The 72,089-nt window shown below is 41.2% G+C and overlaps 1 non-coding gene across 1 annotated transcript; it reads right to left on the bottom strand.

The window, feature by feature from the left end:
• Positions 1–31,968: 31,968 nt before the first annotated feature.
• Positions 31,969–32,075, bottom strand: LOC115804025 (U6 spliceosomal RNA). The gene has a single exon (XR_004024834.1). It is a non-coding gene; the product is annotated as a U6 spliceosomal RNA (small nuclear RNA).
• Between the last annotated feature and the right edge of the window lie 40,014 nt (positions 32,076–72,089).

The following is a 72,089-nucleotide window of genomic DNA, read 5'->3' as shown; positions in this document are numbered from 1 at the left end:
TTTCTTCATTGATTTACCCACCATTCAATCTCTTTACATATTCAGCAATTATTAGTTACTCACTTTAATAAATAGGTCATACTGTGTGTATACGCAGGGCTATCTAAAGTCATACTCAAAGATGATGAAAATTTCTCTTCATTGGTTTGGCTAGAGTGATGCACTTTTGATCATGTATAATTCTATTACATACATTCTCTTTAGTAATTTAGTCACTCTCTTTATGGGCAGTTAGCCTAGTGGTGCTCTAACACTGATTCTATTAACATCATCAGGATCTTTCAAAAATCCCCAAGGCCAAGCCTACCTAAAGACCAGTTACATTAGAATCTCTGGGGGTAGCCTTTAACAACTGCTTGAGGAAGTGACTTCAGGACGAGGAAGAACAAGGTTTGAAAACTGGCTTTCTCAGTTACTGGCAGAGAGCCCCAGAGCTTGTTTCTGCATCTCTCTGAGCCTCAGTTTCCTGTCTGTAAAACAAGGGTAGTAATGCTTTTTAAGGTTTCTGTGAGCATCAGAGGCAAAATATGTAAACTACCCAGTGCCTGGCACACTGGCTGTCAACAAATGGAGTTATATTGATGATGCTTCCTCTGTCCCACTGGTCGTAAGCTCCTTTATCCTTTTTCAAAGCATCTTTGCCTTCATTATCTCATGTAATCTTCCCCACAAGGGAGATAGGCTAGAAGTTATCTCTGGGTCACAGAAGAGCAAGCTGAAGTGCCAGACAGTTAATGGAATGAATTCAGGAGACGATTATGCATTCTTTTCATAAAACATGCTTATAAAGGGAAAAATCCTAAGCAGCAATCTAATTGGGGAAAAGAAACCAAAAAAAAAAACCACCACCAACAACACAGGGCTAAATGCAGTCATCTGCTTTGGTAGATCTGAGAATGGATCCAGGGTGAGCAAAGTCAACAGGAAAATATGCGTTTAGCATAAAACTTGCATTGTTAAGTGAAGGGGGCTGCTGTGCTTGGGTGGCAGGATGGGGAGAGATAGGTCTTTTTCTTTTCTCTATTCTTTAAGTTTAATCTTCTTGTCTTATCCCTTTCCTTATTAGATAAAACTTGTAATGCCAGAGAGGAGATGGCATACATATGTATAAATATATATGATTTTTCTGTAAATCAAATGCCATGTTTTTTTTCTAAATGGTAATTGTAAACCATCCTTGATTTGGACATTCACCATGGAAGAGAAGCAGGGATCCCAGCCCCAAGCCTAGATTGATGACTCTGTTTCTCCCAATTCAGATCACCCAAAGAGTGATGGGTATCTTGAGTCATCAACATAGGGTTATCATAGTTCATTGTACATAAAATCACCTAGCGAGATTTTAAAATCCCCGTGTCCAGTTCTAACACCAGACCAAATGAATCAGCATTTCCAGGGATGGAATTCAATTATCGGTATTTTTTAAAGTCTGCCAAGTAATTCCTATGTGCAGCCGAATCTAAGAACCAGTGCTCTAGAATCGTGCTTCTGATGCAGTAGGCTTGAGAGGGGGACTGGGGATTCTGCATTTCTAACAAACTTGCTTCCCAGGGATGCTAATTCTGTTGGTCCTTGGACCACACTGACTGCGTACCAAGTCTGTAGAGAAATTCCTTTGCCTCTGATTTAGAAATATTCACACATGGGCTATACAATCACTTGAGGAGCCTGCTTCATTCATTATGAAAATGAGCACATGGGCTTGATCGGCTCTGAGCTGCCTTTGCCCTTCCAAACTCACCTGTGTTGTTTCCAGCCAGGGCAGGCATCTCCTATGTTACTCAAGAGGCCAGAAGACTTCTGCTTCCACCCACGGTCTCTTGAGCACATGGCTGTCAGGCTGGAGAAGACTGACTTCTGCTCCCCACAGAGCAGACTGAGACAGGGCTGCTCGCACCTCTGTGTGCATCAGAATCACATGGGATGCTGTTTTAAATGCTATTGGGCCGGACTTGCAGAGGCTGATTTCACAGGTCTTGGTTGGAGCCTAGAAAGTTGTGGTATTAACAGTAATAATAGTTCACATTTATTGAATATTTGCTTTATACCAGGTACTGTTCTGGTAAGTTCATAATCTAAGTCCATTGAATCTTCACAGTGATCCTATGAGATAGGGATGAGTATTTATTATCTCCAGTTTACAGATGAGAAAACTGATAAAGAAAGTCTATAATTGACCAAGCCATACAGTTAGGAAATTGCAGACATGGGACATTCAACACAGTTAGATATTGGGGTCCTTTCCTCAAAGAGTCCCTGATTAGAAAAAGAAAATAAAAGGAAGCAGTCATATTGAGAGTGGGCAGTGGAGTCAAGGTTCACAGCTCAGAAGGCTGCTTCACATCTGGATCCAGCTGGTACTGGTACAGATGGCTCTCAGGTCACAAATTAAGTTCCCATGTACAAGGTTGCTGAGCCATCGGGCGAGCTGTGTAGGACTTTCCGGGGACCTTTTAGAGTAGAGTTTCCTAAATTCCCCTCCCCCATACTTTGATTCCTTGAAGGCCCAGGAATCTGCATTTTCACAAGCATACTCCACTCCCCACGTGATTCTGATGCTCAGCTAAGTTTGAGAACAGTTAGGAGAACAAGATTTTGAGGCAGGTAGACTGGATGTGTATCCTAGCTCTGCCACTTAGTATCTCTGTGTCCTCACTCACTCATTCATTCACTTAACAATGAACAAAATATTCCCGTACTGGATGCTGGAAATTGAATAACCAAAAAAACAGGCAAAAATCCCTTCCTTCATGGAGCTTACACTCTGGTTTATCAGAAGGAGATAAATGCAAAGAAGGAAAATTTAGCAGTGAAGTGGGTCGGGAGGGTTACGACTTTAAATAGAATGGCCAGCAAAGGCCTCTTTGGGAAGATGACTTATGAGTAAAGATTTGAGGAGGGAGAGGGTTGTGTGGCATCTGTGGGCACAGTGTTTCTGGCAGAGGGAACAGCCAGCGCAAAGGCTCTGAAGCAGGAGTGCGCTTGGTGGGTTGAGAAGAGCAAGGTCAGGGTAGAGGAAACAGAGTAAGTGAGGGGGGTAGAAAGAAATGAAGTCAGGGAAGTGACAGAGGACACATCGTCTAGAACTCTGCAGGCCACTAAAGGACTCTAGCTTTTACTCTGCGTGAGATGGGAAGCCTTTGGAAGGCTTTGAGTGGAGTGATCTGAACTGCCCTAAAGGCTCCCCTGGCTGCTGGGTTGATAAGAGATAACACAGCAGGATGAGGGCAGAAATGCAGACACCAGTCAGGAGATGACTGCAATCATCCAGGTGAGAGATCGTGCTGGCCTGGGTCAGGGTGGTGTTAGTTAAGGTAGTGAGAAATGAACATATTCTGGATATACGTGGGATGTAGAGAAAATGGGATTTGCTGAAAGATCGGGTTTGGGTTATAACAGAGAGAGGTCAAAAATCTTCCATAAAGTGTATTCAGGGACTTCCCTGGTGGTCCAGTGGTAAAGAATCCACCTTACAATGCAGGGGATGTGGGTTCGATCCCTGGTCAGGGAACTAAGATCCCACAGGCTGCGGGGCAAGTAAGCCCGTGCACCACAACTATGGGGCTCGCTCACCTCAACTAGAGTCCGCGTGCCACAAACTACAGAGCCCACGCACTCTGGAGCCTGCACGCCACAACTAGAGAAGAGAAAACCTGCATGCCACAACTAGAGAGAAGGCTGTGCACCACAAAGAAAGATCCTGCATGCCTCAACGATGATCCTGTGTGCCGCAACTAAGACCTGATGCAGCCAAAAATAAATTAAATAAATAAGTAAATAATAAATAAATCATTTTTTAAAAAAAATGTATTCAGTGGTTGCCAAAGGAGGGGTGGGGGAGGGATGGATTGAGAGTTTTGGATGAGCAGGTGCAAACTATGATGTATAGAATGGATAAACAACAAGGTCCTACTGTATAAGCACAGGGAACTATATTTAATATCCTGTGATAAACCATAATGGAAAAGAATATGGAAAAGAGTATATAAATATATATGTAAAACTGAATCACTTTGCTGTACAGCAGAAATTAACACAACATTGTAAATCAACTATACTTCAATTAAAAAATAAAAAGTATTCATTGATGCATTTTAAGGAATCTTTCCTGGGCACTGTGATGCATGCCATCATATCCTGGCCCCTGTGGAAAGCCTTGGGGTGTGCTGGTAACTGGAGAGATGGTTCCAGCCCTTGTGCAGCTCACATTCTAGTGACACGAGGATAACTTGTGCCCAACTCTCCAGGTGGTTGTGACAAGATAAGGTGCATAACACAGAACCTGACACACAACAGGGCTCAGTACATGGTAGGTGTTATTATTATACAGGATGCTCAGCAAAACAGTAACACACTTAGGTATAGAAAATGTAGGTTTGTGCTAATGAAATACAGATGAGGGGAGTAAGCAAAATGAAGTGGGATAAAGAATTAACTTGGTTCATATTCCTATAATTTCCCAAATAATCCAACATTCTTGGTTTTCGATTTTCATTTCAAGATGGTAGATCGTCCAGTAGACTATTACCAAGAAGGTCAGGAAGCCAAAACCATGGGGCTTGTGCTCTGGGAAAGGCCTTGATGCCTTTTGGGATTAGAAGAGCACAGTGATGTGTTTGCTAGGACTAGATCTCAACCAGGGACATTTGGAAATGTCTGGAGACATTTTCAGTTGTCATGAACAGGGAGATAGGGGAGGAGGAGGCTACTTGCCTCTAGTGGGTAGAAGCCAGAGATACTGCTAATGTACAGCAGTATGCTGGACAGCCTCCCCTCCCCCCAACAAAACAATTAGCTGGTCCAAAATGTAGACAGTCCCCAAGACTGAGAAACCATGAGATGAAGAAAAGAAAGGTAAAATTATCATCCAAAACCCCAACAATGTGGTCATAAACAAAGTTGGTGGTTTGAGAAGAAAAGTGTCCACACTCTAATAAATGTGATGGACTCTTGAAGGACATCATGATGTTGCTAATAAAAGGGGATGCTCAGAAGAATAAGTGTGTGCTGCTTTACCTTTATTTCCCAAAATGGCCCTCCTTGGAGGCAATGATCAGTTCATCCTGGTCTCACCAAAAAGGTGTGGGAATGCGCTTTTCTTCTGTTTAAAGGTCCTGTTTGCCTAGACTGGGATGGGGAATTCTAGGAAAGGGGAAAGTCTGCTTGAAGATGTTTTATTTTGGGAAAATTAACGGGCCAGACAATGCAAAGGAAAAGAGACAAATTGTCCTTTTGGTTCCAAATAAATGCTTGTTTTCTGACACTGCCTGAATTTCAATGGTCCTCAGTTTGACTGTAAAATTAACACTTCTTTGAGGTTAACTGTGGGGATGCGGTGAATGCCATTCACACCCCTTTCAGAGCTATTGTCTGTCTGGAATGCCAGGCGCAGCTCTGGCACGTGGTCCACTTCACCAGCGCTTGCTCCTGCATCTCCTCAGCCTCATCCAAATATCCCAACCCAAAGAGGCAGGCATGACTCATACTGCCACTGGTTTCCCACACTCATCTCCCATCCACAAAGCACTTAAGGCAAGTCCATTGACCTTGAGCAGGTCACTTCATCTCTCTGCACCTCCATTTCTTCTTCTCTTAAATGCAGATGTTGGACAAGCTCCCTGAGGTCCTCGGCATTGATCTCGGATGGCCTCAGCCTGCAGCAGCTTGAAGCAGGGTTTCCGTTCCCAGCCAGAGACTGAGGTCAGGTCACAGCAGTGAGAGCACTGAATCCTAGCCACTAGACCAGTGGTCAGTGACAAGGCCCTGGCCCTACGGCTTTGCAGAAAAATAATTCCCACAAAGATGGAAAGTAGTGACACAAGTAAAGTACTTATTAGGAGAAAAAAGAGTACAGTACATGTGGATAGACACACGGGCGGGCCCAGAGAGAAAGTCACACCCTTGTGGCAGTTTAAATCACTTATATGGGGGCATTTCTTCTGTGTTTTCTTTGGCCAATCATTTTGATTTGCCTGGTTCAAAATCTGTATTTGGTATATCTCAGGATCTTCCCATGTGTGCGCGCGCATCTCTTAGCCAGGATGGATTCTACTAAAGAGGTCTATGGGTAGACGAAGCCACTTAGCATCACTCCCCTTTGACCTCCAAGGAGCCTTTCTGAGCATGTGTAGTCGGGGAGGTCTCCTGACTTCAAGAATGAGGAATATGTGGTCTCTTATCTTCTATCTGGGCAGGGCCAAGCCTCCTCTCTCAATTATCCTGTTATTCTTGTCTTGGAGTATGGGTCCACAGGGAAGGAACTCCAACTGTTTGCCCCAGGGACCCATCGATCTCCTGCCTCAGCGTGACCAAACAACCCATTTTCACAGGGAGCTACCTCATTACTGAGTGCACTGGTTTTGTGTGAAAGATGTTAACTCATAATTACAGAACCATCAGCCGTAAAACGGCTTCTTCAGTTATTACCTGGAGGACCATGAGACAATCTTCTAAACTCTTTAAGCCCATCTACTTAGACTTTTCAGTTTCCTTCCTTCTCTAAAATGCTGTGATTTTATGGATCCTAGAATCATTGGAAGGGATCTGGAACTCCAGTGCAGTGGCTCTGAAGTTATGTCATGAAAGGATAGTAAACAAATGCGCTTTTGTCCATTTTTGTGCAAATCATTTTTTCTTTTCTTTTGAGTTTTCACTCAAAAGAATGAAAACTCTTTTGATCATTTTTACATATCATTAGGATTCTTTCCATAAAAATGGAACCCATTTTAAGTCCATCATCAGTAGGTACATATGCCAGTTTTTCCATATCCTATAAACCAAATAGCATTTGATTTTATCATTTTAATAGTTTTGGTAAGAGTAACTTTAGAATATTTAAATTTGAGTATCTTCAGCTGTTAAGGAGCCTGTCTACAGACCCCTGTATTCACTTCATGGACACTGACACTTGAACATTTTGAAGTTGATAAGGAGCTCACAGCTTCTTGCCTTGATTTTTTTCCCCACAGTGAAGATTCAAAAAAGGGATATTGAAGCTACAAAGGGAATGTTATTCTAGAGGAGAATTTGGTCTCCTCCAAACTAAATTAAGAAAAAAAAAGAAACTAAAGGAAGTATTAGATACCTTTCTTAAATTTATTATCAAGGATGGCTATCAAATCTACTCTGTAGGTCTTTACTGGGAGCATAAATTCTCCACCTACAGTGAAGGAGTAAGTGAAGAAGTCTTTAAAAACAGAAGAAGGACCGAATTATTCACTGCAAGACACCAGCCATCTCTGCTTAGACTCCTTTAAAAAGTTTGGAGAACAAGGGTAAAGAAAATGCACAAGAAAAATTCAAAATTTTTCCCAGATAATGTTTTACTAAACTTATTTCCCTTTCTCATCTTGCTCCTAAATTCTCTTACCAACTTACACATCTCCCATGTCTACTCTCAAAACAAAACCATGACCCAAGCAAACGAAATCCTAGCTCATTTTTTCTTTTTTCTTTTTTCTTTTTTTTTGCGGTACGCGGGCCTCTCACTGTTGTGGCCTCTCCCGTTGCGGAGCACAGGCTCCAGACGCGCAGGTTCAGCGGCCATGGCTCACGGGCCCAGCTGCTCCGTGGCATGTGGGATCTTCCTGGACCGGGGCACGAACCCATGGCCCCTGCATCAGCAGGCGGACTCTCAACCACTGCACCACCAGGGAAGCCCCCTAGCTCATTTTTAAAATTGTTTTGGTTACAAAAATAATATATGTTCATTGCATAAAAATTAGAAAGACAGATGATGAAAAGAAGAAAATAGGACCCATCCATCATTCCATATCCCAGAGATAGCCACTGTTATGCCTCGGTTATATCCTTCCAGATATTTTTCTGTGAATACATTCTTTAAAAGAAGTCATACTCTTCAAAATATCTTTTACCCCATTTTCTTCATTTAACATGTTATGTGCACTTTCTGGGACAATTTTTTGTTCATAGAAACCCACCCTGATTTATTTATAAATCAGGTTACTTCTACTGTAGAATCCTAACAATGCTTCTTACTTTCTACTGTTATAAATTACCTGTAGTTCAAACCTTGTCATTTCTTTTTTTGTGCACTTCTTTAATTACTTTCTTATAGTAAATTCCTGGCACTGTTGGATGGAATGAAAATGCCCACCTTAGGCCCTTAACACACACTGCTGTGTCTTTAAAATTCACACTATGGTTATTGCATCTCTCCAGCTCCAGGTGATTGACAAAGGTGCCTGAGAGGGCTGTGTGGCCTTTCAAACACAGGAGGTCTTTGGAAATACAGTGATGATTTAGGGAGTGTGCGTGGCTCAGTTGACCAATGGCCCACAAACCATCACAAAAGAAGTTTCAAAGGTGATATTTATGGAGAGTGACTTTATCACTGTACTATTACAATTTCTGGTAAAGAAGTGGGTGAAAGGCAAAACAGCAAGGGCTTTCCTTTGAGGAGAAAAAACCAAACCTCACACAATAACAAATCCAGATTTCACTCATAAGGCTAAAAGCACACTAAGTGCAGGCTGAATTAAATTACAGATACATTGAAAATTGAAAATGTACACATCGTATAACTTGGAAATTCCATTCCTAAATGTAGATTATTAAATTCTAAATATTAGAGAATTCGTGCTTATAATAATATGAAACTGAAAAAATGAATTGGGAACAAGCTAAATGTCTATCAGTAAGAGAATGGATAAATTAATTGCAGTTTATTCATGCAATAGAATATGATATAGGAGATAAAAAAATATCTCTTTATAAATCAACATGGATTGATTTTAAAATATAATTGTAAGTAAAAAAAAAAAGAAAAGATAGATGCATGTAGAGCAATAACACAGAAAACAATACTATATATTAAGAAAATATATATAATTATGGCCTGAAACACACATTAAATTTATGATAGCCTTTGCCTCTGAAGAGTGAAGGAAAATGAGACTGGCAGGGGTGAGGGTGAGGGGCAGGGGAGAAAAAGAGTCTTTCAGTTGTATCTGTAATGTCATATTATTTTAATAGTAAAAAAGCATGCTGTTATATAAAATCTAAGATGATATCAATTATAAAACCCATTATTATTTTTTGAATCACTCAGGAAAAAAAGTTGCCACAATATGCCATTAATTTTAAAGTGCACCCAATTTTAGAGATGCTAAGATATGGGGGAAGAGTGTGTAAAATTATATATAAGGCAAAAATGCAAAAGATTCAAGTCTGCTAATTCACGAAATCATTGGGGTATATGGTTATAGGTTATGTAAATCTGTGAACTTTTAAAAACTTTTCCAAAGGAAAAAGAACACATTAAATATTATAGGGAATGGAATTCCTCCAAAATATATAGCATTTTAAATATATACTGCTCATGTAACAAGTATACTGCTCTAAAGCTTAGCTGCCTTCTTACACATATTCCCCAAATGAACTAGAATATGGTGAAGGTGAGAGAGAGATCCTTGAAGCTTTGTAACTCGAGAAGCATCTGGTTCATGACTTACATACTTAACATTGATTCGAGAAAGCCTTGTTCCCTGAATTGACATTCTCCCAGCTTAAAAGAACAATCTCAGAAAACAAATCTTTTGTCTGTTCTATAACCCATATGCTAGGAATTTGATGCTGCAGAATTGAGTGTCCTGCTTCACAGGTCATCTCATCAGTTGAGAAAGCTATGAATGTTCATCATAAGGTTATTTCTTGGGAGAAACAAAGTGAAAACAACTCTATTCACCCTACCTTTAGCCAGCAAACTGAAACCATCCTAGCTCCTCAGTTCAATATGAATTCATCGTAGTAGGTCACAGCATGGGAACTAACGTGCCTGTACTCCTTTATTTCTCCCTGTGGCTTCAAGAAAGTCTTTCTCTGGAAAGTATACAGAAGAGGAGAGGAAAAAAGATCTATAGTTAGCATTGCCAGATGAAATACAGATCCAGTTAAATTTGAATTTCACATAAACAATGAATAATTTTTAGTGTGAGTCTGTTCCATTGAATTGCAGATAAGTAACATGTCACTTTTTGCTATACACATGTGCAAATGTTACATTGAACGTACTAAAATTTTATCACTGTTTATCTGAAATTCAAATTTAACTGTATTATTTTCTAAATATGGCAAACCTATTAGGAGAAGTAATCTGACCTAAAGAAAAGAAGAAAAATAGAACTGGAAGCTAAGTCGGGGGACAAAAAATAGAGAATTAGTTGAAAGTGGCTGCTAGGGAAAAAACAGGACACCCAGGAGCTGCCCTGAAGGACATACGTTTAATTTGGAGACCATAAACATTTTCTATTGTCTATTTGCACAGAGGGTTTCATTCTAAATGATGTACATGTCAGGACGGCTGAGTGATGACTGTGGTCCAGCAGCCTGGGGTATCACCGTGTCCCCGTGGAGCCCCCTGTAACACAGACTTGTCTCAAACCTGAGCTCTGCTGCCACCTTCCCCTTCCCCAATAAGTAAAAGCGTCTTGGGGTCTTTTGGGAACTTTGGCTTTGATTATCATATGCAGTGTGAGCTAGGGCTTCCCTGTGCAACTGGAGAGGAGATGGCAAATGTCCCCCAACCTGCTAGGGGATGACTTGTAAGACAGAAGCCCTTGCCCTAGGTCAGAACCATTTTCTGTGACAAGCTCACAACCATACCAGTTTCTAGAACACAGACAGACCCCAAGTGCTGAAAAACACTTAAAAATGTATACCCCTTCCTGTTCTTCTCTAAGTTATAAAAATAGAAGGAAGGGGGTGGGGAGGCAGAGAGCGAGGTGTGGGGCAGGCACCCCCTGGTCTGAAGGAGGCAGGGACAAGTCTGTGAGAGTCTCACACCTTCCCTGGGTCTGTGCAGACAGTGGGGCTGCTGGCTCGTGCTGCCTGGAGAGTGTCCTAGCTTCTCGTTCCTCTTTGGTTTTACTTACAATGGTTGTCGAGGTGAGAATTTAGTTACTGGGTGTTTTTCACCTTAGGTTTTGATCTCATAGGGTTTAAAGTTACTTTCACTTTTGCAAACCGTCAACCTGGGCCTCCTGGTGAAGTAGGCCTTGGGAGAAGGCGTCTCCACTGTGCTCAGGGTTGAGTGGCAGCTCTGACCATTTGCCTCCTTTAACTTCCTGTCACAGTGATGCGGTGGGGGAGGCAGTGTTAGCCCCATTTTACAGACAAGGAGACTGAGGCAGGAAAAAAAGATGGGTCATCTGGCCATTTACACTTAAAAGATGTTAAAATCTCTGCAAGTGTAATGAGAGGGAGAAAACTGTATTTTCCAAAATTTCCTTCAGAGAAAGCCATTAAGGGGGATGAGAAGGTTGCTTTAATAAGCTGCTTAGGTCATGCAGCTCTATGTCAAAAAAATAAACAACCCAATCAAAAAATGGGTGGAAGATCTAAATAGGCATTTCCCCAAAAAAGACATACATATGACCAACAAGCACATGAAAAGATGCTCAACATCACTAATTATCAGAGAAATGAAAATCAAAACTACAATGAGGTATCACCTCACATTGGTCAGAATGGCCATCATTAAAACGTGTATAGATAACAAATGCTAAAGAGGGTGTGGAGAAAATGGAACCCTCTTGCACTGTTGGTGGGAAGGTAAATTGGTACAGCCACTATGGAAAACAGCATGGAGGTTCCTTAAAAAACTAAAAATAGAATTACCATATGACCCAGCAATCCCACTCCTGGGCATATAGCTGGAGAAAACAATAATTCAGAAAGATACATGCACCCTAATATTCATTGCAGCACTATTTGCAATAGCCAAGACATGGAAACAACCTAAAAGTCCATTGACAGAGGAATGGATAAAGAAGATGTGGTACCTATATACAATGGAATATTAATCAGCTATAAAAAGAATGAAATAATGCCATTTGCAGCAACTTGGATGGACCTAGAAATTATCATACTAAGTGAAGTAAGTCAGACAAAGACAAATATATGGTATCACTCATAAGTGGAATCTAATTTTTAAAAAAATGATACAAATGAACATATTTACAAAACAGACTTACAGATATCCAAAACAAACTTATAGTTACCAAAGAGGAAACATGGGGGGAGGAATAAATCAGGGCCTTGGGATGAACATATATACACTACTATATATAAAATAGATAAACAACAAGGACCTACTATATAGCACAGGGAACTCTACTCAATACTCTGTAATAACCTATATGAGAAAAGAATCTGAAAAAAATGAATATATGTACTTGTATAACTGAATCACTTAGCTGTACACTTGAAACAAACACAACATTGTAAATCAACTATACTTCAATAAAATGAAAATTTAAAAAAAAATAAGCTGCTTAAGGAAGAAAAGGGTTGGGGAAGGAGGGATACCCAGGAGCTTGCAGTAGGTGGGGCTCAAGCTGTCTGCTAAGAGAGATGGAAGGTTTGAAAGGCTTTCTGACTGGGGTTTGTAAGTTTCAGATCAGCACAGAATTGCTCTGGACCACAGAGCAAGGGTCTTGTTCTGCCCTCCTAGCACCCTTCCCCTTTGGCCTCTTCTCCAAAGAGCATCTTTTATCAATAAGGAGAGCAAGAAAGAAAATTATCTCCCTTCCCATTGACAGAATTCTCTTCTTTGAAGAATATCTCTTCTTTGACTAACACAACATTGTAAATCAGCTATACTCCAAAAAAAAGTCTTTTAAAAGTCCATCAGCTGATGAATACGTACATGAAAAGTGGTATCTCCATAAAATGGAATAGTGTTCAGGAAAAAAAGGAATAAAGCCCTGATATATACTACAACATGAATGAACCTTGAAAATTATGCTAAGTGGAAGAAGAAAGACACAAAAGACCACATCTTGTATGATTCCATTTATATGGAATATCCAGAGTGAGAAAAGTAGATTAGTAGTTGCCAGGGGCTAGAAGGACATGGGGAAAATGGAGAATGACTGCTAATAGGTATGGGGTTGATTTTGGGGGTGATGAAAATGTTCTAAAATTTATTGTGGTGATGATTGCACAACTCTGAGAATATACTAAAAACCATTGAACTATATACTTCAAATCGGTGACTTGTATATGAATTATACCTCTATAAAGCTGTTACATTAAAATAAATTTTAAAAGAATCTCTCCTCTTTTGATAGTGGTAAAATTTTGGACACTGGAAGGCAGGAGGACATGTAGTGACTGACAATACATCCAAGAAAGCTAAGTTCTTCAATACAAGCACTGTACTGAGTGAGCCAAGGATCACCAGACACCTGAGGAACAAACACCACAACATGAGAGTCAGTCTAAGCAAGGCGGCAACAGTGAACAAAACTATTAATATTCTCTGAGGGAAAAGATACTGCATAAATGAAGTAAGACAGGATTATACTCTTTAAAAAATGCTCACGCAGATAAGAGTGGGTTTTAGAAAATAAAAATCCGAAAGCAGAAATAAACATCTCAAAGAAGTGCTAGAAGATAATTTTGAGGAAATTTCTCAGAAAGTAGAGTGAAAAGACCAAAAGATGGAATATAAGAGAGAAAAGATTCACAAATTAGAAATTAGAGAGTGTCAAGAAAGCTAAACCTCCAAATAAAAGGAATTCTAGAAAGACAGAACAGGGAAAACAATCAATGAAATAGCTAAAGAAAAACTTCCAGAATTAAAAGTCTCATCAAGTTTTACCACAATAAATAAAAATAGATCTTTATCAAGGCTATAGAATCATAGAATACTGGAGTCAAAGCGAAAATCCCAAAGGCTTCCAGAAAAGAAAGCGAAATACAAAGGACCAAAATTCAGAATGGTTTCAGATTTCTCAATAACAGTGGAAACTAAAAGACAATGGAGAAATTCTGAGGGAAAATGATTTACAATTTCCAATTTTATGCCCATTACAATTAAGTTTCAGTGTAGATTAGACACATTTTTAGATGTACAATTTCTTAAAATTTTAAAATCTCCTACATACTTCCTTCTCAGGAAGTAATTATAGGAGGAGTTATCAAAACCAGGGATGAAGCCAAGAGAAAGATGGATGTGGGGACCTGACTCTGAGAGAGGCAAACAGAAAACCTGAGCGATGCAGGTAAGCCAGGCCAGAATCCACAACCACTGGCTCATATTTAGAGTCCTTTTTATTTTATTTTCACTTTTATCAAATGATCATGCACATGACTTAACAACAATTCAACAAGATTTATTATGAAAGTTATGGGCTCCCTGAATCATCTTTTTTTTCTCACTACTTCCTACTCCCCAGAAACCACCACCTTCATCTCATTTTTTTGCTGTATTTTTGGCATTTGCCTTCAAATCATTAAATAACATACTCATAGTCCTATGAGTTTTCCATTTTAGTCATTTCCTATTTTTTTCTCTTCTCTGGAAGCTAAGGCTGTATTCCCCTTTCACCCCCCCCCAACAATCACATGTCCCCCACTTTTTGGATGGGTCTGCTTACTCTGAAAGTTGTTTCTTGCCTTAATTTCCACAGCTTTGTCACTCGGGATAGTATTCTGTGTGGTGTGTGTGTGTGTGTGAGAGAGAGAGAGAGAAAGACCTCTCTTGAGATGATTGAATCAATGGGTTTGAAGTAAAGTAAAGATAAGGGAGCAGTAAAAATAAAACTTTCTATAATCAAGACAAGCACATAAATGTGTGAATAAGATTTTTAACAGAAACCTAACAGAGACCATGCAGGATATAGGGCAAAGTAGAGAAAGTGATAATAAGTAGATTTACCAAGGCAGCACATGTGAGAAATAAAAGTAAGTTCAAGATCAAAGAAAATACTTAGCCTTCCTACTTTAGATACAAATTGGCAATTAGCCTAGATCACCTTTCACAGTGACCAAAGAAGGGCTATAGGATCCAAAGAGGGAGAATCAGCCTCAGAAACTTTTTTAATATATTTTTTTATTGAAGTATAGTTGATTTACAATGTTCTGTTAATTTCTGCTGTACAGCAAAGTGACTCAGTTATACATTATATATACATTCTTTTTTATATTATTTTCCATTACGGTTTATCACAGGATATTGAATATAGTTCCCTGTGCTATACAGTAGGACCTTGTTGTTTATCCATTCTATATATAATAGCTTGCATCTGCTAACTCACTCCAAACTCCCAGTCCTTCCTTCCCCCACCCCCCTACTCCTCGGCAACCACAAATCTGTTCTGTGAGCCTCTTTCTGTTTTGTAGATAAGTTCATTTGTGTCATATTTTAGATTCCACATATAAGTGATATCATATGGTATTTGTCTTTCTCTTTCTGACTTACTTCACTTAGTATGATGATCTCTAGGTCTGTCCATGTTGCTGCAATTGGCATTATTTCATTCTTTTTTATGGCTGAGTAGTATTCCATTGTATATACAGAATATTGTACCACATCTTCTTCATCCATTCCTCCATTGATGGACACTTAGGTTGTTTCCATGTCCTGGCTATTATGAATGGTGCTGCTATGAACATAGAGGTGCATGTACCTTTTTGAATTAGAGTTTTGTCCCAGCCTCAGAAATCTTAACAGCCCTGATTCCAAATTCTATCTTTGATCTGCCCAGTGCCAGTCTCTCATGGGGACAGACCCTTTTCTTTCTGAGAAGCAGGCCAGGCCACCTGTGTGGCTCTTGCAGGAACTACTTGTCCAAGACAACTTACCCTCCAGGCATGTTGATGGAGCCAGAGGTGGACATGTGATCCAAAGCCAGGCAAATTCTAATCCCTCCCTGTGATGTTAAACAGTCTTATGGAGAAAAGGTGGTCTTTCTTCACAGTGTCATGTGCCACCTAAAAATCAGAACTGCTAAAATATATAAGAAAAAGAAGATGGATATTGGGGGGCAACCAGTTGCTTCTGCCACCATTGCCTACTAAGAAGACAGTGCAGCAGGATGTCCTTATTGGAACTTTCCCTGCCTCATGTTTGACTGAGGCCCTGTCAAGGGGTAAGACACAGACTCTTCCCAGCTATGGTGGTTGCTGCTATTTTTCTTTTTTTTATTTTATATTGGAATATTATTGATTAACAATGTTGTGTTAGTTTCAGGTGTACAGCAAAGTGATTCAGTTATACATATACATGTATCTATTTTTTTCAGATTCTTTTCCCATTTGCGTTATTACAGAATATTGAGCAGAGTTCCCTGTCCTATACAGTAGGCCCTTGTTGATTATCTATTTTATATATAGTAGTATGTATATGTTAACCCCAAACTCCCAATCTATCCATCTCCCCACCCTTCACCCCTGGTAACCATAAGTTTGTTTTCTATGTCTGTGAGTCTGTTTCTGTTTTGTAAATAAGTTCATTTGTATCACTTTTTTAGATTCTGCATATAAGCAGTATCCTATGATATTTGTCTTTCTCTGCCTGGACTACTTCACTTAGTATGATCATCTCTAGATCCATCCATGTTGTTATTTTGTATGCAAATTGTTCCTTCACATGTGAGGAAGACGGAGTAGTCAGAAACAGGCAAAAGCAGAATTTTGGATAGAAATAAGAGTGGGGAGGAGACAGCTGAGTTTAGCAAGCAGGGAGTTTGCACGTGTTTGTATAAACTGATGAGCTGTCAGCGAGCTAAGAGGTCAGGATGGACATTTTGTACTAGTATAAGCCCAGTAAAGGTATCACAGGAAATTTTAATTGTTTATGGGCTCTCCAGAGAACCTTGAGAGTTTAGCTGTGGTGTCTCTGGCTCATGCCTACCTGCCTTTCCCATACGCATCAGCCTTACTGAGGGCAGATCCACACCATTTTTCACTTTAGAATTTCTCAGCACCCATGGGATAGAGTTCAGATTATGCAGATTTACAAAGGAAATGGATTTGAAAACTCATCCTAAGACCTTTGAATGCCTTAGGTGATTCAAAGATGTGACAAGAGGATGAGAGGGCAGAAGGAGAGAGGATGTGGGTAGGTGGCTAACACAGAAGAAAGTTCTGCTGTGAGTCCTGTGGGCCCCTCCCCACAGGAGGCCTGTGTCAGGGGAGCAGACCTGTGCTTGCCTTTTCCCCCCAAGTCCAGTGAGGAAGCATCCCTGGAACATTGTGAACAGGACTAAGAGATTTGTTTGGACAAAGCTGTTGTCATCAGGGGCATCCTGCTCCACCACCCTCCCTGGGGGAGAGTTGGAGGAGGGCTGCTCCTGTCTAAACAAAGGATCCTGATGGAGTCTTCAGAAGGACCCCTTGGAAAACCTTAAGTTGGGAGATAAAGAGCACTGCTGCTTGGCTCACCCCTGAAAAAATCAAAGTAGCCTGTGGACTGGGGTCTGACTCCCATTTAAAAAACCTAGAGTGAGAAGGGCTGCCCAAATGCTTTGCTGGCAGCACTCAGGAGCAGAGGCTGGGATTCTATGGAACCAGGGAAAGAAGCTTCATGAAGCCAGCTCAGGCTTTTTGAAAGGCCTCTGTAAGAGGCAAGGAGAACCCAGAGCCTGTTAACACAGAGGCAGGTCACAGTGGAGTCTGTTGGAAATTTCATTCAGGAGCAGGAAGAGACAGACCCACCGGGGAAAGAAAATGTTTCAGGGGATGGAGAAGACAAAGGTGCTGTTTTATGGATGTACCTACTCTTTTTTTTTTTGCGGTATGCGGGCCTCTCACTGTTGTGGCCTCTCCCATTGCAGAGCACAGGCTCTGGACGTGCAGGCTCATCAGCCATGGCTCACGGACCTAGCTGCTCCGCGGCATGTGGGATCTTCCCGCACCGGGGCACGAACCCGTGTCCCCTGCATCAACAGGTGGACTCTCAACAACTGCGCCACCAGGGAAGCCCGATGTACCCACTCTTCATGCTCATTGACCTATTGCTTCCTTAAGATGCTAGTAATAACTTGGGGAGAAAGTTTGCCCCTGGGAGGTGATGACCCTGAGTGCGCAGGACAATGAGAGGGCCTGTCTCACCTTTAGGCACTGCACTGTGCATTAATTTAGTACTGGGAGCACCCTGCTAGGACCAGCCTTCCATAAGGCTCAAAGGAGTCTGAGAAGCCCAGCACTAGCCTTACAGATATCCATTAATATTTTCTACTTCTGTGGTACATCTGTCTCTGTGTCCTTTTTGTCATGGTAGCCCAGGTGCTACTACACCAGCCAGAGGCAACCTAATGGTTGCTGGGCCCCAGAGGAAACAGCTCTGCCCAGTAGCATATTTTACACCGATATGACCAGAAAGGGCTAATCAAATCTCCCCTTGGAAAAATCAACATAGAATTCTCAACCCTGGGGAATCTGTGTGTTGGATTCACCTGAGAGCTTTCAAAAATACTGATGCTCAGGTCCTAACCCAGACCAAGTAAACTCTGATCTGTTGAAATGGGGCCCAGGCATACTGAAATGGTCCTGAAGTAATTCCAGCACTCATCATGGGTGGAAAAGCCACTGGCAACAAAGCAATGGGAAGACAGCGCTCAACTAGTTTGATCGATGGTGAGCACCTCCGCTGGCTGCTGATGGAATCTGTCTGGGAGGAAGGCTGCTTTCCCAGTCTTTTCAAGAAACACTGGCCCCCAAGGAATATTGAAACAGTTCTTTAATTTATGGTTTCAAAACCATACAGGGTCAGGGCGGCTGCAGACCCCATATGGGGACATCTCACTTTCCTGGTGGTCAGGACAGTGTAGGAGACTTTAAAGGAGGTCCTTGAGCCTTCAGAGGTGCCCTAGGGACCTTCCAGTTTCCCTAACATTCACCTTCCTCTCTTCACTTGTCGCTGTCTTTAACGTTTAGCCCTTCCGTGTGTCTGCCCCACCAGCCCTGCCACTCCCATCCTTCCATCTCTGTGCCGTGTGGTTAGGTCCTAACCACGGGGTCCAGTGGAGTCTGTGGCTTTTCTCCTCCATCACTTCCTGTTGGTCTGCAGCCGGTAGGGGTGCTGTTTGACCCTAGAGCCTGAAGGTGCTAGAGGGTGGGGTGGGGAAACAGGGTAGGAGAAAGAGGTAAGGAGGATCTCTCCTTGTGGCCTAGGAAATGATTTCCCTGAAACTATACCTCACTAAGGGAACTGTCCTTCCGATGGCACTTGTAAGTGTCCTCTTGCTCTTGGTTACCTAGGACCCACGTGCTCTTCCTGACAGCAGCCCTACCTGGTTGGTTACCTGTGATACCTCATCTCAGTTGAAACTCCCTGGAGATGCTCGTTCAGAGACCACACCCTCTTGAGCCAGGCCAATCAGACGCTCCCACCTGAAATAGACACGGTGAGAGCAGACTGACCAGGCGCATCACAGTCAGCCCAGCCTGAGTCCTGCTCGGGCGGCTCTGCTCCCGGCTCCCAGCCTCCCGGCTGCCTCTCTGAACAACCAAGAGCCTCGCAATTTCCTTCTTTGTGGTTCTTTGTTTTGTTTGTGGATTGCTTGATTGTTTTTCATTTGTTTGTTGTTGGTTGTTGTGTTTTAGCTTTATTTTATTTTATTTTTGCCTAAATTAGCCAGAGTATACTTCTCCAATTTGTAAGCAAAGAAACCTCTCTTAATCAATTCTTCCTTTAACGTACATGAGAAACCCACGTTCTTTTTATGCCCTCTGTTTTTTATGAATCAACACACGGGTCTTATTAGGCTAAAAAATGTCTACCCCTGCACACCAACCACCACTTCCCATCCCAGGTAGATTTCAAAGTTCTCTTACATTAGTTGATAATGGATGGTATTCATGACCCGACTCTTCTCCCTAATGTCTAGGGACAGGTGAGGGGCAAGCAGAGACACTTAAGTCAGCCTTGCACTCATCCAAAGCCTGCTGTGTGCCAGAAATGAGATTCAGCCTGACATCTCTTTCCACCTTGCATGTCATCCTACATTTCCATGACTGTAAGGAATCTGTGCTCATTGACCTTGGTAACCTGAGCAGCCCCCACCGGCTGGTCTGCGTTACCTGGGCTCTAGTTCTATCATGTGATCTTGAGCAAGTCACTTCACCTTTCAGACCTCAGTTTCTTTACCTATAAATTGAAAGACGTAGAGAACATGATGCCCAGGTGTCACATTTACTGGTCACAGGAAATAGATATCATAAAGTCTGGTTTTGCGATCACTCAGAACTTGTGATTCCAGATGGGGTGAGGCCTGGAGGCTGGCTCATCCTCTTCAGCATCTCCTCAGTCTGTCTGCTTCTCTCTGTCTCTGCTGCCACTGTGACCCTCTCTATTGTCAGGACTATTGCAATAGCTTCCTCAAATGTCAACCCTGGCCTCATCCAAACGCCTCTGCACAGCAATCAGAGATCTTTCTGAAGGTGAATCCGAACACATCAATCCATTTCTTTTAGGATAAAGAACAAAACGGTCGATCTGATCTAACCCTTTCCCATTTCTTCAGTTTCATCTCCTACCACTCTTCCTCTTGCCAACTTTCAGTTCCTCCCAAGACTGAAGACTCTCCTTGCCCCAGGACCTTTGCACAAGCTCTTTTCTCCAAGTGCCCTTGCCCAGTAGATCTTGGCTTAAACATTTAATCCTCAAAGAATTCTTTCCTAACCTCTCAAAAAAGCCAGGTAGCCCTGTCAATTGATCCCTCTACTTCCCTGCAGGGTCCTTATTGCAGTCATTAATTATAAATTTAATTATATGTTTATTTGAAAGGTGTTATTTCCCCCCACTGTTTTCCTCATCACTACCACCCCAATACATAGCACAGTGCCCAGCACACAATGGATGGGCAGTAAATGCACCTCTTAAATGACCAAAGGAGTGTAATTGGGATGTGTCTAAGCATCTCACCTCCCGTTCCTGCTCTGTGAACTCTGGGTCAGATCCATATCACCACCCAAGTCAATGTCCACCTACCTCAATCAACTTTTTCCTTATCCTTACAAAACATGCTCTTGGGAAAAGCTAGAATAAATTAAAATGAAACTCACCATCAATAGTGCCTGGGGTGTTATATATCTACTGGCATTTTATTCAATAATGAATAATGCCTAGATTTAGCTTGAATCCAAGGAATATAACTGTGTTAACAGAATTTCAGAGGTTCAGAGACCAGCCTCTTTGTGACATCTGTTTCTTCCTGGTCCCTTGGGCCCTCACATTTTCCACATTAGAGGGTCTTCTGATCTGCTGGACCCATCATTAGAAGGTTACACATGGTATTCTCCCCATCCCATCCTATCTTACTTCACTGATATAGAATTCCTTCCAGAAACCCTGGAGCCACCTTTCTTCACAGCTTCAGTGTTTCCTTCCCAATAGTTCCTTCCAGCTCAATACAAATAACGGTATGCCTTTCTTCCTTTCTCTAGGTGGCTTTCATTAGAACCACAGACTCACACAACATTTGAGCCAAAGGCTTCTGCAACCTATCCCATGGAGCAACAGACAATCTCCTTGAACTCCATGAGTGATCAGAGGCATCAGAAGACAAACCAGCCCTGGATTTAGTGGAAGGTGAGACTACTTCATGAAGCTTAATGGAATCCATGGTCTTCTCCTAGCTCTGGGATGCAGATGCCATAGTGACTGAAGAACCCAGGCTTGGGAGCCAGGCAGACCTGGGGTTAGTTCCTCCTTCTGTCTTTGTGAACTTGAGCAAGTGACGCCTCTGTATGCCTCAAGCTCATCGTCCATATAATAAGAACCATAATGCCTGCCTCACGTACTAAGACACAAAGCAGAGTCCCTGGAGCAAGAGGGGAGGCTTAAAAAGGCTAGAGTTCTCAAGTTTTCTGGCTCTGAGGACATGGAACACTAATATCAAGAAAGAGACTTTTGCCCTCAGTCTGCTATGTCCCTATGACAGTACACTATCCTAATATCTACCTTCTGTGAGAGAGACAAGTTTTTGTTCAGGCTTTACTGTTAATTTACTGGGTATTTCCACATAGTTTGCTTTGCTAGTCTGCGCTTTGGTTGGCACCTTCTTTTTCTATCCTAACATGTATATAGTACTGATAAGGAAGACTTTAGAAAAATAATTTCCTCATTATTTTATCTAATTGCTATTAGGATGATTTTTCTAGATAAGTTTATCCATCATCCCTTAATTTTTCCTTCCTGTCTGAGTTTAAAAGACTGTAATGATCGTAGTCTCATTTATTCATTTAGAGTAGTGTTTCTCAACGTGGGTGATTTTGCCCCCAGGGGACATTTGGAGATATCTGTAGACATTTTGATTGTCACCATTGGGGAAAAATATGACTGGCATTTGACAGGTGGAGACCAGGATGTTGCTACATATCCTACAATGCACAGGGCGGCCCCCGCGACCCAGTCACCCAACCCCACATGTCAGCAGCCCCAGGCTGAGAAACACTGGTTTGGAATCGGGCCAGTCAGCTTCTCAGCAGCAAGAGAAACTGCCCTTGAGCTTGGCAGTTCAGCAGCTTCAGTTCTAAGAGAAGCCCCTCCCATTAAACTTCTTTGATTCCCTCCCTCCTCTCCAGCTCTGACAAATAGCTGCTTCAAAATAGTAACATGCAAAGTCTATCTTAAACACACGGAGTCAAGAGATTTAGAGTTAAGGTTTAAAAATTCAAGGCTAGCACTCTGCTGTTAAAATAGACCAAGCCTGAAGGTAGGTGCCAGGGCGTGAGCTGGAGACAAAGTGTTAAGCCACGCTTTTGACTCCAACCCTGCTGCTTTTGGCTTTTGTGGGCTTAGGTCAGACTCTCTCTGCTCTCCTGGGGTGGTTGCTCTGTGGTTTTCTTCTTACTTCTATAGAACTTAAAGAAACAAACATTGACAATATTCAGAGCAGGCCTCAATAGGGGGAGGCGTGAGCTATTTAAGGTTTGGAATCTAAATTTGTAAATCATATCTCTGATGAAATCACTAAGATGTGGCACTTCATGTTCTAGATTCTTCACACTTACAACACACTATTGTTTGTGTCACTTGCCTGTTGAGTAGAGCGATTACTTACTAATTTTGTGAGATGCAGAAGGTAAGGCGGCGTAGCCTAAAGCACAGTATTGAGAGACAGAACAGAACAAACCTCATCCCAGCCTCTCCTGCTTACATTCTGAACAAATTACATAACTACTCTGAGTCTTTCCTTCCCCTTCCATGCTATAGAGAAAAGAATCTCTATCTCATGGATGGACTCTGCACACAAAATACCAATCAAGTTCTAGAACAGAGAGGCCCTTCCTACATATGAACCCCTTATCAAAAGGAGTCTGTCTTCTTGTTGAAAAAGTAAAACTAAAAAATTCTAAGCCATGTATGACATGACAGCTTGCCTTGAGATTCAAGAGGATTACAAAGAGATCACCCATGATGATTTAGCCCAGTGTCAATAAATACTGGGTATATGTTTGTCGGCAAGAAGACAAAAAGAAGGACCAGGATACTAAAGGTAGAAAAGCCAAGGGCATATCCAGGACGATCAAGTTGTCACGATTAGCTAGACTACAGCATTTTCACAAGACTGTAGTCAGATGTGAAGCTGGAAAGTAGTTCGTCTATACTAGTCAGCTATTTCCACAATAATGGGGTATAGTAAAGCACCCCGGCATTCAGTGACACACATCACCAAGCACTTGTTCTCATGCTCATGGGTCAGCAGGTCAGTGAGGTTTGGCTGATCTCAGTTGAGCTTGGCTGGGTAGCATTGTGTTTCTCATGGCAGATCCAGAGCATAAGAACCAAGCCAATCCATGAAAAATCACTTAAGATCTTTGCTCCTGCAACATCCATTCATATTTCATTGCCAAAGCAAGTTACATGGGCTAGGGAAGTAGATACTGCCTGCAGTGGGAGAGCACAGCAAAGTTACAAGGCAAATGTATTATACCCTATTACAGTGGAGTGGAGAATTGGGACCAATAATCAAATCTATCATAAGACCATACGAGGGCAGATCTTAAAAATAGAAGTAATGAGCTGTTAAAAAAAAGATTGGTCACAATAGGAAATCTTTGGAAGGAGTGAAGTGTTCAGAGCTGTGGCTGCCAACATGTGTGGAATAGATCGGAGAAAGGAGAACGTATACCAGAGGCAGTTAGAGAACACTCTGTGCCCAGGAGGAAGGGTGCCGTGTGTTTCAGAGGAGGCACTGGACAAGGAGATGAAGGGTGATGAGAAGGAGTAAATGATTTCATTATTGATTGGCCATTAGGTGGGGATAGTGGCTTTTGCTTTGACTATGAAAAGGAGTCATCAGAGATAAATTTGGAAGTCAAAGGTTTGGACCTTATAGTCTAAGAGAATGGTAAAGCTACTCATAATAATACCATATACATTTTATTGAGCATGTATTGTTTACCAGACACTGTACTAAAAATGTTATTGACACTATTTTATTTAATCTTCACAATAATCCAATGAGATAGGTACAGTTTTTATCTCCATTTTTAGGATGAGGTGACTGAAGTAACCTGCCTGAGATTACATACCTAGAAAGTGGTGGGATCAGGATTGAGAGATCAGCGGTCACCTCCAGAATCTATCCTATGTCACCACTCATTCATTTCCTCATTTCTTACCCGGCCATATTGCTGAAATGTTCATATTTTATATCATATTTAATTACACACCAAACTATTTCTCAGTGACCAATAAGATAGTCTGAGTGGCAAGTGGAATTCTTTGAAATACCTGGATTTTAGGGTTAAAAGGTGTAAGGTGATGGGGACAGCTGGAATAATGGATGTCCTGGTATCCAGAGTGGTCATGACTGACATCAGTCACATCTAATTATTTTATGGAACAGACTTTTATTTGATCTTTCTGGTTTTGTAGTCCTATTTCTCACTCCCCGTAGCCTAACCACTTTGCAGGGACAAATAAAAACAAGACACTACCAGTAGAAATAAACACCACCTAACTTTAAAATGTGCTTCCCCTGAGTCTCAGAACTGAGCATCCATTCCGTAACTAGGAAATGCTACTTCCCCTGAAACTGGAGGGAGGACGCCAGCTCACCGAACGTGCAGAGTTCACATCTGATTCATCCCCAGGTTCCTGCTCTCCTCCCCTCGCAATGTGGGGAATGAAGCCTCCACACTGAAAGGTTCTCTGAGTCTATGGCCAAGTCATCAGCACCACGTGCTTTCAACTCCTCCATTTCTTCCCAAACTTTCAGCCAATCTTTGAATCATATTGGCTATCTTTGGGGAGCAGTAAACAGAAAAGTGGAAAAAGATTTTAAAATATCCTCTTTAATGAGTCTCTTTAAATATCCTCTTCAATCAGTAGCTTGATACTTAATTATTCCCTTTTAGAAAAGCCTCTTTCAGTGACTGAGATCCAAGGAGAGCATTCTGGATTTTGATACTGAAGGAGAAGGAACATAGGGTCCTGGGATTGTGTGTTTCAGAAAGAGTGCTAGAAGTGGTTTCTATAGGTTACATTGAAAAGATTTAAATGGAAGATCTTCCTGACTGCTACAGGAAGGAAGAAAAGAATGCCATTTTTCTTTTTCTTGCTAAGAATCTGTGAGCTTCTTATTCTGTCTTCCGTGATGAAGGGGTAAGCCCAGCATTGTCTTGAGGAGACCAGTAGACACCAAAGCCAGTATCAACGCCAGCCGTGCAGGTTAGCACCTGCCAGGTAGCATGGCAGGTGACACCTCTGACATCCCACCTCAATTATTTCCTAGGCAAGTTTTTGTTTTTCTTTTTCTAATACACTGCCAATTTAAAAGGTGCCAATTTTGACAACCTTCTTGCTCTTTTTAAAAGAAGGCTGGGATTGGGAGGGAGGCAAAGATGAAGATTCATCTGTGGCTTGTGGAGATGATCTCATTTTAGTTTCATGGAAATCAATGAACTATTCAATTACAGATGGAAGCAAGTTTGTTTCAGGGTTCACCATAGATGCCTTAGAAAAAGAACTCCGGACAATATGGGAAGGAAGAACAATGATGAGTTAAATTTTAAAAAATGACAGTAAATGTGTAAGTGTGGCCAAACTATATTTATAAGGATGACTTCTGTGATGGCGCAGAGTTTCAAGACACAATCTCCTCTAGTGATGAATGATTTTAGGCAAGTCATTTAATTTCCTTGCCCCTCAGTTTCCTTCTGTCTCAAGTACAGGCAGTAATAACTTCCCTGTTCATTTCTTTAGGTTATTTAAAATTTGAAAGTGCTTTGAAAATTGTGTAGTGCAGAGTATCATTATTCATATTATAAAAATTACCAAAGTGGGCTTAGCCTATTTTATCTAAGTTTAATTAAAATTCCTTAAAATAATATTTTATCTGAATTTATAAAAATTAATGCAACCTGTTTTATTATGAAAAACTATTACAATAAGCATGATTTGGTAGAAAGAGTAGTGAACTTGGAGTTAGAAGACCTTGGTTTAGGTATTACTCCCTTCAATTTTTAGGGTATATGGGGAAGCCTTTGAAAAGGATAGAAAGGATAGAGAAAGGATAGAGTTCCACAGAAGTGGAACTTATCATTTTACTGAGAATATGAGTTATCTGTGAGTTGGGTGACAAAACTTTTACTGAAAAGATAACCAGAAGCACTAAACTCTGCGTACACTCTTGCATGAAATTTCCCCTTGCACCATTATATTTTCACTAAGTTAGAGAGGGAAATATTAAATATATCTTATCTCAAAGATGTTATTCTCAGAAGATATAGCAACAGATGTTTGCTGGTTTCTCCCCATCCCCCTCCCTAATAGCTCCTGCTAACACATATCACAGGTCCCCATAAACCCTTCCCTGAGTTACTCCCAACCCAAGGGTTCCCACATGGGTCCAGTTACTACATGACATCTGCACTCTGCCTTTCCCCCAAATGTTCTGTTTAGCACCCGCATGCCCTCAGGTGCCTCTTCCGTTGGGCAGTCCCACTGGACGTGATTCCAGGCAGCACTGTCCCACCTGGGCTACCACCTGTCTGCTGACTATGAGTTCTCTGCTGCTGTTTGTGCGCTGGCCCTCAAGCGCCCAAAGTTGCAGAAATCTCTGTGTGAGCTGGGCACAGAAGAGGCAAGATGCAGTCTGCCACATTTTATATATATATATATATATATATATATATATATATATATATATATATAAACAAAGATTATAACTTGGAGAAAGCTCAGTCCTGGGGAGTTTTAATGATGGGGATCCCTAGTAGGTTTGCATTAAGGCACAGCTAAATTAAAGGTACCATCCCAGAATGTAAATTGGTGCAGCCACTGTGGAGAACAGTATGGAGGTTCCTTAAAAAACTAAAAATAGAGCTACCATATGATCTAGCAATCCAACTTCCAGGCATATATGTGTAGAAACTATAATTCAAAAAGATACATGCACCCCAATGTTCATTGCAGTGCTGTTTACAATAGCCAGGACATGGAAGCAGCCTGAATGTCCATCAAGAGATGAATGGATAAAGAAGATGTGATACATACATACAATGGAATATTACTCAGCCATAAAAAGTAATGAAATACTGCCATTTGCAGCAACATGGATGGACCTGGAGATTATCATACTAAGTGAAGGAAGTCAGACAGAGAAAGACAAATATCATATGATATCGCTTATATGAGGAATCTAAAAAATAAATGATACAAATGAACTTATTTACAAAACAGAAACAGTCTCACAGACTTCAAAAACAAACTTATGGTTACCAAAGGGGAAAGGTGGGGGTTGGGGGGTGAGGGATAAATTGGGAGTTTGGGATTGACATATACACACTACTATATTTAAAATAGATAACCAACAAGGACAGGGAAATCTGCTCAGTATTCTGTAATAACATAAAAGGGGAAAGAATTTGAAAAAGAATAACTTTGCTGTGCACCTGAAACTAATATAACATTGTTAATCAACTATAGCCCAATATAAAATAAAAATTAAGAAAAAAAAAAAGTACCACCCCAGACTCTGGATGCTCTACCCTCAGAAAATCAAGATAAGGTGGATCCCTCTCAAGGACACAGCATTGCTTCCTTCAGAGAGCCCTCTCCTAAACCAAAAAACCTGACTCATCTAAGAGGTCAAGAGAGCCTAAGAGCAAAGCTTCAAACTTCAAGTTCCTTTATATGTCTAAGACTTCATTTCATTCCTTAATTTCTTTGAAGCAAAGTCTTGTATTTTACACTCTCTGTTTTACATGCTTTGGAAAGATAGAACAAAATCTCCACCTGTTCTAATGAACAAAGCATGACAGATGACCAAAAGCGTGAAAGCCAAAACCATGTGAAAAACTGCCTAAAAGATGAGAAGCCCATTTGGAGGGAAAATATGTGGGCTGCTACTGGGAGTTTCTCACTATTCAGTTTTTTACATAGGCTTTTGCAAAGGGGAAAATGTTATGAGGAGGTGAAGTGTGGAGATCTAGTCAAGATTTCTTTAAAACTTTTTAAAAGTCAGATTGCTATTGATCTATGGAAATATCATTTGCAAATATTTAAAGTCCCCTCCAAAATAACCCCCAATTCAATCTGGTTGGAAAACATGATATGCAAGAGCAAATCAATCACATAAAAAAGCGATGGCAGACCCCTACAGCCCAGAGTGTGACAAGCAAGAGAAGGGTGAACATGATGGTTGGTGGCTGGGAGGAAGAAGCAGAAATGTTGCTTGGAATCTCATTTCTCAACACTAGAACAATGATAACAACTGTAGTGGGAACTTTGAAGTACATCACCAAAGCTTTGAAATTCTCGTTTCTTGGTGGCAGTCTTCACAGATCCTTTCTGTACAAAATGCTGAAATTTATTGTCATCATAGATACTATTTTATTATAGATACTATTTTATTATTATCTTTGAAGACTGATGTTGCAAAATAGAAATAGAATTAGTTTTTCATGGTGGGATGCAACTAGAGATGATCATAGTAAGTGAAGTAAGTCAGAAAGAGAAAGACAAACACCATATGATATCACTTATATATGGAATCTAAAATATGGCACAAATGAACTTATCTACAAAGCAGAAACAGGCTCACAGACATAGAGCACAGACTTGTGATTGCCAAAGGGGAGGCGGGTGGGGAAGGGATGGATTGGGAGTTTGGAATTAGTAGATGCAAACTATTAGATATAGGATGGAAAAACAGCAAGGTCCTACCGTGTAGCACAGGGAACTATATTCAATATCCTGGAATAAACCATGATGGAAAAGTATATAGAAAAGAATGTATATATGTGTATAACTGAGTCACTTTGCTGTACAGCAGAAATTAACAGAACATTGTAAATCAACTATCCTTCAATAAAAAAATAAATTTAAAAAAGTTATCATGGTGAACAAATTCCTACATGGTATTTCTAGTTGCTTTCATTTGTTCCAATTTTTGTCAGATTTATCAATGAGTGCATTTATTTACTAAAGGGAATAAGGAACCCACACAATGCAGAATTGGGCACAAAACTCACTGGATTTCTTCAACCCACTCCTGTACATTTTGCTTTTTTGGTTTTTCTGAAATGGATGCATAATTGAGACTGATGGGCCATGTACTATGCTGCTAAAGGTGACATTTTTTAGACAAAAACAAGTCATCCTAGGGTTTCCCTGGTGGCGCAGTGGTTAAGAATCCGCCTGCCAATTCAGGGGACACGGATTCGAGCCCTCATCTGGGAAGATCCCACATGCCGCAGAGCAACTAAGCCCACGCGTCATAACTACTAAGCCTGCTCTCTAGAGCCCATGAGCTACAATGACTGAGCCCATATACCACAACTACTGAAACTCGTGTGCCTAGAGCCCATGCTCTGCAACAAAAGAAGCCACCGCAGTGAGAAGCCCACGTACCACAATGAAGAGGAGCCCCCATTTGCCGGAACTAGAGAAAGCCCATGCACAGCAACAAAGATCCAACGCAGCCAAAAAAAGAAAAGAAAAAGAACAAAAGTCAAGATATAATGGCAGAGCAAAGCCAGATCATACACCAAAAATCTAATTAATTGAAAAAATAAAGGGAAAGACAAGGTGTATATGTATATAATTTGTCTAGGTGCCATGGTACGCATGGTTCTATATATATATATAAACTTAGACAAAGTACTTCATATCAAGCTTCGAAACAGAGAGCCATACTTCCCAGTGATTTACGCGGCTTCCAAAATCTAAGAAAACCCACTAAGAATGAAAGCAACATAAGTTGAAACATCAAGAAAGAAAATGGACTTAGCCAAAGACAACGTCCCAGTCATAGAGGAAAGTTTTCAAATGATCAGGACTTCCCTGGTGGCGCAGTGGTTGAGAGTTCGCCTGCCAATGCAGGGGACACGGCTTCGTGTCCCGGTCCGGGAAGATCCCACATGCCGTGGAGCGGCTGGGCCCGTGAGCCATGGCCGCTGAGCCTGCGCGTCCAAAGCCTGTGCTCCGCAACGGGAGAGGCCACAACAGTGAGAGGCCCGCGTACCGCAAAAAAAAAAAAAAAAAAAGATCAAAGATATTGCAGGAAAAAAAATGACAAAGAGGTTAAAAACTATTAAGAAGATGAAAGATAATAGATATGGAAGATAGGTCACAATGATTAAATATACATATAATTTGCTATTTGAAAACAAAAATAAAACTGATGGAAATGAAAAAAATATTTATAAAAGAAGCTATTCCCCAAACAATGGGAGACCTAAATCTACATATCAATAAGGAACAAGAAAATTCAGGAAATTTAATACCAAAAAACGAGGGGAGCTGGGAGAGGGAGAGAGAAGGACGGACTCTTGAAGTCACCATATTGAAAAGTGCTCCTGCGTGTGCACATGAACATGTGATGGACACGAGAGAAAACCCACTGCCTTCAGACTCCTCCAGAACAATGGTGGCATTCAAAATTAAAGAAACAAAACCTCTCAAATGTGCAAAAACTATTTGATGGTAAAATTCAGCTAAAAAAGGGATGAGTCAAATTAAGAAAATTAGAAAGAAAAACCTTGCTTTAAAGAATCTGTCATAATTTTGAACCTAATAAAGCAAGGATAAACCTCATTTTGGGAATAAGAGAGAACAGAATGACCATAACTATGGCACACCCATATGCAGCCACCAAACAAAATGAGGAAGAATTTTCATAAGCTGAAATGGAAAAGTGTGCATGATATATTTAGTTAAGAAAGATATGTGAAAATAATTTTATGGTTTGACTAATTTGTAGAGGTAGAGAGAGAGGGAGATAGTGTCTGACATATAGTAGATAATAAATATTTAACAAATGATTAAATCTCAAATATGTCTAAAAATTTTAAGAAGGACACAGAAAGACACTCTTCCGTTTAATTTCTGCTGGATAGTTTCTGAGGAATCAAAATCTTTATGTTCTTTAGGAATTGTACTTAAAATACTAAAGCCATTGTTTATTGAATTGACAGAGTTTGCCACCAGGAGCTCAGCCTCCAAAGCACTGAAGCAAAGAGTAAAAGGGAACCAGGGTGGTCTGGGGGGAGCACTGACGTATGTGCTACAAACTTCACCTTAAACAGCATAAGAATTTAAAATGTCACACTGACGGTCAACGGAACAGAGGAGAAAACCCATTCAGAAACTCGTTTTTACTAAGAATTTAGGATAAAATAAAAATGGCGTTTCAAATCAGTAGGGAATCCAATAGCCAAAAATAAGTGGGTCAATCTGGGGGCAAATAGTTACATACCATGAGAAAAATAAATTTTGCAATAATTTGCTAAAATAAATTTCAGCTATGTTAGAAATGTTGATGTTTAAGGAACATCAGAACACTAACAGAAAATTCCACAGGAGGGTTTTTTTTTTAACATCTTTATTGGAGTATAATTGCTTTACAATGGTGTGTTAGTTTCTGCTTTATAACAAAGTGAATCAGCTATACGTATACACACATCCCCATATCTCCTCCCTCTTGCGTCTCCCTCCCACCCTCCCTATCCCACCCCTCTAGGCGGTCACAAAGCACTGAGCTGATCTCCCTGTGCTATGCAGCTGCTTCCCACTAGCTATCTATTTTACATTTGTTAGTGAATATATGTCTATGCCACTCTCTCACTTCGTCCCAGCTTACCCTTTCCCCTCCCTGTGTCCTCAAGTCCATTCTCTATGTCTGCATCTTTATTCCTGTCCTGCCCTTAGGTTCTTCAGAACCATTTTTTTTTATTTTTAGATTCCATATATATGTGTTAGCATACAAAAATATGGAATGCTTCACAAACTTGCGTGTCATCCTTGCGCAGGGGCCATGCTAATTTTCTCTGTGTTGTTCCAATTTTAGTAGATGTGCTGCCAAAGCGAGCACCACAGGAGAGTATTTGTATAATCTTTGAGTAGGAAAGATCTTACTTTAATGTGATCCTATGAACAACAAAAACAATTTATAAACATCTTTACTGGAGTATAATTGCTTTACAATGTTGTGTTGGTTTCTGCTGTATAACAAAGTGAATCAGTTATACGTATACAATATCTTCATATCCCCTCCCTCTTGCATCTCCCTCCCACCCTCCCTATCCCACCCCTCTAGGTGGTCACAAAGCACTGAGCTGATCTCCCTGTGCTATGCAGCTGCTTCCAACTAGCTATCTATTTTACATTTGGTAGTGTACATATGTCAATGGTACTCTCTCACTTAGTCCCAGCTTACCCTTCCTCCTCCCATGTCCTCAAGTCCATTCTCTACTTCTGCGTCTTTATTTCTGTCCTGCTCCTAGGTTCATCAGAACCGTTTTTTTTTTTTTAGAGCCCATATATATGTGTTAGCATACAGTATTTGTTTTTCTCTTTCTCACTTACTTCACTCTGTATGACAGTCTCTAGGTCCATCCACCTCACTACAAATAACTCAATTTCATTTCTTTTTATGGCTGAGTAATATTCCATTGTATATATGTGCCACATCTTCTTTATCCATTCATCTGTCGATAGACACTTAGGTTGCTTCCATCTCCTGGCTATTGTAAATAGTGATGCAATGAACATTGTGGTACATGACTGTTTTTGAATTATGGTTTTCTCAGGGTATATGCCCAGTAGTGGGATTGCTGGGTCGTATGGTAGTTCTATTTTTCGTTTTTTAAGGAACCTCCATACTGTTCTCCATAGTGGCTGTATCAATTTACATTCCCACCAACAGTGCAAGAGAGTTCCCTTTTCTCCACACCCTCTCCAGCATTTATTGCTTGTAGATTTTTTGGTGATGGCCATTCTGCCCGAGTAAGGTGATACCTCATTGTGGTTTTGGTTTGCATTTCTCTGATGATTAGTGATGTTGAGCATCCTTTCATGTGTTTGTTGGCAGTCTGTATATCTTTTTTGGAGAAATGTCTATTTAGGTCTTCTGCCCATTTTTTGATTAGGTTGTTTGTTTTTTTTGACTTTGAGCTGCATGAGCTGCTTGTATATTTTGGAGATTAATCCTTTGTCACTTGCTTCGTTTGCAAATATTTTCTGCCATTCTGAGGGTTGTCTTCTCATCTTGTTTATGGTTTCCTTTGCTGTGCAAAAGCTGTTAAATTTCATTAGGTCCCATTTGTTTATTTTTGTTTTTATTTCCATTTCTCTAGGAGGTGGGTCAAAAAGGATCTTGCTGTGAGTTATGTCATAGAGTTGAATGAAAATTTTAAAAGGGAATTAAAATGACTGCACAGCAAAAGGATCATTTAATAAAAAACATATTTGACAAATAATTGAATTTCTCACTTACCACAGGCACTAAAATTGGAATCACTGAGAAAGAGATAAGACAAAAGTGTTCAAAACTTCCTCCTGCAGGTAGTGGAAGCAGCGACAGCAGCTGGGCCTCCCACGCCATCCCCACTATGGGAGCCCCAAGGAACAGACTGGGAGGAGACCCAGAAATCCTGAAATCAAATGGTCTCTTCCACAGAGGAAGGTGCTGAAGCCCAGAGATGGTGAGTGACCTGCTATTGGTCAAACACAAGCCAGACATCACTTTTCAGTTTCTGTTTTTACCCATGAGCTCTCATAGGAGTCAAGACAGTCCTGAGAACCATTCTTTTCCCTCTGCCACTGGATCACATGGAACAGCGATCAGGAGATTCAGGCTTTTGGTTAAATTTCATAAGGAAATTAGTCACGCCCAGGATCAAAGTATAACTAATAACTCGCTGTAACTTTATTGACACCTTAGGTATCTGCATGGTCACCACAGTATCTCACAGATAAAGGGGACTAGCTTTATGAGCCCCAATCACCCCTAAGGCACACTTGGAATCCCAGGGACCAATCTGAAGGTAGGTATCAATTTCCAGCGTGTGTGTTGCAGGCGCAGTTTCTCTCTGACCCCAGTGGGATGTCCTATACTTCATCCCAGTCTTCACAACAGCTACTCAGAGGTGGCATCAGATCCCACAGGGTAAGGGGTTGTCACCTGTTCTTCTGACCCACTGGCTATAGATCAGGGGTTCCAACAACCGCCTCCTTGGATTCAATTAGTTTGCTAGAGCAGCTCACAGAACTCAGAGAAACACTGTATACTTACTAGATCACTGGTTTATTAGAGAAGGATACAACTTAGGAACAGCTGGATGGAAGAGAGGCCAAGGGCCTAAGGGCCTCGTTTAGGGAAAGGGCGTGGAGCTCCTGCGCCCTCCCCCAAACCTCCACGTGTTCACCAACCAGAGCTCTGGGGTTTTATGGAGGCCTCATCACAGAGGTGCGATTGATTAAATCTTTGGCCATTGGTGATTGAGCTCAATCTCCAGCCTCTTCCCTCCACAGCGGCTTGTGGGAGGAGGGGGAAACTGAACTCTCCAATCACACGGTTGGTTCCAGCCCCACCCCCAGGTAAGGTCCAAAAGTCACTTCATTAACATAACAAAAGACACCTTTGTCACTCTTATTTAGGAAATTCCAAGGGTTTTAGTAGCTCTGTGCCAGAAAAGGGGACAAAAACCAAATATATGTATTTCTTATCCTAAATCACAATATGACAAAAGATACCTCCCAGGGTTCAGAGCGACTCCAAAAGTCTCAGATGGCTTGGTTTTCCAGCTTCTCCCAAGCACCTGTACCCGGTCTCTGGGTGCTTTATGATCTGACCAGTTTGTCCATACTGGTGGAACATCTGCATTCCCCTTTCCCAGCCTACTTCATGTCTTCCCTACAATGATGCAATCACACCGTTCATAAAAAGCAGGTGAGAAGCCAGCCTGCCCCATGTTGGTGGTTTGGCAAGAAACCACATCAGTGAGAACATCTTGTCTGTTTTGGTCCCAGACGGCAGGACTGAGAGAAGGCAGCCACCCCGGGGCCCCGACCCCACTCAGCCAACCTGGGTAGAGCATCTGCTGAGGACTCACTGCTTTCTTCTTCCCTCTCCCCTCCTACCTTGATGTCACTGGCTTTGTTTTGCTTCCCCACCTGCTACATATGTTTATTGACTGTGCACAGAGGCACTGGGACTCCAAAGGGACCTCCATTCTACAGAATCAAACGTTGTCAGGCACAAACCCTAGTACTGAAAAGTCACTATAGAACCAATTACACTTGTTGGTATGATGGTGGCATACCAGTGGTCTGCCACTGCTCACAATCACTGCCAAAGTCCCGTGTGGGATCTGATCTCTTCCAGAGACAGTCAACAAAGTGCAAAGATTTAAACACTTCTTCTGCAAGTACAGACATTTTTTAAATTAATTTTTACTTTATATTGTAGTATAGTTGATTTACAATGTTGTGTTAGTTTCAGGTGTACAGCAAAGTGGTTCAGTTATACATATACATATATCCATTCTTTTTCAGATTCTTTTCCCATCTAGGTTATTACAGATTACTGAGTAGAGTTCCCTGTGCTATACAGTAGGTCCTTGTTGGCTACCTATTTTATATATAGTAGCATGTATCTGTTGACCCAAGTACAGACTTTAACCTTTGCTGATTCTCAAATCCTCAGGATTCTAGCTCTGCCCATGCCTTTGCTTTCCACTTCTCTGTCCACAGGCTTCAGAAACTAGACCAACTGCTCCTCCACAACTAGACATACAGAATCTGCCTGTCCCTTCAAAGGAAGCCAAATTTCTGACCATTCCTGCCAGGTTTGTCTTAATAGACCCTTGCCATCAGCTTGTAAATACCCTTATACTCCAGCTGGCTGAAGGACTACATCACTGCTTTGAAAATACGGGAAGCTCTCCCCACTGGCCCAGGGTGATGTATTACTTCTTCTGCGATTGGTACCACACAGGCGAACACCTAGTATGCGCTGCTTCTCATGGCTTTGTCTTTGATCTTTGCCTCTGTTCCTCCTCATTGATTTCCACCATTATTGTTGTCCTGGGTGCCCTTTGGTCTTTACCTCAATTCCTCCTCAAAATCCCACCTCAAAGATGAAGAATGCACAAATATTGTTTGGGCACCGTCAACATGGACTACAACAGCGATAGTGGCTGATGGGGCCAGACATTTACCGTAGACCAAGCCCTGCTGAGCACCTTACTTGCATCACTTCACTCCATCTTCACAGGAATCCCATATGCACAGCTTTTCTAAGCACCGTAGGTAAGTGTCTTAGTTTGGGTTCTCCCAAAGCAGCCCCTGATGTGAGGATTTGGGTATCAGTAATTTATTTAGGATTTAGGAGGTGGTTCCAGGAAATAGAGTAAGACAGTGATGACCTGGGAAAGGGGAGGTAAGAAAGCCGTGAGGATGCACTATATGTGGGCAACCACTGCCAGCAGCTGGGCTCAGTCCTCTGGGGGCTTCTGAGAGACTGTGGGCTGCACACAGAATTATTCCACCAAGAAGCAAGGAATCTGGAAGCTATCTACCAATTCCCATCTTTTATTGACGGAGGGTCATCCTGGCAGATTTGACTCTTTGGAGAATGTCCAGGACACGAGGACCAAGCCCTCACCTATGGCAGAGCCAAAAGAAGGACGGGAACTCTCTGTAGCTGATTTTGGAGTGGGCCGAGGTCATATGGACGGGCCACTGATGGTGTCTGCTTGTAATATGGCAGAGAAAGAAGAAAAAGGACAGAGATGACAACAAACAAGATCTGATCTCATCCTAAGTTTATAAGAATATCTATACACCCTTAAAAGAATTTAAAATTCATACATTTCACATAGAGAACAGACTGGTGGGAGGGCAGTTGGGGGAGGGATGGAGTGGGAGGTTGGAGTTAGCAGATGTTAGTTTTTTATATAGAATGGATAAACAACAAGCTCCTACTGCATAGCACAGGGAACTATATTCAATATCCTGTGATAAACCATAATGGAAAAGAATATTGTAAAAAAGAATGCATATATATATATACATATATATGTATATATAGATATGTATAATTGAATAACTTTGCAGTATAGCAGAAATTAATACAACATTGTAAATCAACTATATTTCAATTTTTTTAAATTATAGAAAACGTATCCTTTTAATAACTGTTCATTGAGATACCACCATGGTTCCTACACTGGGGGTATAGAAATAAGCAGAACAGTCATCAGCCTCATGAATTTTACCTTCTAGAACAATTAAGTGCTAAACAAGTGTTGCCATCCAGAGGTCCACAAAAGCCAGAGAAGGGAGGTGAGTGTGAGCTGAGATGGGCAGGAGGGCTTCCTGGAAAAGGTGGGCTTTCTGTCATCCTTGAAGAGGCCTGGACAGTGAAGGGAGCTCTGGTACTGATTGTTCCCCTAAGTTAGAGCTTAGGACAACGACCACCACATCACCACAAGGAATCTAGCCCCTCGTGTGCCCTGGTTCTCCCTGTGAAGTTTCTGTGTGATACTCTCCACATGAGGTCTCTGGGTCAGGCCCTGGAGATGATCAATGCTACCCGTAGGGTCCTTGGTCCTGGTCCTTCCAAGTCCTTTCCTGCTTGACAGCTCATTGACCTGGTTTGTGAGTAGAGGGCTGGACTTGGGACTTTGAACCCACTTTGCTTAGTTTTTGTGTTCAGAAGTGGCATTTCAGACATGAGAAAAACCTCCAGCTAGTCCCTAACTGGTAAGTGAAACCCACAGCAGCCTGCCAGACTGCCTCTTGCTGTCATTTATAGATGCTCAGTACCTCATACGGAGATTAAATATGGAGTGATTTGGTACCCACGACGCATCCGTGTCTGTCACTTCTTTTTTGGGCATTTTGTTGAAGTCTCTGGTGCCTCCACCTTGCTTTTTCTCTAAGTCACCAGCATGTTCCTGTCAACCCCGAAAGTGAGAGACCCAGGCTTGTCAAACCAGCTTCTGAAGGTGACACCCACCCATCCTGCCTTGTCTCTCTTAGGTATTGTGATTGCCTGTCACACAGACCCTTTAGCACCCAGCAAACCTCATAAGACACCCACTCCCTCTGTTCCTGGTCTGGCCTTAGAGGAGAGAGATTGGGCCATCCTGAGGATGGCAGAGCAGGGCAGGCCTGCTGGGAGAGATGGCTGATATCCCTGTGCACCACTGGCCGCTCAGCCGAACCATGGCAGTAGCGTCATACTAATCTCTCCACCTCCTTTCTGAACTCCTTCTGAATAAATCTGAGTCCTTCCTGGCCAGGACCTACAAACCTTCACATGACCTCGCCCCTCCAACTCTCTGATCTCACTTTGGACCACTGCCCCCACCCCTCATTCTGCCCCGACCGCTCCTCCATCAAAACAGGACATTCCTGCCCAGGAACTTTGCACTTTTTGGTCCCTCTGCCTGGAACACTCTTCCCCAGATGCCTGCATGGCTCACTCACTCACTGCTTCATCTAAGTCTCTACCCAAATATCATCTCATCCAGAGGTCTCCCTTGAGCCCCCTGTAACACCCAGCACCCCCCTCCACTCTGCAGCCCCCAAACCATATCCCATGTTCTGCCCTGGTGTTATCACACATTGTTGCTTGTTTGTTTCTCCTCATAGTGTCTGCACCAGGGACTTTGCCACTTCCACTCACTGTTCTGTCACCAGTACCCAGAACAGGACTTGTCACATAGGAGACCATCAATAGATATTTGTCAATGATTAAAAATAGGGATTTAGTGAGTGTATGCATGTGAAAGGGACTGAACCTAGAGATATGACAACTTGAATATTAAATATTTACAAATTCACCCATACAGATGTCTCTCCCATTGTTTTACTGTGATAGAATTTTCAAGCAATCCTGGCAAAGGCAATTGTCCATTGAATCTTTTGGGAAAATGATCAATCTTATTAATAATTAGGGAGCTGCCAATTAAAACAGTAATAAGATTTTCCAACTCTTTTAGTCACCAGTGCTGGGAAAGCTGGAGTAGGGAGGGGATTGTTTACACCTCTGGCCAAAGTGTGGATGGAGTCAACTCCTCTAAGTAATATTCATGAAAAGCCTCGGAATATGCAGTTTTTGAAATGTTATGTCTGAAGAACACTTATTCGTATGGGATTCGTTATTTACAAGAACAGGGTAAATAAGATATGTAGAGTACAATCCCATTTTTACTTAAGAAATTCTATAAATTTGGATCCCAAAATATTGAGTGCTTATCTCTAGGTAGCAAGATTTCAAGTCACTTTATATTTTTTCCTTTTACTTGCCTGTGTTTTCAAAATGTTTTGTAAGGAATTTGCATGAGTTTTTCACTTTTCTATTATGCAAGCATTATATGGGAAATTGAAAAATAAAGAAGCAAATAAAGCAAAAAAAGCAAAAATAAAGAAGAATAAATAAAAATCATCTCTAATAGAGATAAATACTAGTAATAATATAACAATATTTTATTTTAGTAACAAAAGGTAATATATTTTGATGCTGGAACACCCCCAGCTCTACAGTCTAGCCTTCCTTATGACAGTATTAAAATAAATCAGACAGCTTCAAACTCTCCCCTCCATTTTGTAAAATGGAGACCTCAAGGGCCAAAAGCACAAAGGAAAATCTGTAAGGAGAATTACTTCTATCATGACAAGGAACATATCTCTACAAGGTGGATTTACAAATTTGAATCACAGATTCTTTTGGTGAATGATACAATGAAAGAATGACCCATTTCTATCTTCTTTTGGGCTTGACTAGACTGTGGAAACCGTGTCACATGACAATCAAAAGGGAGAAACAGGGCTTCCCTGGTGGCGCTGTGGTTGAGAGTCCGCCTGCTGATGCAGGGGACACGGGTTCGTGCCCCAGTCTGGGAAGATCCCACATGCCGCGGAGCTGCTAGGCCCGTGAGCCATGGCCGCTGAGCCTGCGCGTCCGGAGCCTGTGCTCTGCAACGGGAGAGGCCACAACAGTGAGAGGCCCGCGCACCACAAAAAAAAAAAAAAAAAAAAAAGTGAGAAATAAATAATGACCCGGTAATTGAGCAATGTCTTAAACTAATTCTTCGCAAAGACATTCGCTAATGTGAACAGCTACAAAATTAACACACAAGTACCATAGCTTTTCTGTGTAAACCATAACTAGTTAGGAAATACAATTGAAGAAATTATTCCAATTACAGTCTCATCAAATAAGACAACAAAGCAGAGTAATCTATTCTAAAAGTGCCCGATCTCTAGGAGTAAAAAAATCTAAAAATCTACAGAGAGACACAACAGAAGACTTGAATAAATGGAAAGATCACCCTATTTTTGGATAGTGTAGCAAACTATACGTTCTAAAATGTCCATAACAATATTTCCCTTCTCCCATGATCTTCTTGCAACGATGCTTTAAAACCCCTTCTATTGAGATGCGAGGCCTTTGTTTCCTCACCCGGAATCTGGGAGCACCTGAGACTGTGGTAGCAGTGACACTATGTGACCTCAGAGCTGAGGTCGTAGGGGCAAACCTGCTCTACCTTCCTTCCCTGTTGCACTAAGTAGTGTGAGCATCCCCTCCAGCCGTTCGGGTGAGACACTTAGGAGTCTCGCCTAGATTCTTTCCTCCCTCACCCTTACCTCTGCTTCCACTAGCCCAGCCTCAAGTCCTCTGCCTCCAAAATGCAGTTCCTGTTCCTCCATTCTCTGTATCACCTGCACTGACATCACCCTCATCTGAACGACAACTCCTCACTAAGCTTACTAGCCCCATTTCTCCTCCTGCTGCCTCTAAACCACTGTTACACATCAGCAAGAATAACCTTCATAAATATAAAGCAGATCAATTCTATCCTGTTTAAATAGCTCAATGACTTTCCACTGCAGTTAGAGTTCCATCGTAGTAATCTTAGAAGCGATCCAGAAGGCCCTAGGCGAGCAGGCCTTCCCTGCCCTCCAGCCTGTTGTTCTCCCTCTAACCCATCCTGCTCCACCAGCTGCCGTCCAGCTCCCCAGGCACACCAGGCACCCTCTTAGCACAAGACCTCTCTCACTGTTCCTTTTACATGGACCACCTCTCACTCCTTGACTGTGTTCCAAATCCTGCTCATTTTTCATGTTTCAGCTGAAATGTTGCTTTCTTGAGGCAGCCTTCCCTACTTCCCAAACTAAATCCATATCCTGCACTGGGTCCTTTAGATGGACCCACTCCATGTCCATGCTTGGAGAGGACGGATGTGCTAACTGCATTGCTGACTCCCTTGCAGCTAAGGTTCTGGATGCTGGCCTGGTTCTACCCAGCAATTGCTACTGGCGCCATCATGAGAACATGAGTTTTTTCCGTACTGTATCAGTTTTCAGATTCCTGACAGTGAAGAGGGAGAGGGTATAGTGACATTAGTGGTCATGGTGCCTCTTGATCTGGCTTCCTAAATTATGGATCATGGCCCTGGGTATCCACTCAGCAGCTCCCCAGGTATTCAGGGGCAGCTTTGATAAGACACCTATATGGGTGGCAGTGAGTTCTTGACTCTGGTTAAGTTCCACTGTGGTGGCAGCCCTGGTGAGACAGCTCTACAGTGTTCTGGGAGACACTCCTGAAACCCAAGATTAAGCTGCTCCTTCATCTCCTCCACTGATTTCTCCAAACACCCAGTTCCTTGTATTAACTTACATCCAGTTTAAAATACCTAGATTTTTTTTCTGGTTCATACACTGGAAACTGACTGATGTAATCTGCCTTTTGAACTCTTTCAGAATCCTTATCACAATTTGTAGTTATATATTTATTTGTGGGGCAGTTTGTTTGTGTCTGGGTCACTGCTGTGTCCCCAGCACCTAGCACAGACCCTGATATACAAGAGTAGATGAATAAATATTGGCCAAGCCAATGAGAGAATTTAGCACTTTCAAATGTATGGGTAATTCACGCATCAGCTGATCACAGAGATAATTAGACTCGTACCCCAGTTACCTCCTACATCTTTAAACAGCAACAAAATTGCAAAATGTCTAAAAGGAATACAAATACAGTTCTGTTTTTTATCAAGCACAAAATACTTAGAGCTGCAGCCTACAGCCCCAGTAAGAGAGATGGTCCTAGACAGCTGATTAAGAAACTCCACAAATTATGGGAGTGTAAAATGGTACAGCTACTATGAAAAACAGTATGGTGATTCTTCAAAAAATTCAAAATAGAATTACCATTTGATCCAGCAACTCCGGGTATGTACCCAAAAGAATTGAAAGCAGAATCTTAAAGAGATATTTGCATACCCATGTTTATAGCAGCGTTATTCACAATAGCTAAAATGGGAAGCAACCCGAGTGTCTATCAATGAATGGATAAGCAAAATGTGATATATACATACAAGGGAATATTATTCAGTCTTAAAAAGGAAGGAAATTCTGACATAGGCTACATACAACATAGATGAACCTTGAGGATATTACACTAAGTGAAATAAGTCAGTCACAAAAAGACAAATACGGTATGATTCCACTTATATGAGGTACTTAGAGTAGTCAAAATTGGAGATAGAAAGTAGAATGGTGGTCGCCAGGGACTGGGGGCAGAGAGAAATGGGGAGTTATCATTTAATGGGTATAGAGTTTCAGTTTTGCAAGATGAAAAGGACTATGGATATGAATAGTGGTGATGGTTGCACAATGTTATGAATGTATTCATACAACTGAACTGTATATTTAAAGTGATTAAGAGAGTTAATTTTATGTTATGTATATTTTACCACAATAAAAAGAATAAAGAAAAAAATAAAAATAATAAAAAATAAAATAAATTTTAAAAATGTTTTTAATTTAAAAAAATAAACTTCATAAATTAATCCTCATCAAATCTGATCCAACCTAATGCCTACTCGATCAAGAGACTTTGCAGGCTCACTGCAAAAGGACAATCGATGTAGTGACCTGGGCAACTCCAATTATACTGTTGTTAAATTAAAAGGCTTGTCTAGGCCAGGTGGTTCTAGGTGTAAGGTCTGCAAGTTCTTGGATCAGAAGGAAACTTTGGTGTTGGACCAAAGAGTCTCCAACCTCAAGTGTGAGATTTGAAAGAAAGAAGGAGTTAATCCACACTTGAATTCAATCAGTGTTTTGATTTTTTTCGTTTGTTCGTTTGTTTTATTGCGTCTGAACACTGCAAAGGAACGTAACAGCAGATGAGCACTAGTATACATAGATCCAACCAAGGCGATGTTCACAAAGCATCAGTTTCAGGCAGGCGCTGCCGCGTGGTGGCCGCAGCACAGGCTTCAAGCCACACCAGCCTCGATGCAAATGTCTCTGCCACTTATGAGCTGAAAAACTTTGAGAAACTCATTCAGTTTCCTCATTTATAAAATAAAAATCCTAGTCATCTGTATGACTAGTCACAGGGTTTGTCTCTGGGATTTACATAAAATCATGTGTGTAAAATACTTAGCATGGAATTCAGAACATGTCTTATGTGTGCTTGACAAATAATTATTATTTTTACTGTTTAATGCATATATTTTCCTTTTCCTCCGTTACAGAAGGTGACGCCTAAGCCATCTGTTCTGAACTTGGAAAAGGATTCACTGGTTCTATTGTCATATTTTTAGTTCCAAGTACTTCTGTTGGGGTAAAAAGGTTCAAAAATGTACGGTACCGTCAAGAACGAACACTGCAACCCCAGAAAGCATTTTCTCATTTGTGGGATTCTTGTCACTGCCCACATCCTTTTGAAGCCAAACCCACTTCACCTCATCCCAGGTGGTCCCACTGGAGCTGTCCCTTTCCTGGGGTGACAGCCCAGCATACTTCAACTGCTGGACATAGTGACCATTCTGGAAGCTAGCATGTGTCCCAATACTGTTAATAGGACACCTTCTCTGGAATTGATACTGGTGTGGACAAAAGGTCTACGTTCTCAGGCACTGCGTGCTATAGGGGCAGTGTGGGCTGGGAGGAGCCTCACAGCCACCATCTTTTCTATCTGAAGATAAGCTCATACATAAAGGAAAACACTGCTGAGAAAGAGAGAGAACAAGTCAATGAGTTCAGCAGATCTAACCATCCTTGAATAGGATTTGTCACCTTCTGACATTGCATTATATAGTCAGTGAACCGACTTTCTTAATTTTAATCTGGGCTAGACTGAGTTAAATTGGATGCCTGCCATTTCTATCCGAAACAATTGTGACTCATACTGGCTGAGTTTGGGGTACCCTCAGAAATAGGCCCTGAGACAAGAATTCAAGTACAAGTAGTTTATTTGGGAGGTAATCCAAGGAAATACAAGTTAGAGAGTGGACTAGTGAGTCAGTAAAGGGAAGGGAGCCAATAAATGATTCAGGAAGCCAAAAAAATGTGTATAGTTGAGCTGGTTATTGCTGTGGGCACCTAGAGCTTAATGACACCAAGGAAGCTCTGAGATCCAGTGTAGTCTATGAGACTAAGTGTTCCCCCACAAAAAGCAGATAAACCAGGGTATATACAGATCAGTTTCCATCAGTCATTGGTTATAGCCCAATCTGAAGGTGTTTATTCTCTGATATTAACCTGTCTTGTGTGTATTTACCAGGAACTGGCTGCCAGATTAAGCCCTTGGGCGAAAGAGAGGCAAATGCTGCAGTGAAGATGAGCCTGTGGGAGCTACAGTGTGAGGCTCCAGGGGATGTAGGTGGACCAGCACAGCCACTATAAACACAGGGGTCAGAAAAATATCCAGAGAAAGATGAGTGATAATAGAAGCTTATGGTTATATTAAGAGGGCTTAATAGGGGGGTTGCCCTATCTTGCTTGATCCCCCAATGCATTCTACTACCTCACTAACAGGAATCACCATCCCTATTTTACTAAGGAGAAAACCAGATACAGAGAGGTTGTGTAAGTTGGGGAAGCACACACAGCTATTAGGCAATAGAGCCTCAAGCCTGAGTTTTCTAATTCCAAATCCACAACTGTGCAGGACCGGGATAAGTTTGGTTTCAGAGCAACTCTGAAAGAATAAGCCTTTAGCAGACAGAAAATTCACCTCATATGCATTATAAGATGACTGGGAATGTGACATTTTTTTCCTGTTTTCTCTTTTTTCAAAATTCTCTGTGTTGTCAATATATTAACTTTATATTGAAGAATATATTTATGATTACAAAAAAGATCAGGCTAGTCTGAAAAGGTAAAAGCTAAAAAGTCTGCACAATTGAAATCTTTAAAAGTCATCATCTCTATGAAGTTGAAACAGCCTCTCTGAGCAGCAACCTATGTCAGAAACGCCTGAGTCTGGTTTTCTACTGCGTGAGATTGTAGGGCAAAGGTTAAAGGGAACATGTCTTCAATATTTCAAAACCTTGCCACATTTCAAGATGAAAAATATTCCCAAGAGGAAGATATAACAAGGTCAAAAGGTGCCACCCATGGCTTTGGTTTTAAAGGAGTTTACAAACCAAATAGCTTACAAACTTAAGAGGTTTCGAGACACTGGGACAGGCATCTGAGAACGCCCATGGAGCCTCCATTCCTGGAAGACGTCAGAATTGTCTTTGGACCTGGACCTCTCCTGAGGAAGATTAAACACGACCTCAGCAGTAAATATGAGGAGAAATTTTGAGTGCCTATTGATCTCTGACCACCCTATTTGGTCATTTGGAAATAATCAAAGACATACTGTGAGCCTAGAACGACAACAATAACAACAACAGTTGTTGTTAATAGGTAATGACTCATACCTTCAACAAATGTAAATTGAGCTCCTACTGTATATCAAGCAGTGTGCTCAGAGGTGGGAAGTTAGGGGTGACCCATGCCCCCCTGGAGTCATAGCCTTGTGGAGCAGAGAGAGGAGGAAGCAAATAGGTGATTGCAAATTGTTGCCAATTCTATAAAGGGTATTATGAAAGCTTGGAACAAGGAAACAGTTTCAGTTCAGCTGAGACTTAAAAGATTGACTTAAGCAGCCAAGCCAAGAGTGGGCACAGTTGGCCGAAGCTTTGGCTTCCTCTGGGGGTCACAGATGACCAGAGCTTTCCTGATACAAAACATCTATCTGGGATGACAGTGAAGTGACTCCTGTTGGTGTGAAAGCCCAACACCACCATGGCCAGCCCTGGAGGGAGCCCTGGAGCAAATAAAACCCACAGAGTAGCTCCAGCATCATTCAGTCACTATCTTGGGCTGCCCCGAGAAAGGGCACGCTGGTGGGTGGCTCCCTGCAGCTGAGACCAGCTCAGGAGGAGGCGACAGCAGAACAGGAACTGTCAGCCGACCGCACTCTCCACAGCTGGGAGAAGCTCTTTGCAGGGAGAGCTGGGTAGCACGTTTGTGTCTACCACAAACTCTGCAATTCTGGAGAGTAAATGAGAGCATGTTCTTAAAAACATCTGGCGCACCAGAGATGTATCATACATGTCAGCTAAATCCTCATCATTATCACCTACTCATCTCAATTCAACAACAGTCAGCAGGCCCCAGCCATCCCCTTCTCAAACATTTTTTATTAAGTATCTGTCCTTGGCATATGCTGCAGCCACAGAATAAAATGCTCCCCTCCTCTAAAACTTAAAAAAATATCCATTTCAATATGCTTTCTTCTCCATGAAATCTTTTCAGATCCTACTTACTACTTTAAGGGATGTCAGTGGTTCATGTGACAAATATTTGTTGAACCTATGGTCTCCTAGGGCTGGAAATACAATCGTAAAAAGCTTCAAGTTTACCTGCCCACTCCCACCCTACTCTGGCCGAAGTACTGCGGCACCCAGCATATGCCACCTCAAACCTGCGATTATAGTTTGGGGTTATAGCCTCCTCTATTCCTGTCCCCAAGAGATTCTGTGTTCCTAGAAAGCAGAGATAATGCCTTACTGATATTTGAATTACAATCTCCCTCCCCAAACCCAGCATGCAATGTACATCCAATAATATGAATTTAATTGAGCTCAGTTTTTTTTATTGAAGTGTGATTGGTATACAATTTTAAATGTTACAAGTGTACGATATAATGATTCACAATTTTTAAAGATTATCCTCCATTTACAGTTAATATAAAATATTGGCTATATTCCCTGTGTCATACAATATATCCTTGTAACTTATTTTATACATAATAATTTGTACCTCTTAATTCCCTATCATTATATTGCCCCTCCCCCCTTCCCCCTTCTCACTGGTAACCACTAGTTTGTCCTCTGTATCTATGAGTCTGTTTCTTTTTTTATTATATTCACTAGTTTGTTGTACTTTTTTAGATTCCACATATAAGTAATATCATGCAGTATTTGTCTTTTTCTGACTTGTTTCAGTTAGCATAAAACCCTCCAAGTCCAACAATGTTGTTGCAAATTTCATTCTTTTTATGGCTGAGTAGTATTCCATTGTATATATATGTAGTACATATTCCTTATCCATACTTCTGTTGATAGACACTTAGGTTGCTTCCATATCTTGGCAGTTGTACATGATGTTGCTATGAGCATTGGGGTGCATGTACCTTTTCAAATTACTGTTTTGGGTTTTTTTTCAATATATTCCCAGGAGTGGGATTGCTGGGTCATAGGGTAGCTCTATTTTTAGTTTTATGAGGAATCTCCCTACTGTTTTCCATAGTGACTACACCAATTTACATTCCCACCAACAGTGTAGGGTTCCCTTTTCTCCCCTTTGAGCTGAGGTGAGTTGAATTGAATGAAAGAGAGGAGTATCCTATATCTGGCTCTGGTTTTCCTAAAAGAGATTAATAGCTTAGTTTAAAAGGAAATTCTTTCAATTGAAGTACTGAGCTGATTAAATGTTCTATGAAAGTTCTTGCAGTTTATAGTCCTTTATACAGATGGAAAGAAAGACCCCTCAAGGAAGGCCTTGAAGTTTGTTCATTCAGTGATTACTGAACAGTATAATTTAGGGGTTAAGGATGCTAGGCTAGGGAACAAGTCTACATAGGTTCAAATCCTGTATTTACTGTTGTGTGACCTTAGGTAAGGGACTTAACTTCTCTGTTGCTCAGTTTCCTTATCTGTAAGGATATTAAATTGGAAACAATAATATTCAACTTCTAGGATGTTATAAGCATTTAAAGACAATGGAAACAAAATGCTCAGAACGTAGTAAGCATCTAATAAATGTTAGTTACCATTTTCATTGCTATTAACCCAGAAAGCCATGCACATAAAGACCTGGATTTCCCCCCCCCATTCACCAGCAACTGTTTTCATGTGGAAGATGAGCTACACGAGACCTGCACAGTTTTTGTTTCAGATATTCTGCTAGATAAGACTGTAGAAGTCTATGCATTTCCTAAAACACAAACAGACTTCTCTTATATTTACTCCATGAGTTCTAGTGTTTTAATACTGTTTTAAAGAAAGAAACAATGGCATTCTTTCATCTTTTCCCAAGAAAAGCTTAAAAGCCCAGAACTTTTTAAACTCCACCTTCATTACTTTTGTGAAATATACTGTAAAACGTTATCATGCATAATTTAAATCAACTCCACCAATTAGTCAAAATAAATTAGCAACCATACCTATAGTCCTCAAATGGCAATCTGGACTTTGAACTGGTCTCTGAGGTGTGTGTTGTGTGTGTTCAATAAATGTCAGATACTGCCTTTCTCTAAATGTACCAGTGTCCGTTTATTTAGGTAATTGAGGATTTCACTTTTGTATATTTCATGACTGTTTTGTGTTTGGCTATCTGGAAAGCCCTTTTCTAGTCATTTCTTTAACACACTGAACAATGTTGCCATACACAGGCAGATCTCCTTTATGGCATAAGGAGGCCTCATGTCTTATCCAAATCGGCTGTTGGGCAAGGCTTGCTACCAGAATACAGTCACAACTGGATCATGATCTTATAGGATAAGTAGTAGGTTTCTCTCTTTGGATCCCACGGGTGTCCTGGAACAGGGAATCACAAGGGCTGAGAGGTAAGAAACACAGGCACTTGAAAATACACTCAACATCACTAATTATTAGAGAAATGTAAATCAAAACCACAGTGAGGTATCGTCTCACACCCGTTAGAATGGCCATCATGAAAAAGTCTACAAATAACAAATACTGGAGAGGGAACCCTCTTACACTGTTGGTGGGAATGTAAACTGGTGCAGCCACTATGGAAAACAGTATGGAGATTCCTTAAAAAACTAAAAATAGAGCTACCATATGATCCAGTAATCCCACTCCTGTGCATATATCTGAAGAAAACCGTAATTCAAAAAGATACATGCACCCGGGCTTCCCTGGTGGCGCAGTGGTTGAGAGTCTGCCTGCCGATGCAGGGGACACGGGTTCGTGCCCCGGTCTGGGAAGATTCCACATGCTGCAGAGCAGCTGGGCCTGTGAGCCATGGCCACTGAGCCTGCGTGTCCGGAGCCTGTGCTCCGCAACGGGAGAGGCCACAACAGTGAGAGGCCCGCGTACTGCAAAAAAAAAAAAAAAAAAAAAAAAAAAAAGATACATGCACCCAAATGTTCATTGCAGCACTATTTACAATAGCCAAGACATGGAAACAACCCAAGTGCCCAAAAACAGATGATTGGCTTAAGAACTTGTGGCATATCTATATATCTATATCTATATATCCACACACACAATAATAATACAAATCAGTCTATATACAAAACAGAAACAGACTCACAGACATAGAAAACAAATTTACGGTTACCAAGGGGAGAGGGAGCAGGGGCGGACAAATTAGGGGTATAGGATTAACAGATATAAACTACTATACATAAAATACATAAGAACCAAGGGTTTAATATATATCACAGGAAACTATACCCAATATCTTGTAATAAGCTATAATGGACTATAATCTGCAAAAGAATCAAATCACTATGCTGTACACCTGAAACTAACACAATACTGTAAATCAGCTATACTTCAATTAAAAGAAAAGAAGCATAGGTGCATTGAGATTGTGAATCAAGCATCTTCGTGGACAAAAATGTGTTTAACATTTGGACCTGGAATAGAGTCAAAGCTGGAGGGAGAGGGCCCAGAGGTGAGGCCAGGACAGTGGAGTGGAGGGAGAAGATCCAGAAGGGTTTTGTGGAAGATGGGACTTAACCCTAAGGACCTGCAAGAAACTATGAAAAGTCTCTAAGAAAGGGACACAATCAAAGTTATATTGGTTTGTTTCCGTCAATAGTGTAATAAGCATCCTTATCCAGACCCCTGGATGAGCACAGCAGGTATATTATTAAGATTGTTAGAAATGTAGATCTAGCAATCCCACTCCTGGGGGGAGTGGGAGAAAACCATAATCTGAATGGATGCATGCACCCCAGTGTTCACTGCAGCACTACTTACAATAGCCAAGGCATGGAAACAACCTAAATGTCCATCGACAGAGGAATGGATAAAGAAGATGTGGGACATGTATACAATGGAATATTACTCAGCCATAAAAAAGAATGAAATAATGCCATTTGCAGCAACATGGATGGACCTGGAGATTATCATACTCAGTGAAGTAAGTCAGACAGAGAAAGACAAATATCATATGATAGCACTTACATGTGGAATTTAATTTTTTTAAATGATACAAATGAGTTTATTTATAAAACAGAAACAGACTTACAGGTATCGAAAAAAAAACTTATGGTTACCAAAGGGGAAACGTAGTGGGGAGGGATAAATCAGGAGTTTGGGATTAATGTACACACACTACTATAAGATATATATATATAAGAGAGATGACTGACAGGGACCTACTGCATAGCTCAAGGAACTCTACTCAATATTCTGTGATAACCTATATGAGAAAAGAATCTGAGAAAGAATGAATATATGTATACATATAACTGAATCACTTTTCTGTACACCTGAAACTAACGTAACATTGTAAATCAACTATATTCCAATAAAATTTTAAAAACAAACAAACAGTTTGCTAGAAATGTAATCATCAGGTTTACTTGTTTGGAATGGCACATTACATTCCGTTCCTCTGGAGAAAATACTTTTACCCTTCCTATTTTATAATTTGTTTAAGGCAACTGACCATGTCATAAAGAGGAATTATGCTAATATAATTCCTGATACATAAAGAAAGAAGTATCTACACTTTTCTGGAAAGAGATCTTTTAAAACTAGATTCCAGAGTATTTTAATCTCCACCACAACTTGGTATGGAAAAAAAAGGCATAGCAACTTAAAAATGCTATCATTAGTTTGTGTATATACAACAATTACTTCACAGACTTTTAAAGACTTATCCAAAACCTTAGAAAGTATCCAGCTCAAAAATTCTCAAACGTCTGGTCTCAAGAGTCTGGTCTCAAATGTCTGGTCTCTGATCTTAAAAATCACTAATGACCCTGTGGAGCTTTTGCTTATGTGAATTACATCTATTAATATTTATTAGAAATTAAACAGAAGAAAATTTTAAAACATAAGAATGCACGTGTTCCATCAGCCATCAGAGCCACGATGTCATCCTGTGTTGTGTAGAAAACACCCCACAAGCTCTTAAGAGAATGATTATGAACATGTAATAGTATCTGGTAATATTATAAAAACAGTTTTACCCTCATGGACACCATGAAAGGATTTTTGGGAATCCTATGGCCCCTCACTTTGAGAACCACTAATCTACTCCAGAAGATTAAGCCAAAAAACACGCTTCAGATCAGAGCCAGTGAGGGGAAGAGCCAGGGTTCCTGCTTTTTTATATTCTCTCAAGGTTCCTTCCATCTTGGGTTCTATCACCCTCTGGGGCTTTGGGGATTCTGTTTCCGACCAACAGAAGAAGGTATACCCACTTCTTAAAAACTTTGGCCCAAAAGTGACATCCATCCCTTCTGTTCACACTTCATGATGGGAAGTGGATGGTAATGTAAGTGGTTAGCTGGGGCCTTTGAAAGGGACAATACACATATTGGGTGCACCATTAGCCACCTTGGCAAAAAAATGATATTATCTAACTATGTACATATAAGAAGGCTCTTAGGAAGGTAAGGCGGGCACTGCAAAGGTTACCCCTTGTTCTCAGGGTTATAATACAAATGAGAAAATAGAGCCCAAGAAAGTGTCAGTGCCCTAAGCAAGTGTTGATCTCATTTCCAGCTTAATTCCTACATAGAGGATTTGGTTGAAAACAACCAGAACTGGTTGATGAAAGAGCACATTAATTTCTACAACAATTATTCCTTAAGAATATTGACCAGGTCAATCATATTCTAAATGCATCAGGAAAACGCCATACTTAAAGAAATCTTCCCAATGCAACATAAGCTAATAAAAATAAATAATAATAATAAAAATAGTCTAATACAAATAATCAAATAAAACCAGAAATACTACCTCCATTTGACCTGTGTGTGTGTGCATGTATTGCTTTCTTAAAGTGGTAGGACTCTTCTCATTCTCCACTTCTTCTAAAGCTAAACTCTGATTGCTTTGAATTGTAAACGTCTATGCACCAGGTCCCCCAGCAAAGCCACAGCAGAGCTGAATCTCTCACCCTTGCCAGAGGTCTTCCCACTGAGTTTGGATGTGAAGACAAGTTCTAAACAGTGACCCATGAATTCAGAAATAAAAGAATATCATTTCACTGGCAGCAAAGGAGGTTGTGCTGAAGAAATCCTTGTAGGCTGAACTCACCTTTTAACAAAGAAACAATTGCATAGTTTAAAATTAATAAACATAGAGAACAATATTCAATATCCTATGATAAACCATAATGGACAAGAATATTAAAAATAGAACGTATATAGGGGCTTCCCTGGTGGCGCAGTGGTTGAGAGTCCTCCTGCCGATGCAGGGGACACGGGTTCGTGCCCCGGTCTGGGAAGATCCCACATGCCGCGGAGCAGCTAGGCCCGTGAGCCATGGCCGCTGAGCCTGTGCGTCCGGAGCCTGTGCTCCGCAACAGGAGAGGCCACAACAGTGAGAGGCCCGCGTACCGCAAAAAAATAAAAAACAAACAAAAAAAATAGAATGTATATAAATATGTATAACTGAATCACCTTGCTGTACCCCTGAAACTAACACAACATTGTAAATCAACTATACTTCAATTAAAAAAAATAGAATGGAAAAAAAATAAAAACCCTCAAGAGATTTCCAAACCCATCTCAAAACAAAACAAAACAAAAAAAACAAAAAATTAATAAAAAGAAAAATAAATAAGTTAAATGAAAGTGAATGGAAAAGAATTTTCACTGTCCATCAAATCTTGCATTTAGCCAATTGAAGACGTTCTTGTTAATAGAAAAAAAAAGTGGAAGCTACTTGAAAACTGCAAATCACTATGTACACAGAAGACACTGTTATTGGGGGCTGTAGCGACATTAAAAAAGGCAAAAGTTAGAAATTTCCTGGAGTGAGCAAAGAAAACATATTTGTATAAATTAGTGTAAATTTAAATTCTCTTTTCCCTAAATTTCCAAATTATAGATAAATAACTACATAAATACATCCCAGACCATATAATCCAAGTTACTTGCCTTTGTTTCTCACATTTCTGTTACCTTCAGAGTTTAGCAAGGAAAAGTTTTATTTTACAATAATTGTTTTTCCTTGACCTCATATTTTCCCTCCTTGAATAAGTTATAACTTACCTCCCAAACAAGAGCAAAGTCTGCAAGTATGTATTGTGAAAATACTTTTATCTAAAACTAAGTGAATTTCCCCAATTTATGATCACACCCTTTCTTTTAACTTATTGGTAGCTGCTAAAAGTAGTATTTCGTTCAAAGTGTAGACTTTGAGATTTGGAGGTTTCATCTGAATCATATAGTTTTATTTTTATGAAAATAAAATATGATTTTATTTTTACTAAAAATTGATATTCTGGCTCATGTAAATATTAACATACTACTAAGAAAAATAAAAAAATATTTTGTATTTTCATGGTATTTTCTCTAAGTTAGAAGCATAATATTTAACAGTATAGATTCTTAAGAGGTACATTCTTCTTATATCACTGTATAAAATTCTAGGTTGTGTTTTGCTTTTCATGGTACATCATGTCTGAAAGAATTAGTTGCTTACAAAAAACTTTTTAAAAGAATTCTTCTTTGGCTCTGAGATGAAGCTCTTTACTTGAAATATAACTTGCCCAAAGCATGTAAATAGAAACAGTGGCAGTTCTTGCCATGTGATTTGCCAAAGGGGTGTTAAGAAATTTCTCTGTTTTTTCTGTATGTGTGATTTGAAAAGAAGTGCTAAATTGCTAAAGGAAATTAAAATGGAGGGAAAAAATGGAATTCTACACTTTGCAGTCTTTGAGCAATTTCTGAACCCTACATACCCAGTTAAGCTGAAAACCCCATGTTGATAACGGAAAGACTTGTTGGGAACAGGGAAATGAGGGAAAAGAAACAATTCAATTAAAACTATTGAGTTTGCTATATTCAGCGGAAAAGAAATGTTATTGTTTTCATTCAGGGGAGTGGCTGTGAATTTCTTTTATTCTTACCTTGTATAATAATCATAATGGAAGAATATTCCAAAAATATAGAAAACCAGAAAGAAAAAAAAAGCCTTTCCACAGGCCCAGGTCCCAAACAACAACCACTGCTATCATCTTGGTGTATTTCCTCCTAGTTACAAAACACTTCTAATGAGATGGTTTCTTTCAAAAACAAAAACTGTTTTCTAAAGCTGTTTGACCGTTCTGGGACGTGGATAGAGCTTTTGGTCTCTAAGAGCAATTGGTATTCATTTATTTTGTTTTTCAAAATCCGGGAAGAATAATCCCTTTGATATGCAGTCAGAGCAACAGGTAAAAGAAGGAAAAGTTAGTTGGCCCAACTGAAGCCTGATAGACCTTTGTCAGCATTTAAATGCCCCCTGGGCAGTCTGCCTTCTAAAGTGGAGATTGCTCAACTCCACGATTGAATCCAGTTTCCTTCTTCCTAATCTTCACCGCAGAGCCTCACCTGAGATCACGGATTCATCCCATTTAGCTTTCCTAATTGGTTTTCTGACCTAAATAGACAGACCTAGCCTCTAATCCTCAAGAGAAAAGAAACCACAGGACCTGGCTGAATTCATCACCCGAATCCCCATGATACAGTTTGCAGACGTGTGCCAGGTCCTCACCAAACCCAGGTTGACCCCAGAACTATGTCACTGAGTCATCCAAGTGGCAGGGCTCATCTCAGTGTTGATAAGGGGACACAGAGAGACAAATAGAAGGGAGAGTGTTGTGAGCTGGGATCACAGCCCTACAGGGATGGGAGAACATTAGAAAATAAAATTAACCTCTTAACATCTTTTTTTTTTTTTTGCGGTACGCGGGCCTCTCACTGTTGTGGCCTCTCCTGTCGCGGAGCACAGGCCCCGGACGCGCAGGCTCAGCGGCCATGGCTCACGCGCCCAGCCGCTCCGCGGCATGTGGGATCTTCCCGGAATAGGGCACGAACCCGTATCCCCTGCATCGGCAGGCGGACTCTCAACCACTGCGCCACCAAGGAAGCCCTTAACATCTTTTTTTAAAGGAATTCAGAACATCATTACATCGGACATCATAGATCATTCCATCATGATAGCCTTAAGAGGATGGAGAATTGATATCTTTCACAAACGAGGTTTGGGGAGATCTAACAACATTATACTGAATTCGCCAATGAATATCGCTCAGAGTTTATAGGGCTGGTTGAGCACTGATTGCCAGGTAGATTTTAGAACATAGGAGGGTTTTGTGAAACTAGGCTTTGGAATTGGGGCTGCAAGAACTTGCAGTTTCCATTTGTATTAACAAATAGCCCAATCCAGCATTTACTAAGAGACTGAAAAAGACTAGAAGAAAAAAATGTCCTTCCAAAGGGCCAACTTTCATAACAGTCTCAAAGTGTTTGAAGGGCTGTCATTTGAAAGAAGGTTTACATTTATGATATAAGACTTCCAACCAAAAGGGGAATATTCCAGTGAAAGAAATTGTAGTTCATCTTTGAGCACTCCACCATGGAGATTGGTCATTGCTTAGAGATCTTTCAGAAAGCATTCGCAAGTTGAGAGGTAGTTTAGAGGAGGAGACCCTGCCTTTGCATAGTTCCCTGAGCCCATATTATCAATACATTTTGTGGTGGAGTGTTCAGAACATCTACAGAGATATAATTATAATGCATGATGCTGATCCTCCACCAGAGAGAAAAAGGAAACGCCACACATTCGTGCCATCGAGCAGTACACCCCAAACCTGACTCTGATGCCTTTTCCTAGGATACATAGAGTGATTTGCAATTTGGCTGTTGAAACCTTCCTTCCTCCTTGTGGAGAAACAAAGAGGCAAAGACCCTCCCTGGCCACCAGGAGGAAAGTAGATGTGAAGGCAGGTTCTGGAAAGACCCAGCCTGACCTCGTATTGCAACAGGTAGCAATTGTATCCAAAGAATTCAAGAGCTTTGTCACATTCTAGAATTAGAGATGCTTTTTCAAGAAGTTATCTGGTCTAAGAGCCCTTCTCCAAGGCAGCAAAACTGCACAGCTGTTCAGTGGTCCTTTCTAACTCTTCAACAGAGTTTTGTTGAATGTCTGGGCTCCATAGATCTTCATCAGTTCATACAACTAGCAAAATGTATAGAACAGGGACTTCACTCCAGGCTCCGTGCTATCCCTGGGGATAGAATGGTGAGTAAAAAAGACTGGGCCTCATGAAAATTATAAACAAGTCAGAGAGAGGTACAGACATTCATCAGATAATCACCCAAATGAACATATCAGTAAGGATGGGTTAAAATTCTATTAGGGAAAAACACAGGATACCATGGACATATATTTGACAAACCTGACCAAATCTAGGATAGTCAAGGAAGACTTCTCAGAAGAAGTGATACACTGTCTGAAAGCTAAAGGGAGGGACTGGCAGAACTGGAGGTGGACAGAGAAGAAAGATCAGTCTGTGGAAAGACCTGGAGCACAAAGGGATGTACAGGATGCATGGTTGGGACTGGAAGGAAGACCCGGTACTGAGCAAGGCATGTTTAGGGGCAGCCGTGACAGGCAAGGTTTCCAAGATCGGTGAGGGGCCACTTGAGCAAGAGAAGAAGCTGCTAAGGAGGTGATGGTGGGTTGGGCTGGGGAGTATGTAGTCATGACGAGAAGGGGCTGGACCGGAGAATTATTTAGGTTGTAAAATTGAGTCTTTGGTAACAACTGACACTTGGGAGTGTGGGAAGGTGGAGTATTAAGAATGACTCCCTCTTTTCTGCTTATGCAGTTGGATGCATGGTGTTGGTGTTCCCTGGGGTGGGAAACTGATGAAATTTGGGGAAAGATCATAGATCTGATTTGGGCGAGTTAGTTTGAGGTAGCTTTGAGACCTCCAAATTGAGATGAGAGTTCACTGCTGGATATTGGTGTGGTTAGAATTCTTAGGCAAGACATGAATTAAATATTGCTGTCTTAAACTCTTCAAAGTAGCTCAAATGATTCAGTAAAGAGAACCTCAATGCAATCTCTTCCCCTAAAAAAACAACCAAATAGTGTGTAATAAGAATTGGAAAGACTGGGAAATCAGACCTCTTTCTACAATTACATTCATTCATTTACTCATATATATTCATTCAAGTATCATAAATTAAATAGATATTTTAATCTAATAAATACTACGCAAAAGCTCTCTGAAACTTTGGGTGACTTATCTGAGTGTGTGTGTGTAATTCTATTCACTAAAACATGCACTCATGAAGCACCCTAAAATAAAGTATATTTAACATTCATATTTGAATAAATATTTGTGAAAGTCAGAAACCAATGTATTTTATTTAACAGGAAGAATCAATTCCAGAGCTTCAGCTACATCTGCTTTAATCCTGTCTTTTAACTTAGAAGTGAAGACATAATTTAGTTAATGCTGGGTTGTTCTTTCTTTATGGGCTTTATTTTAAAGTCCATTTTGTCTGATATGAGTGTTGTGACCCCCGCTTTCTTTTCATTTCCATTTGCATGAAATATCTTTTTCCATCCCCTCACTTTCAAGCTATGTGTGTCCTTTGCCCTAAAGTGGGTATCTTGTAGGGAGCATATTATAGGCTCTTGTTCTTTATATCCAATCTGCCACTCTGTGTCTTTTGATTGGAGCATTTAGTCCATTGACATTTAAGGTAATTATTGATAGGTATGTATTTATTGCCATTTTAAACTTTGTTTTCCTGTTGATTTTATATTTCTTCTTTGTCCCTTTTTCTTTTTCTTTTTTTAAACATCTTTATTGGAGCATAATTGCTTTACAATGGTGTGTTAGTTTCTGCTTTATAAAAAAATGAGTCATTTATACATATACATATGTCCCCATATCTCTTCCCTCTTGTGTCTCCCTCCCTCCTACCCTCCCTATCCCACCCCTCTAGGTGGTCACAAGCACCGAGCTGATCTCCCTGTGCTATGCGGCTGCTTCCCACTAGCTATCTATTTTACGTTTGGTAGTGTATATATGTCCATGCCACTCTCTCACTTCATCCCAGCTTACCCTTCCCCCTCCCCATATCCTCAAGTCCATTCTCTAGTAGGTCTGTGTCTTTATTCCCGTCTTACCCCTAGGTTCTTCATGATCTTTTTTTTTTTTAGATTCCATATATATGTGTTAGCATACAGTATTTGTTTTTGTTTTTCTCTTTCTGACTTACGTCACTCTGTATGACAGACCCTAGGTCCATCCACCTCACTACAAATAACTCAATTTCATTTCTTTTTATGGCTGAGTAATATTCCATTGTATTTTTTCTTTTTCCTTTTGTGTTTTGATGACTTCCTTTTGTATTATACTTATGTTCTCTTCTTTTTGGTTGTGAATCTATTGAATGTTTTTGATTTGTGGCTAATTGCTGGGTTGTTCTAAGCTGCCCTCCTCAAATGCAGCTTCAAAACAGCCCAGCTCAATATTCATTGGCTTAAAAAAAGAATTCCCATAAGCCTATATCATTCAGTATTAATTTGGGATTTTTATTTGAAAGTTGTCTTAATTTATTCAACCTATGACTTGTGTTGATCTGTAATCAAGCCTCACCTGCCACTCCTCAGCCCTGAGAGGAAGGCTAGGTAGCAGTAGTGGGTTTGGTTTTCGTTTTCGTTTCCAGTGCTTTTAAATTTTCACTCTGGCAACTCCTACTGCTGCTTTCCTGAGTTACCCAAAGCATGTCTTCTTGGTCCTGATTTTCTTTCATCTTCTATCTGGTATAACGTTTACCTAGAGAGCCTCCCCCATAAACCAGAGAGGCAATGTATTACAGGAAGAGAAGAACCAAGAGAGAACCTGACTTAGGGATGACTGTAGTGTCGTCTTAAAGGCAGAGAAGGGTCTGGCTCTTAGGATTGTGTCTGATACAGCACAGCTGAAGAGTGGACACCCTTCACCTGCTGCTAGTTGCTTTCACTTCCTTTGGCATTCCCCTCATGTTATATCGCTGGACGTGACCACATCTGCGCGCCCCCGCCACCACCACCCCCATGATGGTCCTGCCAGTCACAGTTGAAGATTTTGACTGTGATGGCCTCATACTCGTATGGCCTGCTGTTGAGTTGTTTTTAGTAACAGCTTTTGTTTGCTACACACCTCATTGCCAGTTAGATGTGGTGCCCTCTTTCATATCCAAACCAGAACACATTTGGGTATTCCTGAGACTTTATAGAGAATGTATTGTTTGTTATACGAACCTAACCTACCTTGTTGTTTTCTCATATTAAGAAATGTAAATCTACTTTGCTTTAGTGGAACTATTTTGGTAATGTTTAAGAAATTTTGTTTCTGTTTAGGGAGTGAATTTAATATTTCCATCGCTTGATTTGGGCTTTGCTAATTTCATATCAGTAATAAACCCATTTTAATTTAAATTAAACACTTCTTTTTTTCTCTCAAAAACAACAACAAAAACAAAAACAAAACAGCCCAGCTCAGCAAAGCACTTGTGCACCCATTTGTCTCACAAGCCCTGAATGTTTTCATGGGTAACGGGTTGACATATCACCCTTGACATGTGGCGTGTAGGCAGCATGCTTGACTCAGCCTCGCTGCCCTCCAGGCGGTAGAGGGTCACAGACTACCACAGCCCTGACTGCTAAGCCACACCGGTGCCCTCTGGAACCAGGGTGATATTATTTGTGGAATTGGATTTCAGGGACCCAAAAGTGGAGTAAATATGAACATTGTTCAAAAGTTTGTAAACTTGTGCATGTACTTTTTGCTCATGGGTACATATGGATGAGTTATAGTTGTGGTTTTTAATGTGGGCTTTGTGGAGGAAGGGTGGGGAAAACATGCAGAAAAGGTTAACTGGGCAAATCAGAGGTTAGTAAAAGGTTAACCACTCTTTGAGACTTAGAAGTATGTCTACATCTTAACACCAAACGCACTGAAAAGTGAGGCAGTAGATAGACTATTATCTTGGCATGATGGCTCCAAATATCAGGTTTTCGGGTTTTTTTTTAGTATTTTTAATTCAATATAATGTATTTTAATTCAATAATTTATATATACATGGTTTTCAACCTCTAACCCAGGATAAATTTGACACAATTGTCACAGTCTTTGGGAGATATCCACATTTGGAGGGAAAAAATACCTTTACTACACAAACAAACATTCTTGCATCTAACTATTCATAACCTCTCCTCTGGCACGGCCTCCAGGCAGTCCAGGGCCTGGTCACCAGTGGTCACCAGGGACAGGACTTGGTGTGAGGATCAGGGACAGAGTGGGGCTGAGCCTCAGAACTGAGAAGCTGGGAAAACTGGAAGGTTGATTTCTATAAAAAAAAAAAAAAGACCATGGAACCATTCCTAGGAGAGAGACCTGGAAAAACCAGGCAGGAGTTGGAGGGAGAGAGAGAGATGGGGGCTCCTCAGGCTGGGGGAACTTCAAGGAGAGAAACACCCCAAAAGAACTTTTTCAATTTTTGCTGTGAGAGTTGGAGGGCAGATTTCTCACTTTGTTACCTCTTCTAGAGAATTCAGGAAACATGTTTTATTTAAGACTCTGGGGATTGGTACTCATGTTAGAATACCAATCCCCAGAGTACCAACATGAGTACCAATATGAGTACCAACACTGGAGAGGGAAAAAAAGACCTCGAGTCATTCAGGATGTACCTCCCATCCCCAGGGTTTAAGTACAATATTTCAAGAATGAGAATCACTAACAAATACCTTATGATATCACTTATATGTGGAATCTAAAATATGACACAAATGGACCTATCTATGAAACAGACCCAGAATCACGGACATAGAGGACAGACTGGTGGTTGCCAAGGGGGAGGAGGTTAGGGGAGGAATGGAGTGAGAGGTTGGGATTAGTAGATGTAAGTTTTTATATATAGGATGGATAAACAACAAGGTCCTACTGTATAGCACAAAGAACTATTATATTCAATATCCTGTGATAAATTGAATCATGTTGCTGTACAGCAGTAATTAATACAACATTGTAAATCAACTATACTTCAACTAAAAAAAAACACTGAGAAAGAGATACCCAGAATGTCTCAGGCCATCTTAGATGACCCCCCCAAAAAACAGAATTAGAATCATTAAAGCCTTGATAGTGTACAGATAGCACTAGCTACTCAGGACCCTCAGTGGATGGACGACAGGGGTCCCACACCACCTTCTTCTCTTGCTCAAGAAGGCAAATCAAAGAGTACGTGACTGAGAGAGACAGGAATCTAGGAAAATCCCTGACTCTGCTCTCATTTATAATAATAGTGTCTTATTTACAGAGGTTAGTATTTTAACCACATTGAGAAACATGTAAAGCTGTGTAGCACCTTGGTTTAGAATTCGTTTTGGAGCCAGATTGACTGAGCCTGAATCTTGACTCCAGCCCTTCCTAGTCAGGTGACATTGGGTGGTTACCTAACCTCTAAAGTCTATATCTCCTCATTTCCAACAGGGCTGCTGTGCAGTTTTTAAAAGTTATGTGTATCCATTCCATATATAATAGCTTTTATCTGCTAACCCTAGTCTCCCACTCCACCCCTCCCTCCAACTGCCTCCCCCTTGATAAACAACAAGGTCCTACTATATAGCACAGAGAACTATATTTAATATCCTGTGATAAACCATAATGGAAAAGAATATAAAAAGAACGTATATATATATATGTATAACTGAATCACTTTGCTGTTCCAGAAATTAACACAACATTGTAAATAACTATATTTCAATTTAAAAAAAAGAAAAAAAGCCATACAACCAAGAAAATCACTAAATAAATAAATATCACTGATTCTTAGTGCTATGTGTGTGGCAGTAAAAATTAATAAACGTTTGCTATATTTATTGTTGGCAATAAATTACTTGGGAAGTATCTCACAACTGATGATAATGAGCCAGGAAGTCCTAATATGTTCCTGTAGGCAGTGCTGTGTTTCTCTAATTTTTTTTTATATCAGGACTTAATTTTATTATTTTACTCAGGATTTAATTTTAATGTTATTATTTTATCATCAAGTGAAATTTATTATACATCCACATCCCTTTATCCTGTGGTAAGCACTTTATAGTGTAAGCTGAGCAAAACATGTACTTCACCTTAGGAAACCACAGTATGAAATGGGCAGCACAGACCAAGATTAATATTCAGGACATATGTAATTTATGCAGCTCTAAGGGAAAAATTTTCAGCAAAAGCAAAAAAGAAGAAAAAGAAAGAAGGGAGGGAGGGAGGAAGGAAAGAAGGAGAAAGAAAGAAAGAAAGAAAGAAAGAAAGAAAGAAAGAAAGAAAGAAAGAAAGAAAGAAAGAGAAAGAAAGAAAGAAAGAAAGAAAAAGAAAGGAAGGAAGGAAGGAAGGAAGAAATCTGACAGTGAGATTTTCAATAGAAAAAATTTCAAATATTTTCTTGCTCTCGGCTGCTGGTTGTCTGTGAGAGTCGCTGCGTGCCAGGCATGGTCCAGGCACCTGAGATACAGCAGTGAACAAAGCAGAGAAAGAGCTCAGCCTTCATGGAGTTTATATCCTTTGAAGTTGGGATATCATCACTTTATTTTTAAAAATAAATAAAAAATGACACCATGAAGGAAGGTGGATCTGGCACCGGCGATCACTTAAGCCCTTTTTCAAGGCTGGTCCTCTAGAGGTTGTTTATTTCTTCCTAGAACCAAGACTTTATGGAGGCAGCTGCCTCCAGGACACAGGAAAGCAAAGGCAATCCTTGTTCCCTAAAACATGTGGCCTTCCCTTAGGCGAGGCAGCTGAATTAAAAATGGATTGTATGTCTTTTCTATTGAAAATATAACTTCCTAATAAAACCATCACTTAAACCAACTGCTGATCTTTAATATAAAATTTAAAGCAAGTTCAATCAAACTGAAAACTCCTATGTACCGTCACATGCTTTTTCACAAATCTTCAATGATTGTCATTCACCTCTTAATGTAAACCTGGTTTTCTGCCTAACTGGCATAAAGAAATATATTCACCTTGAATTCCTTATCTAAAAAGCCTTATGTAACACATCGGATGGGAGCCCTGATTCCCTTTACCAGCTGTCAGGGAATTGCTCCCCAGTGCCTAACCCTGGATATGCTACCAATCTGTCAAGTCACCGTAAGTAGAAGCTGTGGAATCAAGGGCTATTAAAGACACTATGCTTCCTAGAAAAAAATATATATATACAAACATTATAAATGTAGGAGAGAGAAAAAAAATAAAGATGATCCTAACAGCTATCTCCCAAGTGTTGTAACTCTGGAAAAAGTGAAGAAACGATACTGTAGCATAGGTAGTTTTAATGAGAATAAAATAAATAGGTCTTCTTCCGTGAACTAGTCTTTCCCATGGCCTGAGCCAGTAGGTAGGAAAGCAGACATTTTACTGATGTATTTTAAAACACTGAGACAAAGAAAGGGTTACTAAAGAGAAAAAATAAAAGCACAAACATAAATACCGAGCCTTCAGCATACCCCCAGGGGATGTTTAATTGTCAGATGAATAGTTCAGACCTTTTATGATTAATGTCAAATGTTTGATGCTTATAGAGGAATGAAGTAATTTGAGGTGGAGCCTGAGCCTTGGATGGGTGTGAGACAGCCAGGGCCCAGGAGCAGGAGGGTTGGGGAGCTCAGAGCCAGAGCCTCTGGTCTACATGACCCTGAGTGGGTCCTCGAATCCCTGCAGACTCTCGCACCCTCTCCCAGGGGACCAGCTGGCTTCAACTGCTTCTGCCACCACCACCCCTAGTTTCTGAGTCATCACGAACTGTTTTAAACAGTAGGCAAAACAGATTTCCTTTACGGGACCTGTTCAGGGGCTGAGAACACCCAAACTCAGTGCCTGACTTTTCAGGGGTCCACACCCAGCTCCAGCCGACAGCTCACCTCCTCCAAGAAGCTGCCTTTAACCAACCAGCTCTCACCCTGGTGCCTCTGTGTCATTTCAGCAACTTTGCATGCTCTTCACATTTTATTTCTTACCCTCTTCTCGCTGGCGTCAGTGAATGCTGTGTTTTGGTGCCTGGATTATTGTATGGTCCAGTAGAAAAAGCGTGTGTTAAATAATACTGTTTCTGTATGTTCCAATATTTCATTATTGAATACTCACAATTTTGATAAGCAAAAAATAAGAAAAGAAAAGCATGGACACTGGCGTCAGAGGCTGTGAGTTTGAATCTCAGCTTTTTATCGTTCTAGCTGCGTGACCCTGGGTGAGTCACTTAATCTCACTGACCTGTAATATCTCAGTTGGAAGAAGATGGTGAATAATGCTAACCTTTTAGGAATTTTTGAAGATTCCTTGAAACGTTGGGTATGAAATGCCTGGCACAGAGGAGACACATTATAAAACCCACTTTTCTGCCCTTTCTTGGGCGAAGTATCAATCTTTTGAGGGAAGGGAAGTTATTTAATTTTCCAGTAATTTCAAACATTTAGCACAGTTCTTTGCACATGGAATGTGTCCAATTACCACTAATTGAAGTAAATCTTTGAATTGATAAAAATTATGAGAATTAAGGGTAAAACATAAAAGAAAGGATGCTTGCCCGTTGTTCAGACACCAGACGTCGGCTCTGCACCTGGTTGAGTCAGCTTGTACCCTCTGGGTGAACCATCCTCAAAAAGGTGAAGTTGAACTAGAGCAGAAGTTGCAAACTGGTGGCCCTTGGACTATATCTGGCCTCTAGACATGTTTTGTTGGCCCACAAAATATGTTTTTCTGAAACTTGACTTATTTGCTAACGTTAACTGTTTATAAAATTTCTCCTAAAAAATCCAGATTGCTGAAATTTTATGGAAAGATATGGCAACCTGGGTCCCTGTTGCCACATGTCAGCAGTGTGATGGAGCTGAGGCCGGCTCCCTTGTTGATGGGACACATGCTGTCCAGCTCACACTGTCACCTCCTGGCTCACCACACCTGTGTGTGCTGCCCACTTATTCCTGGCATTTGATTCTAGAAACACTAGACTAGACAAACTCTAGAATTGCTGGTTGTTCCAGTTTTGGGAGCTGGAGAACCAAAGTTGTGGAGGGTATAACTGCTGGTAGGGCCGGCAGTGGTTTATAGGAAAACCTATAAACCAGCAGTGGTTTATAGTGCTATAGGTTTATAGCAGTGGTTTATAGTGGTTTACTGGGTTTATACACTGGGTCCCTTGAAGGGCCCCAAAGTCGTAAGCCAGCCTCCTCCCATCTGTCACTGCCACACAGTGACAGACTGAACTCAGAGATTTGTAAAATGGGGAAAACAGACAAAGAAGAACTGTTTCCAGCATATTTAGTAAAATAGCTGAAACTTCAATGCTTTCAGAAAATATTAAGGAGGAGGCCATAGCTTCCCTTCCAGAAGCATCTCCGAATGATTCCTTTGTAACAGAGCTAAGTGATGAGTGAGAAGGTAAAGGGGAACATGGCTTTAATGGGGCAGCGGTGGGCCCTCTGTTCTGCCTGTCACCCAGGGGATTCATTCTGCAGGCTCTCTAAGGCCTCTTCACCGCAAAACAGGGTCTCACCAGAAAGGGTGAGTATGCAGCTAGGATTTGGAGATGACACATTGGCCTCAGTGCCACAGTGTCCCAAAGCCACCTCTGTGAACAGTGAGAGCAGCCTGCACAAGGTCTCAGGAAATGAGCCCCTGCATCCTGAATAGACACATCAAGGCGGCACCTGGGAACCCACCCCCTGTTCTGCCACCTAACCCTCTCTCAAGGACTAGCTCTGCTTGGTTTTCCAGAATGAATTTGTGATACTTGCTGTAGTGTTTCTGCATATTTAAAGACAAAAATGTTCTTTCTGGTGCTCAGTAAAAATATCATTTTTCTGAACATTCTCCCCCAGGCAGTTCTGTAGCTTCCATTCCGTGTTTATGAAGCTGTAAGACGCCTTGGCTGAGACATGGCAAAGACTCGCTTGACACCGAAATGCTCCTGTCAGCCTGCCCATTCCTCAACTCTGAGAAACAGGCCTGGACTCAGAGTTCTAGAGAAATTCCAAATGTTCTTGGTGAAACCTCCTCCCCATGCATCTGTATGTTTCTTGATAATTTCATACCCACTCCCTGCTTCCAGTTCAATATATGGTAGGGAGGAAAAATGACATGATGGTTAAAAACTCCAGGGCCATTTGCATGAACTTGGGCAAGTAATTAAACACCTTGAGCCTCAGTTCCCACATCCTCAAATGGAAACAATAATAGTAAGTCACAGGGATTATTGCAAAGATAAAATGGGCCACTGCGTGAAAGTATTTAGTACACAGTAGGTGCTCCATGCAGGGTAGATATCATCATCTTTATCACCAGCAGCAGCAGCATCTCTGGCTATTCTAGATGACCCCAAAGTAGGTTGCATGTCAGAGTAACCCGAGGAAATTCTTAAAAATACGTATTCACAGATCCCACACTCAAAACCACATTAGAATTTCTGAGAACTTCTAATGGTTTCCTTTAAGTTCCCTAGGTGAATAAATGCTCAGCCAGGCCTGGGAGCCATTGGTCCAGACCTGCCTCCACAGAACCTCAGAGACTGGGTGTGGGGCTAGTGACAGCTCTATGGGGACTCAAGGTCAAAGACAGAACAAGGACCCAACTGCTCCTTTGAAACTCACTCCATTTAGTCCTCAGGAAAGGGCATCATCAGAACTGTCAGTTGGGATAAGCTCTTCTCTCAGCTTTCTTTTTAATCTTACTTATTTTTGCCAGACACTCATCGCTAGCATACCGGTGTATTCCAAAGAGATTGAATTTGCTACTCCTTTGAGCAGTTGTCACAGCAGAGACACGAACATAAATATAGATAAAAAATTTTTAAATACTTTCTTTTTATTGGAGTGGGGTGGAGGACACTCAATTTCAGCTTTTCTAACTAACATCCCCAATCTGTTTAACTCTATAAGGCTAGTTACTAAATATTCTTTGTGTGATACCTTCAGCTGAAATGATCAGCAAAACACATTCCTCCCGTGAGAAATGGCTTTCTTCTGCCAGTTAGGACAAAGGTAGGTGAAGAAGCAGAAAAGTTCTCCATTGTAGTTGGCAGTGTCAAACTAAGAACTGTTCTGGCTGTGAAACGGTCTTTAGTCAACCTTTCTTATTTTTGCTGCTACTTAGGTAATGGATCCACAGGAAAACAATGTGGTTGACTGGTATGGCCAGATCTTGACAAATCTTCAGAATTTGCATTTACTGCATTTACCCATAAACATCACAACAGTGATGGGTCCCTCTCTGGTAGCGCACTGCAGGCTGGAGCAGAGAAAAGGCATCTCAGCACACATTTATGCCTCACAACTGTTACATCACCACTGTCTCCTCCATTTAAGAAACATCTTGGTCAATAATGACCAGTAACATTTTTAGAGGGATAAACATAAATTTGGTCTAGTTTATAAAATCAGGGTTATTTGCAAATTTTATCACTTTATTAGCATTGACAGCATAGCTCCCAACTGATTTTGGGATTAGGAGTCTTGCTGTAAAACAGTGCTTCTTAACTGGGGGTGATTTTGACCCCCAGAATATGTCTGGAGACATTTTTGTTGAAACAACTGGGGATGCTGCTTACGGGCATCTAGCGGGCAGAATCCAGGGGTGCTGTTAAAAATATTACAATTGGGTTTCCCTGGTGGCACAGTGGTTGAGAATCCACCTGCCAGTGCAGGGGACACAGGTTCGATCCCTGGTCCAGGAAGATCCCACATGCCGCCGAGCAACTAAGCTTGTGCACCACAACTACTGAGCCTGTGCTCTAGAGCCTGCAAGCCACAACTACTGAGCCCACGTGCCACAACTACTGAAGCCCGTGCACCTAGAGCCTGTGCTCTGCAACAAGAGAAGCTACCTCAATGAGAAGCCCTGACACCGCAACGAAGAGTAGCCCCCGCTCACTGCAACTAGAGAAAGCCCAAGAGCGGCAACAAAGACCCAACACAGCCTAAAATAAATAAATTTATTAAAAAAAAAAAGAACTGGTTACTCTTATAAAAATAAAAAAAATCTTACAATACACAGGACAGGGCCACAGTCAAAGAATTATCTTGCCCAAAATGGTGATAGTGCTGAGCTTGAGAAACCTGGCTCTAGAAGAATCTGCCGGGTCCAGCTCCTGCCCACCTCACTAAACCCTTCAGCCCTTCTCTGCATGGCAGCTGGCCACTTTGGCGTACCATCAGGACACAGGGATCACCTATATTTGTTTTCATTGTTGGCTTGTTGGGCAGCCTCTAGGGCAAGGGATATCTGCTTGCAGAAATCTCTTCTCCCCCCACCCCTGCCATGGGTAGCTGGGATAAGTGTGTATTTCATGCTGACCTGAAGGATTAAATGGCACAACTAGCTTGAGGGTGGCTGAGACCCAATTCTATAATAACTAGCTTGAGTGCTTAACAAAATCAAAGAGATGAATAGATATCATCTATGCTGCCCCTCTGTGTTTAGGAAGGTGAAATAATCAGAAATAAATGGAGAAAGTTGTTAAACAGGTGGCTTAACTACAAAAGGAAGTTAAAACCAAATTGTACGGTTAACCTACTGCTTTGTTGTAGCCATTGCTTCTGCTGCTGCTGTTGTAAGTGACACCTACCCTAAATTACGGCACCCTTGGCAAATACATTCTTCATACTCTTGGCTCCAATAAGGTTTTTCAATATATATTCTTGACTATAGAAAAGAATATCTGAAAACTAGGAGCAGTGATAACGTGGATAATATATTATATCCTGGAAAAAAATGTGGATCCAGTTCTGGAAGCCATGTTTTTGTTTTTTTGAGATCTCATTTTCCCCAAATGGTCCATGTTTCTTTTTGTGACTCTGAGAGAGGATAGTCATTAGCCAATGGGCATCTGCTCTGAATCAGCAGCAAAAATGGACACAAAAGAATCATTTGGAATTCCCATCAAGGAAAACCTGTGGGGTAGTTGTGAATTTTGTTCAGTTGAAAAACTTAAAAGGAAAAATTTTATGGGCTTTGAATGCCCATCCTTTTGGGTTGCAGAGAAATCGATTCTTAGTGTTTACTAGTGTTCACCCTCCCACCCACACCCACCCTCCCCACCACCACCTGTGGAGGAGGCAGCCTGGAGCATTAGTCCCTTGTACTGGTTTCTACAACATGCTCATCATCTGGGCAGTCCCTATGGAGCTGCTATGGTAACAGCTTCAGAGGGTGCCATTCACCATGGACCAGAATATAAACAGCTCCCTTGGAAATGTTCAGAAGAGACATGGCACCTCAGTGCTGCTTGGCAAAGCTGTGGCATGGGAACTTCTGCCAATTTTGGAAGCTACTGAGATCATGGTCGAGCTGGCCATTTCCCTCTGAAATCCTTCCCTCTCCCTGGAGCCCTGGGCTCCACATCATCTCCTTCCCTGTTTGCGGGAAGCTCAGCAGAGCTTGTAAGACCTCTCCTTCATAGCTCCTTGCCTTTCCTCTCATAAAACTCACCTACCCATCCCGTGTTCTAATCACCTTCAGCGGATCACAAGAAACCTGAATTTAGCCTTTCCTTGGTGGGAGGAGGGGAGAGCGGGTTGGGTAGAAAAATGGGATGTTAAAATAAGTCTGTGTTTTTGTCCTGTTTTCTAATTCATCCTGACCTACCTGGGGCTGAGCCAGTCCCAGAGTTTTTTCAAGATTTCTAAGATAACTTGGCAAATGAGAAGAGGAGGGAGCATCCAGAGCATTATACCTCATGAACAGGAGCCAGATTGTCACCCCTTCAGCATGAGAAAGAGAAAGTAACTGAAGAGTGAAAGGTATGAAGGGGAAAGCAGCAAAGACAAATTGTAAGTGCATCCGTGCAGAGTATAGGCTAGGTGACAAGTCTGCCCATGCAGAATATATGCCAGACAACCAACTCTGTCTCTCAGGTTTCCTTCCTTCACTGTCTCTTGGGCAGTGCTTGCATTCACCCTCTTGTTCTCATCACAGCTCTTTCCTCCTGGCACCACCTAGTCCAGTGGGGCCCTGCCTCTGGCGGTGTCCAGCCCTGTTGGGTCCATCTATTGGTGTCAGAGTTGATTCTCAGAGAATGATATTTCCAAGCTATAAGTATAGAGAAAAACCTTTATAATCAAGAAGAGAATGGAGACTCCAAATGTCTCCAGAATAAGGATTTCCCATGAGAAGAAGCACTCTGGCCCCACCTCGACATTTCCCCTTCGAATAGCAGCCTTTATAATTCATTTCTTTGCTCAGACATATTGCTCTGCTGTTTAACGGATGCTCACCACTGTGAAGGCTGTTCATTGTTCCCTTTGTGCCCTCATGGTAATGCTAAGCACATTGCCTTGCACCTGTGAGGTGTTCTGCAATGTCCTGTGCAGTGAAAATAAAGGCAGGAAGCAGCCATGAAGATGAAAAAACTAACAAAAAATTATGGGACCAAAGCCACTGGTAACCATTTTTCATTAATCTTATATAGCAGCAGCCCTACTCCTGAAAGGTGTCTCACCTTGGAAGGAGACAATGTTGTGTGTGTGTGTGTGTTTTAAAGAAGGAACTAAGGAACTAGAGGCCGCTGCAGCTGGCTGGTTGCTCAGCCACCCTCCCACCAGGGTGCTGGGAGCCTGAGATTCCCTGATGAGTGTGGCTTTTACTGCTTCCATGAGCCCCGTTAGCTGCATCGGGAGAGCGTCTGAGCCTAAGCAGCCCGCGATCCTGGAGCGCTTCCCTTTCATGTGCCCCACTGCTTATCTGCTCTGACAACAATATGGTGAGACTTCCCTCCCTCTGGCTTGGGGCCACAGCGGCCATCAGAGCACACACCGTGCACTAGGAGTGGGCAGAATAGCAAGAAAAGGTCAGAATGAATACTTACTTCTCTTGAAAGAATTATACCTTAGCTCAATTACTTGTCCACAGAACAGAGGACATCTCTGCAAGGGATTTGTCAAAGCAGCAAGTGCTCCTGAGGGTCCTGAGCGTGGGATGTTGAACTTCTAACCACGACTAGAGTCGGTCAAAAGTGACCCTCCTTTATAATGACTAACAACCCTAATAAAAGGGGGTCTTAAGGGGAAAGGGCCATCTCATCTCTGAGGGCTGATAAAGGAGAAAGGGAAAGTGGTAGGTGGTGTATAATATCTGGACCTGCTTATCTTGAGGGAGAAGGAAAGCAGGAATGAATGGGCACCGGAGTGTCACATGATGCCAACACTCTAGAGGTCTTCCAGGGCAGGGGCCCGGGTCCAGGCCTTATTTGACAAGACGCCGTAAATGCCAATTCTCCTTTGCCGCCTTAGAATTTGTATCTTTCATTCTAAGAGGTTTCCTCATTGCAAATGGGAGGAAAAGAAAATGAATAAGTAAAAACGTTTAAATTTTAAAAATTAAAAAAGTGAGAGAAAAAAGACACCAGTTTGCAATGTCACTAATGAATGAGACATGGCTTCATGGTGGTTGATGTGATGTGTCCATTCACTTTTGATGTGGGATAAACCACCCTAAAACTTAGTGGCATAAGACACACTAATTTAACCCACAATTTTGTGGGTCAGCACTTTGGCCAGGCTCAGCTGCGAAGGTCTGGTGGAGGCTGGGCTGTGAAGTCCATGGTCAGCTGCTGAACCTAGTATGGAAGGAACAGCTCACCTCTGCTCCACAAGGGCTCTCATCCTCCAACATGCTGGCCAAGGTCACTTATCCAAGGTCACTGACCAGAGGTCACTGACCCGACGGCAGGCAGGATTCCAGACACAAAGCTGAACTGCTCAGAGCTTCTGAA

This window comes from Delphinapterus leucas, chromosome 10 (genome assembly GCF_059928025.1).
Source record: "Delphinapterus leucas isolate spDelLeu-1000000601 "Yukka" chromosome 10, BTC_Dleu_Yukka2, whole genome shotgun sequence".
Taxonomy (NCBI): Eukaryota; Metazoa; Chordata; class Mammalia; order Artiodactyla; family Monodontidae; genus Delphinapterus; species Delphinapterus leucas.
The sequence above is the reverse complement of the archived record's forward strand: the minus strand, read 5'-3'. Positions and strand labels throughout refer to the sequence as shown.